This window comes from Sinohyriopsis cumingii, chromosome 8 (genome assembly GCF_028554795.1).
Source record: "Sinohyriopsis cumingii isolate HCF-2022 chromosome 8, ASM2855479v2, whole genome shotgun sequence".
NCBI lineage: Eukaryota > Metazoa > Mollusca > Bivalvia > Unionida > Unionidae > Sinohyriopsis > Sinohyriopsis cumingii.
The window spans coordinates 18,296,975-18,357,922 of record NC_142968.1 but is presented as its reverse complement, the minus strand read 5'-3'; the positions used below and the strand labels follow the sequence as shown (position 1 = coordinate 18,357,922).

Sequence of the window (60,948 nt, the reverse complement as noted above, 5' to 3'; positions counted from 1 at the left end):
CTAAATCTTTAAAGATGACAATGCATGTGTCAATAATTATCCAAACAATTTGGCAAATTTCTAACCTGCAAAAGATATCAGTGGCACTTTCATAAGCAGCATGTTTTTCTGTGGATGTTGAAATAAGTTTTGAGTAGATGGGCATGTTAATATTTGGCGCATGGATGTTGAAACAATTTGAGGGGCATGTAAATGTTGCAGTATGGATGTTGATAAAATCTGTGAGCAGACTGGCTTGTGAATGGTGCTACACAGATGTTGAAATAATTTGGGAGGAGACTGGCTTGTAAATGTTGCTGTATGGATGCAGATATAATCTGTGAGTAGAGGGGCTTGTGAATGTTGATGTATGGATGCTGAAATAATTTGGGAGTAGACTGGCTTGTAAATGTTGCTGTATGGATGCAGACATAATCTGTGAGTAGAGGGGCTTGTGAATGTTGATGAACAGATGCTGAACTAATTTGTGAGTAGACAGGCTTGTGAATGTTGCTGTAAAGAAATACTGTGAATATGATATTTTGTCAACAATTTTATTAAAACATTCCTCCTCACTGTTGGTTGTAATTAGAGATTAAACTAGTAACCAAAGAGGTTGTAATTAGCGATTAAACTAGTAACCAAAGAGGTTGTAATTAGCGATTAAACTAGTAACCAAAGAGGTTCAAAGTGAGTAATTTACAAGAACCTTCCCCATTAAGAACTTGATATAAATAAGACCATGTCGAACTACAAATAGTATACACCAGGTTTGGTCAAAAGACATGCTGTTTGGTTTCAGTCAACATCCAAAAAGAATTATTTCTATTCACATTATATGGCTTGCCCATGGATTCATGCTATATCACTTGCCTGTGGATTCACACTATATCACTTGCCTGTGGATTCACACTTTATCACTCATCTGTGGATTCACGCTATATCACTTGCCTGTGAATTCACACTATACGACTTGCCTGTGCATTCAGACTATATTACTTGCCTCTACATTTTCAAACTATATCACTTGCCTGTGGATTCACACTATATCACTTCCTTGTGGATTCACACTATATTGCTTGCTCATAGATTCAAACTATATCACACTGCCTGTGGATTCACACTATATCACATTGCCTGTGGATTCAATCTATATCACATTGCCTGTGAACTATGACAGCTATGTGATAAGTAGAACTTATCAAACTCATTCCAGAGCCCGAGATAATATTGCCAATATACTAAGTTTGAACCAAGTAAAATGCGATTTCAGTGTTTGCAATGCAGCAGCAAGGATCAGGTCTGCAAGTCCTTACAGTTCAAAAATCTTACATCTCCATACCTCAAAGATGCTACATGTAATCTGGAAATAGTGCAATGTTTGATAATGATTCATTCATGGAAACTAAACATACAGCAAATTCCAAAAACAATGAACCACTGACTTCACCCAAAAATTAACCAACTGGTCCATGTGACCTTAACCTTTGACCCTTCCTTATAAATGAACACCTCTAGCTTTCATAAACTAGGAGGCCTTTGAAGTGAACCCCATCTGACATAAAATTGCATGTTGCCCCCCTTCAAGCCCCACCCATTCTGTCATATGGGTACTTCTGTTGTTTTTTTTAAATAAAAAAATAATTTTGAGAATATTTGTGATAAAGATATTGTTGAAATTGTCTGATGAGAATTTCATTGGAAAGAGATGTATGGTAATTTGTTGTGCTACCAAACTGAAGACAATTTATATTCACATTATCACAAAAGGAGCAAATGTATATTACAGGTAATTTATTTACATATATTACTGGTTATTTATTTATATATATATACAGGGTCAACATCTAGGACAAGTGTATATATATGTATATATATATATATATATATATATATATATATATATATATATATATATATATATATATATATATATATATACTGGGTGCCCAGTTAGGAGACTAGGAGAAGTATATAAAAGAAACCAATGGATTTGCTTTCTAAATCTTTCAATTAACATAAGCTGAACTATAGACACCAAATCTACAATGAGAATTTACATCTGTATGTATATGTATATATGGAGATTAACAGATGGATATAGACTGATTTTAAATGTTTTTCTCTAGTCAACAGGCATAAAAGGATTCCTTGAACCCAATTCTCACCTGGAAATCAGACAATGTTTTATGACTTTCAAAATGATTAAGCAACAAAAGTGTCATGAATGGAACATATATGCATGATCCATGTTTAATAGTCCTCAGTTTAGGAGTTACTAATGCAAAGATATCTGCAGGCTTCTTTCAAACCCTAACGGCAAGCCATCCCCAAACTTTGGCCAAGAAACGTGTTCTAGAACAAAGTTGTTGTGCCAATCATGTCACAATCACCAAGTTCCTTGACCTTTTGATCCCAAAATAAACAGGTCTATCTATTGTCTTAAGTGCAAGTCCTTCACAAACTTTGATCATGGCATGTGATTCTGAACTAAAGTTATTATACACATTTTTCCTTTTTAGTTGCAGTCAACTTGACCTTTGCCCTTTTGACCCCAAATTCAATCAGTCTCTTTCTTACCCAATGTGGGAAATATCCACAAACTTTGCTGAGGGTACATGGATAAGGAGTCACAATTTGTGCAGAAACCATTTTTCATTTTTCATACAGTGACCATGACTTTTGACTCACTGACCCCCCCCCCACAAGCAATAGGCTTCCAACCTGTTCCAAATGCAAGCCATCCACAAAGTTTAGCCCATGTCTGTTATGTTGAATTAAATTTACTGTACATACATTATCTTTCTTCATGTCAGTGATTTTGACCTTTTAATGCCCAAATCAATAGGCTTCTTTATTACCCACAAGAGCAAGCCATCAAAAATGTTTGGTACAGTAGATGGTGTAAAACTTAAAGTTATTGTGCAGAACAAAAAAGGTAGATGGATGAATGGACAGATATCATAAGGTCTGCAGGGTAAACTATTCCTATTGTGCCAGAACATTTTCTTTTTTCATTGAACTTCAAAATCAACAGACTTTTCTTTGGTGTAAGCATTGTAAAAAGACAGTAATGGTAGATGGTGCAAAACTCAGTTATTGTTTGGAACAGTAAAGAATATGGATGGCCAGACAATGTCATAACAAAATATACGCAAAAAAATATATAACCCATGTTAACAATGACAGCAACCAAACCAATGTTACCATGAAAGTAATACACATGTCTTGATTACAGTGGAATCACATAGCTATTTTAGGACACCATAACTTGTCTATTTGAACAATGGTGACAATTTTAACTCCTTCCTCCAAAATTGGAAGCACTGAAGATACCCAAACTCTCCTGATTCTCGATTCCAAGACGCAAACAAAAACATACAGATCCATAGATACAATAATATTTTCTGTTGACATTGCTGTCACAGCTTTTGCTACCAATGATGAAGAAATAATTATCTAAGCTGTACTTCACTGACAAGTAAAAAATACCAAAATAAAATTAAAAGAATTTCTTTTCATTTAACTTTCTAAAGTTGCAATATGAAAACTAATAACTGTTAAATACAAAATAAATTCCATCTAGAAAACTAATTTTTAAATCCCAGTATAAATTCACCAAATTCTATTCAGTTTTGAAATCTTGTTTTACTAAAAGAAAAGCATGGTTCATTCATTGTTTTATTCAAAATTTGACATAAAGCATCCCATATCTGCATTGTTAGTCTGTGACTGAACTGCATTAGAAAAACTAACAACGACAAATCAGTGTAAAATTAAAAAAGCTTGTTTGTTTTACATCCAGCAAACAGAAGGCCCGAGCATCAGATATACAAATATGCAGTACCCCATGCATACTGTAAACAGAAGGCCTGAGCATCAGATATACAAATACAGTATCCCATGCATACAGTAAACAGAAGGCCTGAGCATCAGATATACTACAGTATCCCATGCATACTGTAAACAAAAGGCCTGAGCATTAGATATACAAAATACTGTATCCCATGCATACTGTAAACAGAAGGCCTGAGCATTAGATATACAAATACAGTATCCCATGCATACAGTACACAGAAGGCATGAGAATCAGATATACAGTATCCCATGCATATTGTAAACAGAAGGCCTGAACATTAGATATACAAAATACTGTATCCCATGCATACTGTAAACAGAAGGCCTGAGCATTAGATATACAAATATGCAGTACCCAATGCATACTGTAAACAGAAGGCCTGAACATCAGATATACAAATACAGTATCCCATGCATACTGTAAACAGAAGGCCTGAGCATCAGATATACAAATATGCAGGACCCCATGCATACAGTAAACAGAAGGCCTGTACATCAAAATACAGTATCCCATGCATGCAGTAAACAGAAGGCCTGAACATCAGATATACATAAACAGTATCCCATTCATACTGTAACTGCAAACAATGTGAACACTGAATACATATGCTCCATCTCAGCATCAAGAAAATAGGGATTTTTTTTCTATATTAGGAAAATATGGGACAAAATATATGGTAACATATAAGCATTTTACAGAACTATAATTACACAATCACCAGCTTCACCATCATAAATTATCTAAAAACTCTCTTTCTCTCTCTCCACCTTTCTTACACACACACCTGCACATACAACATTCCTCTAAATTTACCTCTATCATCACAAGTAATCAATAAGTAACACACTACTTAATGTTATTTTTAAAAACACTAACAGTATCCTAAGGAGTTAGTCATACAACCAAGACAACTAGTCCATCCTACAATTAACACTTCATACCCTGAATCATTTTGCTTTCTCATTTAATCTGATGATTTTGTATGTATTAACAAGTTCTACTGCCAGAATCTTAAAAAGTTTTAACAAAAAGTATTTTATAAATCTCCCAGTTGCTGAAACATTTATCCCCTGGATTCAGGATATTAATGATGAGAATAAAGCAATGTGCAAGAAGCAAAAGCATAAGTGAGAGAGAGTGCAGTAAGCAAGGCAATTTACATACCCCTATCATGATTTCCTATACAAAAGCATAAGTGAGAGAGAGAGAGTGCAGTAAGCAAGGCAATTTACATACCCCTATCATGATTTCTTATGCAAAGGCATACATTTTTCTCTTATTGGATGCTATCAACTTCTTACTGAGTGCTGTTAAGTACATGAGGTCATCTTCAGAAGAAACTCAACCTAGTCTAGTGCTACTAAAAAAAAAATCTGTCTTATTTGCTTGTCGAATCTAATGATGTCTGACATAACATACTTAGGTTTGTAAACTAAAAAATATTGGTTTTGTTTTTTGTTTTACAGGACAGCCCATACAAGTAGGTTATTTAGTGCCATGGCAACTGAAGTAAAGTGCCTTTGAACTTTAAATACAAAAGAAACCTCTAAAAGTTTGATCTGTATGATTGTTTACCTTATTGTACATTCCTTTCCTTTAACAACATTCTCATATTTGGGTGGCTATAACAAATTTTGAACAACAGACAAGCGCAGCAATAGTGCAGTGCAGGCTAAGTAGGAAAAGATCGCAATTAACTCAATAATTTCATTTGGAATAATACATAATCAACCAAAACATCAAATCAGTGTACTGAGATTTTCATAGAAAACTGAAGTTTATTAACCTCCTCTATATACATGTACTCACAATTTTCAATATGTCCAGAAAGAAAACAAGTCAAATGCTGTGCTGATTTACTCCAAAAATGACATCATACAACTGAAAAAACTCCATTCATTAGGCAAGGTCAAATAAGACTGTTTAGGTTAATTTCTTTAATGATGGAAAGCATGTTTGTTTATTAATTGTACACTAGACCATGTAATGAAGGAACCAATGATCAACCTAATGGAATCTGCTTGAAAAAAAAAAAAAGTCTCCAGATCACTATGTTCTAATGTCTAACATGGAGTCAAACTTATAAGTATATTTCTACTAGAGTTGAAGAACACTAATCAAGATGTGAGAGACCATATTCTACAGAATAATGACTGAAAAACTAAAATAACGTGAAGCTAACAAGAAAAACTGTCAAATCACAAAGCCCTGCTTTTTGTAATATGAATCGGTAGCTTTTTGTAATATGAATCGGTAGCTTTAAAGTAATATTCAATCAATAACAAACAACATAGACCCTGATCTGCGGGCACATTAGAAAGTAGGTCACAGCAACCAGTTTTGCTGCTTGACTTATCTTCATGAGGAGGTTAAAAAAAACCAGCTTCTGTAATACACCCAAAAGTTTCAAGATCCAAATACAATTCAGATCTCATCTAAGACTAAGATAAGCTTGATTAGAAGATATAAATTTAACAATGCATTAGCAGTCACGTGTTTCTGAGAGTGACCGTGAAGATGAATTATCTACAATATTAACATGATACAAATTTGTACTGATGTGCTTTAGTTTAAGGTTGCCTTCTAAAAGAACCTCTTGTACAAGTGTTTAGTAACATCAACCAAAGCCAAATCCAACACAGGGCATCAAGATCTGCTTTTTTAATTAACCACAACAATTACAACACCTTTGCTAACAATTTTAATCATGGGTAAACAAACACAAATTTAAGTGCATAAAATCACCTTCAGTGCCAATTGTCAAGCTAAATTAGTGAGGGCTGTTCAAGTAAAGCATACTTGGGACCCAGGGATGGCACTTTCAAAGTGGAGTAGTCAAAAACAGTCTAGATTTTGGTATCTTTTTCATATGACTTGTTTGAGTAATAAAAGTATCCGGTCATTGATTTTAAAATATATGACTTTCCTGTGTGCTGTGCATGTTTAAATGGAACAGCCCTGAATACAAGTTAACTTAATTATAATATATACTTGCTTATATTAAGTCCAGTCCAACTGAGAACTGCACAGACCCAGTTCTGCCATCGCATAATGGGCCAGCAGATCTGGGTCTGTACAGTTTGTCAGGAGTAATCAGTAGAACAAACAACATCAACCCTGATCCGCTGGCACATTATGCTAAGGCAGATCAGGATCTTTGTTGTTTGCAGTTTGCCTTGACTTATGAATAAGTATATAAGTTATATCTATCAAGATAATACAAATGGACATGCTTAAAAGTTTTGCATCATAAAATGGTGGGCTTATCAAATAACAATGGTATCATATGAAATTTTTTCCCAAATTCTGATAAAATTGTGTTTTAGGCTAATAATCAAGCAATGACTTTTTATGTAAATACAGTAAAGTAAATCTATAACAAAGATTTAACCATACATGCAGATGCACACAAAGTACAGTTTTTTTCATCTTGGTTAAATGAAATTACAGCACTAACACAGCCATATATTTTCTTCTATAAAAAAAGTTTTCAACATTTACACGCTGCTCTCATGCATATTCCATGATAGTATACTTGATTTTGAATCATCATAATTGACATCAGGGAAGAACTTTGTAAGAATTCATTCAGGATTATCACTGGCATCGTAGGTGTATCCTGAAATATGATGCATATTCTCCAACACTCATCTGTCATTTTCAGACAGATTACAAATGAATTAGTTCTTATTTATGATAATGTCCATTCAAGAAGTCCTTCTTCGATGAACCTTTAGAGAAAACTCTGAAAGGTTTTTGTTTTAAGAGATAAAGTTTGATAAATCTTATCTTCCAACCCAGTCATCACCAATGAACACTTCCTGTTTATAAAGTTATAGATGAGCAAAGGCAATCTTAAAACACAGTTTTGAATGGACCAATAGAAAGAGATGTTTCCATGAACAAGAGTCTGATTAGTTGACAAAATGACCAATCAGAGAATAGCACATTTCCAAAAGGACTTCTTTGGTTGCTGCTTCTCATTCTTTAGCTGATGTGGACTTCCACCTTTTGGTTGGCCACCTTGGGTTTCCTACATTAGAAAAAAAAACAACAGAAAATTAAAATATTTATTACAAGAATTTAGTTTATCACATGGCTACAAAGTTATTTACATTAATATACCCAAAGATAATGTGCTAATTAAAATTAATAAACTCAAATCACATGGCTACCATGTTATTAACATTAATATGCCCGCATCACATGGCTACTGTACTATTTACATTAATAAATCCAAATCATATGGCTACTGTACTATTTACATTAATATATCCATATTGCAATGCTACTTTGAATTTACATTAATTTACCCATATCACATGGCTACTGTATTATTTACATTAATATACCCATATCACATGGCTACTGTATTATTTACATTAATATACCCATATCACATGGCTACTGTATTATTTATATTAATATACCCATATCACATGGCTACTGTATTATTTACATTAATATACCCATATCACATGGCTACTGTATTATTTACATTAATATACCCATATCACATTCCCTTTTTGAATTTACATTAATATACCCAGTGTTGCATTTATCTCGGATCCCATGGGCTGAGGACAGTGTCCCCCCACCCTCCCAATTTCGAGGACAACATATTTGACAGAAAAAGGAAAACAGTAGTTTATAATGCAACAATATTGCCAAAATTTGAGATAATTTTACTTGATTCACAACTTCTCCATGTTAATTCCTGTTGTCTGCACTTACCACTGTACTGTCTTATTTCCTTTGGACACATACTACTGCAGTAAAACTTGTTTCATGTGCTCAAATAACTTATCAAAACATTAACATATTTGATTATCGGGAAAACCTGAAATAAGTTGCAGCATGGTATTTTCCATTCCAGACCATGCTTTCATTCAGCTTTACCTACCAGAATTTATTATAATAAATACCGTGTTTTCTAAATTACTTTTCTTTTCAAATTAATAAATTATGAAATAAATGCAGAATTGTGCATTTGCATAAATTTTAGTCTTTTTGTCATTATTTCAATCTCAAAATAAATTAAATCTGTATCACCAAAGGGATGGTGTTAACCTTGAAAATATGTTACACTAATGATCCTTAAATACTTTACATTGCAACTTGGCTGACTAATATAAACCCTACAGGTTTTCATTTCCATATACATTGCAACTTGGCTGACTAACATAAACCCTACAGGTTTTCATTTCCATATACATTGCAACTTGGCTGACTAACATAAACCCTACAGGTTTTCATTTCCATATACATTGCAACTTGGCTGACTAACATAAACCCTACAGGTTTTCATTTCCATATACATTGCAACTTGGCTGACTAACATAAACCCTACAGGTTTTCATTTCCATATACATTGCAACTTGGCTGACTAACATAAACCCTACAGGTTTTCATTTCCATATACATTGCAACTTGGCTGACTAACATAAACCCTACAGGTTTTCATTTCCATATACATTGCAACTTGGCTGACTAACATAAACCCTAAAGGTTTTCATTTCCATATACATTGCAACTTGGCTGACTAACATAAACCCTACAGGTTTTCATTTCCATATACATTGCAACTTGGCTGACTAACATAAACCCTACAGGTTTTCATTTCCATATACATTGCAACTTGGCTGACTAACATAAACCCTAAAGGTTTTCATTTCCATATACATTGCAACTTGGCTGACTAACATAAACCCTACAGGTTTTCATTTCCATATACATTGCAACTTGGCTGACTAACATAAACCCTACAGGTTTTCATTTCCATATACATTGCAACTTGGCTGACTAACATAAACCCTACAGGTTTTCATTTCCATATACATTGTAACTTGGCTGACTAACATAAACCCTAAAGGTTTTCATTTCCATATACATTGCAACTTGGCTGACTAACATAAACCCTAAAGGTTTTCATTTCCATATACATTGTAACTTGGCTGACTAACATAAACCCTAAGGGTTTTCATTTCCATATACATTGTAACTTGGCTGACTAACATAAACCCTAAAGGTTTTCATTTCCATATACATTGCAACTTGGCTGACTAACATAAACCCTACAGGTTTTCATTTCCATATACATTGTAACTTGGCTGACTAACATAAACTCTGAAGGTTTTCATTTCCACATACATTATTTTAAAGCAAATAGTAATTGCAAGCCTGAAGTTTTTATCACCTGGCACGACTCTGGTCATTGCTAGAACCAACAATGACATGGATGGACATCCACTAATGAGAAGATCCAGGCATATTTTTCTAACTTTATTTCTGACAAAATATAGGGTAAAGATTTGGGGTGCATAGGACAATATTGGCAGGAAACCTGTGATCCTGTGCAACACTCTATCCATATCACATGTCTAACATATTATTTACATTAATAAAGCCATATCACATGGAAAATATGTTATTTATATTAATATACCCATATCGCATGGCTACCATGTTATTTATATTAATATATTCATATCACATGGCTACCATATTATTTACATTAATATACCCATAACACATGGATACCATGTTATTTACATTAATAAAGCCATATCACATGGTTACCATGTTATTTACATTAATATCCCCATATCACATGGTTACCATGTTATTTACATTAATATATCCATATCTCATGGCTAGCGCATTAATTACATTAATATACCCATATCACATGGTTACCATGTTATTTACATAAATATATCCATATCACAAAATTACCATGTTTTTTGCATTAATATATCCATACTGCATGGCTACCATGTTATTTACATTAATATCCCCATATCACATGGTTACCATGTTATTTACATTAATATCCCCATGTCACATGGTTACCATGTTATTTACATTAATATCCCCATATCACATGGTTACCATGTTATTTACATTAATATCCCCATATCACATGGTTACCATGTTATTTACATTAATATCCCCATATCACATGGTTACCATGTTATTTACATTAATATCCCCATATCACATGGCTACCGTGTTGTTTACATAAATATATCCATATCACATGGTTACCGTGTTATTTACATTAACATATCCATATCACATGGTTACCATGTTATTTACATTAATATATCCATATCACATGGCTACCATATTATTTACATTAATACATCCATATCACATGGCTATTGTGCTATTTACAATAATATACCCATATCACATGGCACATTCATATACCCATATCACATGGCTACCACATTATTTACATTCATATACCCATATCACATGGCACATTCATATTCCCATATCTCATGATCACCATGTAATTTATATTAATACATTCATATCACATAGCTACCATTTAATTTGCATTAATATACCCATATCACATGGCTATGCAAGTAATTACATTTATGTTATACATAAGTTCTGTAATTTTACAAATTTACATTAATAAACCAATATCAAGGCTACCATGTTATTTACATTAAACCCATATCACATGGCTACTGTGTTATTTACATTAATATACCCATATCATATGGCTACTGTGTTATTTACATTAATATACCCATATCACATGGCTACTGTATTATTTATATTAATAAACCCATATCACATGGATACTGTGTTGATTACATTAAAAAACCTGTATCATAATCTTCATATATGTAGCAAGTGTATTCACACCTGACATAAAACAAATGACAGCATGCAAAGGAAAGGGGTAAAAACCAAGACATCCAAATGTATTTAAAAGTCATTTCGTGACATGGCTGTGGTTTGTTCAAATAAAATCAGTATTTTTCATCAACAGATAAACAGAATCTTAAATTTGTGCTCGTTTCAACAAAATTTATTGAACAAGTCACAATATGTCAATTTTCAGTTCACGGACAAGCATATGATTGAATTATTCTACTCATTTTCTAAATTTCAATTGTAATGAGCAATCATGCATGATATTCTATTTATCAAAACAAGCATCTTTATTAGCGTCATGATGCCATGTCATATATAATGCTATGACACAATATGGTATAACACTTTCTGCTGCCAATCAGCATCATGTGACGCAACAACCTTCCTGTTATTTTGAAAAGCTGAATCCCAAAACATTTTTTTGAAACTCTGAATGATACAATATGCAACAATATACAAGTAACATGTGGCATAAAAGATTTAAAATCTTTCATGATCATAAATTTGCATTAAATGTATTGAACGAAGACTTGTGAAAGTTCCTCTATTTATAAGATATAAAACAACATTGTTCAAATAAATTTGGTAATGTACACAAGTTCTTACATTTGTGTTGTTTGCAAGTCTGACAATTTACTCACGTTCTTAAATTTGTGTTTTATGCAAGACTGACAATTTACTCAAGTTCTTACATTTGTGTTGTTTGCAAGTCTGACAATTTACTCAAGTTCTTACATTTGTGTTGTTTGCAAGACTGACAATTTACTCAAGTTCTTAAATTTGTGCTTTACATAGGTTCTTACGTTTGTGTTGTAAGCTAGCTCTGCAATCTACACAAGTATTCACATTTGTGTTGCATGCAAGTTCTGTAATTTACACAATTTCATACTATTATATAGCAAAGTGTTTCCTTCAAAATGAATTCTCAAACATCAAGAATTCCCATGTCTTAAGTATCCCCTACCTGAATTATATCCCCTACCTGAATTATATCCCCTACCTGAATTATGTCCCCTACCTGAATTATGTAAGTGGCATATATGAAAGAAGACCAAATCCTTATTAATAATAATGGCAGAACAGAGGTAGGGTAAAAGGAAGATCAATAAATATGCCACACTGAACTATAGACTTTAATATATATATATATATATATATATATATATATATATATATACACACACACATAAACACACAGAGCTGGTATAACAGGAACATGAATACCTCTGCCAAACTGAACCAGAGACTTATATATATATATATATATATATAACACACACACACACATGCACACACATATGAAATCAATAAAAACCCTTTACAGTCCCTAATCAAAACATACAGAAGAAGGATGCAGGACAAGTTCCAAATCACTTGCCCTGCAAGGGAGGTAAACAAACGAACTGTTCATTACTATACACACCATTTTCCTGTCCATTTTCCCCTTTATATCTCTAGCTAGTGTGAAGAAGGCCTCGTCCACGTTTATACTAGCTTTAGCACTGGTCTCCATAAACTTGATACCATGTTCTATTGCCAACTAAAAACATAAAAAAAAAATTACCATATTATGCAGTGATAAAAACTATTTCACACACCAATTACTGTAAAACACATCTGTACGCAGCATTGTTATCAGAAATCCCAAATATACACCCGACTAATTTTTCAGGACATCTTTCTTAAACTTAGATGACCAAATACTAATCCTGCTGTACCAAGTGTTCTAACGTGCAACTTATCTCTGCCATTAAAGAAAGTTAATTGTGCCTTTTAACTGGTTTACAATGATATCCCGAGTGTCATTTCCTGCCAATAAGGAACTTCATTTAGTATCTTGTTGAATTATTAGATTTACAAAGTATATTATCTCCATTATATTCAATCTGTGTTAATCAGTAAGGTTTTATTCTACATAGACCTTACTCAATGGAAAAATGTGGCAACTGGTAATTGCTCAAGAATAAAAATTTATTAGCAGTGTTATTTTAATGATACCTATTAATTTAGTTTTGATCTCCATTTTTTAAGATAGCAATGATATATATTTCTTATAAGTCCTAACATATATTCAAACAGACTGAAAATTAAAAATTTAATAAATTTATTCTTTTCAATCAGTGCAAGCATTGGACTTCCAGACTTCCATATTTGCAATCAAGGAAGTCCAGGACTTTCAAAACTGAAAAGACTGGAACCCCTCAAAAAGGCATTTCTCAGGATCCAAGATATTTTATTATAATATATTCAGAAGTGTATAATCCAAGGAATCCCTGAATATCAAAGTATTATGTAAATTTAAAATATATTGTGCATTTGACCTTTGTCCATAACTGAGGGTAGGGATTTCACCTACCTGACTATTGTCATGTTTTTAAAGATATTTACTCAAATTTGAGTTCAAGCCCTAACCTTGTTTATGAGCTTAGAATATTCTGGAAGAGAAGTTGTTCATAATTTGATGGAATTTTCCATTAGAAATGACTCAAATAATAGGAATTCCAGGACATTCTGTTGCAGCATCTTTCACGAAATATTCCCCCAGGTCTTGTACATGTTTTGTTGATTTTTTAAAATTTCTTTGATACAACTGTAATTATCAAAATTTTACAAACATTTTTCTTTTTTTTAAATTATTGATGAAGAAACAAATGCTGCAACAATGTCATTTTATGAAACGTCTCTACCAGAGATCAAAGTGATATGACACACCTTGATAATTGTACAAACATTTTTCTTTTCATATTGTTGATTAAGAAACAAATGCTGCAACAAAGTGGCATGACACACCTTGATAAGAAGTGAAGCCATATCAATGACATGATAATGTAATGATCAGGTCTTTCTGAGCTGTGCAGTAAACACCATTTATAGAAAAGTAAACTATAATAAACTAAAGTTTCAATTTAATACTGAACCTTATGCAGAAGATTAAATGACTGTCAAAATTATTAACATCAAATCTTGGTACACGTCATACCTACATAATGGATCCTGGTACACGTCATACCTACATAATGGATCCTGGGCATGTCATACCTACATGTCGGATCCAAGTGCATGTTATACCCACATATCAGATGCATAAACACATTCAATTAATCCAACTGAAATCAACATAACCTTCAAGACCTCTGACCCCTAACTGACCTGTTCCCCTCTCTCTTTGGAGACCTGCCGCCTGTCATTCATGTCACACTTGTTACCTAGGATCATCTTCTCTACATCACGAGATGCATGCTGAAAACAAAAAACAATTATGATTTTATCATAATTAGGGGAGAAATGTCATACACTTTAACAGAAATAATATTTATCTAAGTACCAATACTAAAATTCCATCAATGAGCATATTAATAAAGCAGCAAGACCATCCACTTAAAACATGTAATGTTTCCAATATAAAACCAATCTTGCAAGGTACCAGTAAATGTAATAACTTTGAAACAGGGCCTTAGCATTTCTGAAGGTTTGTTTGGGTCACTATATTTTCTTTTCTTATAAAAAAACTTCTTATTTTGTAGACAAATCACACAAAATGTATTTGGTAATTAATCATGGAAGAATAATGACAGTATCATGGAGAAATGATCATTTTGGTAAAATCCTGGAAGAACAATAATCTTTTGGTACTTTAATTGAAGAATGACAATTATTCAGTAATTTTACTCGGAAGAATGATAGTTTGGTTATTTACCACGGAAGAATGATCATCATTTTGGCAATTTTATCATTGAAGAATGCTGCTCATTTGGCAACTTATCATGGAAAAATGACAATCGTTTGCTAATGTATCATGGAAGAATGATGCTTATTTGGTAATTAATCACAATGAATGATCATTTGTTAATTAATCATGATGAATGATGATCATTTGGTAATTTACCAAAGAAGGATGATGATCTGAATGATAGTTCAGCAGTTTATCATGGAAAAATGATGATCATGTATGGTTTGCCAAATTCGTTTTATGCAGGAACTATCATGCCCTGATCTTCAGTACAAAATCTTTCCTCACATTTTGGCAAATGCTGGAACTGTGTAAACCCCACGTGATACCCATATCAATAGTACCTGAACTGTGTAAACCCCACGTGATACCCATATCAATAGTACCTGAACTGTGTAAACCCCACGTGATACCCATATCAATAGTACATGAACTGTGTAAACCCCACGTGATACCCATATCAATAGTACATGAACTGTGTAAACCCCACGTGATACCCATATCAATAGTACATGAACTGTGTAAACCCCACGTGATACCCATATCAACAGTACCTGAACTGTGTAAACCCCACGTGATACCCATATCAATAGTACATGAACTGTGTAAACCCCACGTGATACCCATATCAATAGTACATGAACTGTGTAAACCCCACGTGATACCCATATCAATAGTACATGAACTGTGTAAACCCCACGTGATACCCATATCAATAGTACCTGAACTGTGTAAACCCCACGTGATACCCATATCAATAGTACCTGAACTGTGTAAACCCCACGTGATACCCATATCAATAGTACCTGAACTGTGTAAACCCCACGTGATACCCATATCAATAGTACCTGAACTATGTAAACCCCACGTGATACCCATATCAATAGTACCTGAACTGTGTAAACCCCACGTGATACCCATATCAATAGTACCTGAACTGTGCAAACCCAGCACGATCTTTGTATCAATGGTACCTAAATTTTGCACACCCTGAATGATCACTGTATCAGTGGTACTTGCAGTGTGCTGCAAAATCAGCAATATCTATATCATATGAAAGTCCATATGATAAAAGGTAACAGCATTTTTCTTTCACAAATTAAATCAAGATCAGTGGAAAACAAGACATTTATCTTACCTCTTCAATATTTCTGATCCAGTTCCTGATATTTTCAAAGGACTTTTCATTTGTGATGTCATACACTAACATTATGCCCTGCAAGAGTAGGAAATGGCATGTTAACCTTCATACAAAAATTGTGCATTCTACTATTCCAAACATTTTGTAATAAATATTCCCAGCAAAATAATTCATATGCATTTACATTATCAAAGCAATGAGATTTAGATCACAATGGACTGTCAATAAACACTTTCAAAACATAACCTGTTATCATAACATTTAGCATTAAAAACCTATCATATTCAAAATACATTAAAAACAACCATGCTCAGTGATTGTCTTCAGTGACCATCTTCAGTTGTAAAAGCAGGAAGAAGTAAACATACTTCAGGATGACTTGATAACTTATCACCATTTTATGAATTCTGTAAATTACTATTATTATAATCCAGTCCCATTGAAAGGCAGGCTTGGTCATAGATTCCATTTGAAAAAGTTCTTGTGAAAATGTGTAATAAGGTACTTAATTATAAGGTTGTTCTTCTTGTGGATTTAATGCCATTTCTCAGCACAATATAGGCTATACATGGCAGCCAGTATAACTGGTGAAAGAAGAACCTAGGAATAACCACCAACCCCCAATAAGCTTTTGCAAGCTTTCTCATATACTCACACTGGCCAAACCAGAGACTCTAACCCACGTGGACAGAGATGAGATGGCAATGATCAGTTAAGGTGAATGCTTTAAATAACTCAGCCAATTGGGGACTCCATGTGATTATAAGGCACTCTCACTTTAAAGTGATTATACTTACGGCTCCAATGGTATCATCATAATGAAAGAGTCAACTATTATTATTATTATTGTTATTTGTTGTAATTGCAATAAATGCTGTTGTTGCAATTTAAAAACTTTCTTTACTCTTTTTAAGATAAAAAATAAAACACAGATATTGAGGTTTATGTGAATTTTGTGTTTAAAAAAAATATATTATGAGACTTTATTCTAACTTCTTCCACTCATGTAACTGAAAACATGGCCTTGATCCATATTTAGTTGTACAGGAAGTGCCATTTGGCTTGACCTTGGATTTTGCACTTGTGCCATTTAATCAATGTTATCTTATAGCAGGAGTAGCAGTCAGTGTCTGTCAACTTGATTCATGACAAATGGACTGTATGCATTTATGTGTACTGTGGCTGAAAATGTTCTCATATAAAATGGATCTGAATCATGATCAAATCACAAGTAGTGATAATTAGCTATCTGAATAAAAATTCTATGTTCACACAAGTTACAAGTATACCTCATACACTCTGGGTAGAAATATGAGAGAAACTGACTCTTTGTTTTAATTTAATTAGATAATTAGCTATGGTCAGCTAGCCATTGCTTTATTATCCATCAATAGTCAATAAATTAACACAATCTAAATGTAAGCCAAACCCTGTGCCTTCTTTAATTTAATGTCAATCATCAATAATCTGTCAATGTTCTCTGACAAGATTCCATAAATGTAAGGGTGACATATAAGCTGCTTTATCAATGAACTCTGACACACCAATTGACCTTTATGCCCAAGTCGCCAACTAGCACAGTGCCTTGCTTGCTATAAATAGTTTTCATAAGATGCCATTGGTAAACAGAACTGCATCCCTAAAATACGCACTGCTGTCAATTTTACTACCACCATCAGTTTTTGGATGATCCTCCCATAATAAATATAGACAAAATTAGAAAAATAGTATAATCATTCAGGGGATGTCAACGATATCAGTGTTCTAAGGGAGATTTTGAAGTTCGGCAGTTTACTCCATTCTGTTCCTTGATTTTGGAACTAACTGCACTTTTTAAATTTTGATTTGGTAGTTTGTAACGGTTTGGTGAGAAAGATCAAATAAGGGAGCACTTGGTTAATATGATTACGACTAGCAAATAATCCCAAAGAAATTGGACTAAATGCTTATAGTTAGATGTTTTTGCATACTTTAAATTGGGGTGATGAAGAACCAAGGCTTCTGGAAAAACAGGTCTGCAGAGAACAAGAGATTTACAGATCTTTAGACAGACCAGGTGCGGCATACCGTTCATGATGGCTTCTCAACCATTTGACAGAGCGTTGGGGCTGAGAAGAACTTTCGGGCTTTCCACAAGATATGTCCCAATGTTTCAAATCGTGTTTCACTATTTGAGTGAAAACTCATCATATTTCATTAATTTCAGTGAACTATCATTTACTGCTATTTGTGTGGAAATCATCAATGTTTACATGAATAATTTTTTCCCATGTTTGTTTGGAATCACTTTGAATCATTAATCATTGTATCTTTTTATTATTAAAGTTTTGTCTTGCATAGTAGTACACATTTCATTTAAATCGCAATACATCAGGTTCATGTGTATTTTGTTAAATATCCAATATTTGGATTTTGTTGGTGCATGAATCAAACAGTATTTTTCACTGAATCATTCATAAATAAACATTGTATTTTCATCACCATCAAAAGTGTTCATTATAATCCAACCCCAGCCCAGTTATCTTGTTACAACTTGAATATGAAACACATTTAGGACCAATTCCCTAATCCAATTAACATTAATGATTTGTGAAACGTGTCTACATGGAACATTATTACATGTATATATATTTTTTTCATGAATTTACAATTGTTAAAAGTGTGCATTATTTTCCCATACTCATTGTGGGAAGCCATGGCAGGTAAGTTGGTAGAGCATTGGATTAATAATCCATGGGTTGTGGGTTTAGTACCCAGCCTAGGTAAGCTGCCTGTGTGTCCTTGGCAAAAGGCCTTTACCTAGCTCCCATTTCCTCAGAATGATAGAACCAAGAATGTGTTCAAAGTGCATTAAAATAAACACCACTGCACTTGTCACTCTGCACAACAAGTGCAAAACACACTATCAAGTTTATGGTGCTATACACATGTGGATACTCAGTTGTTTTTGTCATTTTGTTACTACATGCTAAAGGTTGTACATCTCTCCACAATTAACAGACATTAAACTATCTTGAGGAATGTGTTTTCTTTTCATTACTTTATTAAAAACAAATACAAAAGAGGCATCTATCTCAAACAATGTAATTTCACTAAGAACCAACAAAAACTTAACTACATGAAATGAAGAAGCCCCCAATCCATCATCTTACTGAAACATTTCTACAGATCAATCAAACTATTTGATAGATCCACTTCATTACTGTAATCTGGTATTAAATTGTTAGGTCTTGCATGTGTTTGTTTCATTTGAACCCTTTTGAAAAAGAATTATAAAGCATTTTTAAATTTTTTCAATGCTCATACAGTGCATATGGATATCGTATCCACCAGCTGTTTCCACCCACTGCCTTAAATGTATATATTGACATACAGAAGGATACAGTCAATAAGAAAAAGAACAAGATATTCAAACACTGAAAATGAAATACTGAATAATAATCTAGTATATCAAATTTAAATAAAATACGTATTCAAATTAATTATTCATTTATGTGAACTGAAGTCGACCAATTTAAATCTGTATGAATGCATGTCTCATTTTATCCATGCATGTTTAACCCAAAAGGAACAATAAGACCATAAAATACTAGACCTATTGTTTGAAGCAAAATTACTAAAGAAACACTACGTATATACACTAATTACAGCAAAGTGCTGACGCTCACACTTTCTGATTTTCATACAAAACATCTGAATCAACACGGTGATAATTAAGTACAAACACGAATGTTTTTGTTAGGTAAATAATCCTGAAATTGTTGAATTAAATAAGTCCAGCTTTCACAAAGCCTCATATAAAAGCCACAATAATCCATTAGCACAGATCGGCTTGACTGATGAGGTTTCAAGGTCCACTGATAGAGACAATAATCTTCACCAGTGACAGCTTCCTTTTCCCAGATGGTTTCTTAAACCTGTTTAGTATACCAGCTGTGGAAGTGTGCTTTTAATTCTTCTTCATAGCCTTTATTTATTAAGTCTACTGGTATAAATTGGTTCATACACAAATCAGGCTCAAGCAATATAAGGAATAATTCCATCATCTTTCAGTTAAGTTAGTATCTTTGTCCTTTGATGGACTTGTATCAAATACTGACATTGCTGCCAAAGGCACTTAGCAAGGAGCGGCTGGTTGTGTGTCTGGTTCACATGTGAAATGATAACATAATTCAATCTAATGGGATTCTAAGTTGAATTTCACTGCTATTCATCTACTGTTTTAATGCCATGGTTATCAGAAGTGATTAGTGGTGCAAGTTTATGGACAGTGTTTTAAGTGAGATCATACATATGTACTTCAATAACCATATGGTTTAGTTATTGTTGGCTGTATCGACTCCCTTGGAGTGTATGTGATTGATCTTCACGGGTGTTTGATTTATGCTCAACCAGGTGTACGAAAACGTACAATGACGCTCTTTTATTTATTTCTGCCTTTCTTATCATTACTCTTCAGACTCTTCTATCAGATGGATGGATGGGTGGATGGATGGATGGATGGATGGCCAGCCAAGTGGGCATTACCCACAGGATTAACTGTTTATTGTAAGTTTCTCTGTTTTCTCTGAAGAATATTGTATTGTGTCCCCAACAACTCACCATAGCTCCCCTGTAGTATGCTGTGGTTATGGTTCGGAATCTTTCCTGTCCAGCTGTGTCCCTGAAATATATAAAATTTGTCAGCATGAAAACATAGTCAAAGGGTCTTTCTCCATATAGCACTGGGGGCCATATCTGATGGTAAATCAGCATGATTTGGACAAATCTGAATGTCCTTTACCTCCAGATGTATTCTCTAAATTTCTTTTTTTTGTGGCATGACATGACACTGGTTCAAGGAATTAACCATTTAAGTAATGATGGCAAATTAGCATCATCTGTGTGGACATCAAAGCCCTTTATGTCTGCAGACTTTCTACAAATCTTAGTGAAATTCTGTAGTCTCTTTTTGAGAACAAATTATTTAAATGTTTACTATTTTTATTAGCAGCAGCCTTATTTGATGACAGCTCAATATAATCTATGCAAACTGAAAGTCCTCTTTCCTGGATATCTTGTCAAATTTTGCCAAATTCTGTTAACTAACTTTTGAGAAGATGTCAAATAAGAGTTTTTCTATTTGTAGCAAAGAGTGGACATATTCTGATGGCACATCAGCATCATTTGCCAAGATTCAAAACCATTCTGTCATTTGTATAATCTGAAAAGCATTGTATGCCATGATACATTTTGTCAAAAATCATCAACTTCTAGTCAGTGGTTTTTGACAAAATGATGGTTTAGGTTTTTCAGCTTTTAGTAACAGTGGTCATATCTTAAAGTGGATTGGCATCATCTGTACGAATTTTAAAATCCTTCTTGATGGATGCTTTCTGCCAAATTTGGTTTAATTCTGTTGTCCAGACTTTGAGAAGACAATGACTTAAAGGCTTTTATTTTAGTAACAGCCATTTTTAAAAGTGGCATTGGCAGACATACTAAAAGTGGATCAGCAATTGATGCGTATCATAAAACTCATCAATTGACACATATAAAACACTCTCATCAATTGACGCATATCATACTTACAGAGTACAATTATTGTTTTTTAATTCATGTGCAAACTTTCAGAAGAATTTTAATGGATAATAATAATATTCACTTTCACCACGTCATGAAATAACAATAAATGGCAGAACATGAATGCAGCAACTGACGCACTCTTCTAAACACGACTTACCATATTTGTAGTTTTATTTTCTTTCCATCCAGATCTATCGTTCTAATCTTGAAATCAATACCTGCAAAAAGAAAGAAGTCATGCAAAATTATATGTGTACTGATGCATTTATTAATCTTTCAAAGAAATGTATGTATACCATGAGAGGGGCAACAGTAAACTAAGGGGATTTATAATGAAGGACCATTGTATTTTATACCATATGAGGGGCAACAGTAAACTAAGGGAATTTATAATGAAGGACCATTGTATTTTATACCATATGAGGGGCAACAGTAAACTAAGGGGATTTATAATGAAGGACCATTGTATTTTATACCATTAGGGGCAACAGTAAACTAAGGGGATTTATAATGAAGGACCATTGTATTTTATACCATATGAGGGGCAACAGTAAACTAAGGGGATTTATAATGAAGGACCATTGTATTTTATACCAATAGGGGCAACAGTAAACTAAGGGGATTTATAATGAAGGACCATTGTATTTTATACCATTAGGGGCAACAGTAAACTAAGGGAATTTAAAATGAAGGACCATTGTATTTTATACCATTAGGGGCAACAGTAAACTAAGGGGATTTATAATGAAGGACCACTGTATTTTATACTGTATGAGGGGCAACAGTAAACTAAGGGGATTTATAATGAAGAACCATTGTATTTTATACCATATGAGGGGCAACAGTAAACTAAGGGGATTTATAATGAAGGACCATTGTATTTTATACTGTATAGGAGCAACAGGAGAATGAGGGGATTTATAATGATTGTTGTTGTTGTTGTTGTTGTAGAGTTTAATGCCATTTTTCAGCACAAGATAGTCTTTACATGACAGCCAGTATAACTGGTGGTGGAAGAACCCTGGAAAATCCCAGGAAGAACCACCGACCCATGAGAAGCTACTGGCAAGCTTTCTCATGTACCCACGTTAACCAAGCCTGAGACTCAAACCAGTGCAGAGAGTGATCCAGTGAGCACTTTAGACCACTCGGCCACTTGGGGTCCCAATTTATAATGAAGGACCTTTGTGCATGTTTTACTGTATGAGGAGCAACAATAGAGTAAGGAGATTTATAATGAAGGATCATTATATGTGCTTTGTGCAAGGACACTGAGATAATGAGTTAAAACTACTAGCCTGCATGAGAAGATACAGAAAGATGTTATTTCTTTTATATATGTATGGAATTTACTTTTTTCTGGTATATATGAAAAACACAATTTTGTTTTAAATTATTTTCAAAGTTATTGATAGTACTTATTGTGTATGGCAAGCCACAACTATGCAAATTTTTACTTAGTCAGGAATTTTATTTATAACATAAATATTCAAAAAATATTAGCTGCCAATTGTCAGGGATTAAGAGAACACAATAAGTGCAAGAAAATGTTCGATTACCGTACTATATATTGCTTACAGGACGCATACTTACCTTTGATAAAATATATATCAGAGCTCAGTGGGGTTTAAAATGTTTTTAGTTGTTAAATGTTCAAGTCAAGAGTTTGTATTGTATTTAATAATAATTTTGAATATGATACAAAAGATTGCCAAAGGAATCCTGATGGTTAATTTGATTGTACTAGTCAGAACAATAGGTGGTAATTTGATTGTACTAGTCATAATGATAGATGGTAATTTGATTGTATTAGTGATAACAGATGGTAATTTGATTGTACTAGTGATAACAATAGATGGCAATTTGATTGTACTAGTGATTACAATAGATGGTAATTTGATTGTACTAGTCATAACAATATATGGTAATTTGATAGTACTAGTCATAACAATAGATGGTAATCTGACTGTACTAGTCATAACAAAGCACTTCTCTCAAATTAAAATATATGGGTGAAATAATGACTTGCCAGACTTCTACAACTGTATTAATGATAATATGAGTAAATAAGAAAATTATTTAATTATCATTTGTGGCAAATTCAATTTGATTCAAGATTCTGAACTGGAGCACATAATTACATAATATAAATAATCCCAATTCTAGAAATATATTACGAAAGATACCAGAATAGCACTTTCTATTCAGTTTGCTGTATACTGGTAACCCTCTATAATTACTTCTATATACATGTAACTAGATATAATTATATATAATTACTTCTATATACATGTAACTAGATTTCTCTATTGGTAATCTGGAATGACTGTACAGATGAGAATCAATTACTACATCGACATGTGGGTGTGTCTGTGATGCACAGATACCTATACCACATACACTGTAACATCACTTTTTTGGTGATGTGTACATGGTCAAGATGGCATATGAGTCAGTGCTTGCAGGCTTAGAGGTGATGGGTGCCCTTTACCAGTGAACCTATGTGTGTGTGTGTATGTGTGTGTGTTAAATGCAGACTTGAATGCCACAACTTTTGTGTGTGTGTTTGGATTTTTAACGTAGCTTTAACAATTTTTCAGTCATATCGCTACGATGTCTGCAGTGTGGCAGTCTATAGTGATGTCTAGCACTGGGGCATCATGCTGCAGACATATAGCATGATGTCCCACCCAGTCACATTATCCTCAGCAAAGCTATGGTGAACAAATATAGAGAACACACCCACACACACATACTCTTAGATAAAGTAAATACCTGAATCAATTTTCCTTTAAGCCGAACAACTACATTTATTCAACCTTTTATATTTCATGTCATATCATTCCTACTTCATGGAAAAATCTAACAAAGATGTCAACTGTTAATTAAAGGTTGACATTTTATGTCTCAGCTTAACTTATTAACTCACTGGCTGAATTAAATAATGGGGTTGCCTACTGGTTAAGTGGTGTGTTTTGAATTTTTAACAAACAAATAAAGATCTGAGATGAAGAAAAGAAGACCTCTATTAATTTAGCTAGATCCATCAAGACACTATTTAAATAAGAATTCTCTGTATCTATGTTTATCAATAACTTTTACACCAAACTGCTTCAGGTAGATTTATGTTATCTGTAATGTACTGCTTGCACTTAAATTCTTAATACAAAAAAGGCTCTGAATTTATACAAGGTAGTTCAGAAAATCCTTTTAACCTTTTGCAATGACTGTCCCTTGATGATATTTGTGGATTCAAAATGCTATAACACTATTTTTCATTAGAACTATATCATGAACTCCTATTTATGTCTTTCTTGTGCTGTGAATACCAGTATATGTAATCATCATATATCAGAATTCCTTTGAGCCATTTTATCTCACTAAGAAAATAAAACTTTAGTTTTGGAGGCTTTTGATGATAAATGTAAGTGAACAAAATCATGAAGCACGAGCATTAAGTTGCATGTTCATTCCTCTCCAAACCAGGCCCAGCATGTGTGTCTCTGTATCTGCACCAACTGCCTTGGCATGATATGATCTATTGCCTTGGCATGATACAATCTTTAATATGTTGATGCACCATCCAAAACCAACAAATCGGTCACTCTTGTTGTAACAGCTACTAAAATAATAACAATAATGACAACTGCAACAATATTGGCTTCATTTACTACAACTATTTTATTCACTGCACCATTCACATTAATAGAATTGCAGGAGGGGTTATAAAAATGATTTTACATATGCCAGTTTTGATAATGTAAATATTTCTAAGTGTCACACCTTCATCAGTGACAAAATCTGTCCTTCTTAAATCTATACTTATTTAAAATAATAAACTGTAGTTAAAAGAAAATATTTATATATTAATACAATTTCACACTGAGTCTTTGTGGCCACCCCTTCTTCCACTCCAACACCATTTTGAACCCGTACACAGCATCAGGTCAACAGTGAGGTAATATAGCATTGGAGGATTAAAAACAATGGGACCAGATAGAACATATCAATATCTTTTTCTGTTGCAGACTGATGTGTCGAGTCAGCAACTTAAAACTGTATGTATCATAATATTTTCTTCAAAATCTCTGCACAATAAGTGTTTGGAACACTGAAAATTAAAAAGCTTGAAAATTTCTCTTTATTTCACCATCCTCAGGTCTTCATGAAACTAATCGCATGCATTTAGCCAGCATATGACGGTAGATACATAATTAGGATTATTGCTGTTGATCTCTTATACCTCTCCTTTAGGTGTGATCCAAGAAGTAGTAAAAACAATACTGACATATTCCTAATTTATAGGTATCTATTATATGCAAAGTAATTCCTAGTTACAAATGTAACTTAGAACCTTTCACCGTTTTTTACTTACCATACATACTTACCATAGTCAAGGCAAACTGCAAACAACAAATATCCTGATCTGCCTTAGCATAATGTGCCTGCGGATTAAGGCTTATGTTCTTTGATCCACTTTTGATTAATTAATCCTAGCAAATGCATTATGCAACTGCAGATTTGGGCTTTTGCAGTTTGCAGTAGGGATCATCATATAAGCGAGTATATACGGCATCCCATTTCATTAAAGATCAGCAAATTTTTGTTCAAAATCTAGCAAAAGCATGTACGTAAAGCATGCCTATAATAAATTGGTTGTACTACAACTGAATGACGCTGTACCCACAATTATCAGAAAAGATCTGACTTTAACCTCTTGTTAACATGTTTACTAGCTTTAAGAATCTGCAGTCAAGAGCAAACTCAAACCCAAATATACAATGCTTTCACTGCTGTTTTTTTCTTCTATTCTTCCTATGCCAGTGATTTTGTATATATTAAACAGACTAGATATTCCACCCCTTTTGCTAATCTGACTTTGCAATGTGACTGACAGATTTCAGTTGCCCCAAGAAATATTTAGAAACTTAAAAAGAACTGGTACGATAAAAATATTATGGTCATGATCTGTCAAGTATTTCCTGATTAAAGCAAATCTAGCCACCCAACTGAAGTTGATGCTACCATCCAAGGTGTTGAGAGGTGCATTTCTGATGTGAAATCATGGATGACATGCAACAAGCTGCAGATGAATGATGATAAAACTGAGGCCATTCTGATAACAACACAAAGACTTTCTCATTCACATCCTTAACCTCAAACAATAAATATCAGCAATGCCAACATTAAATTCACACAATCAGTATGAAACCATGATGTTACTCTGGACAGTACTCTCTCATTGCACCAACATGTCATGAACATATGCAAGGCTGCATATCTTGAGCTGAGACGCATCAGCTCCATTTGCAAATATCTTTCAGTTGATGCCACTAAAACACTTGTGTGTTCATTAGTACTTTCAAGACTGGACTATTGTAACTCAATTCTGTCTGGTTCATCTCAATATCTACTCCAAAAATTTAAAAAAAAGTTCAAAACACAGCTGCTCGGATCATACTTAAAGTACCATGATCAGAGCACACCTCCCCGTTGCTCTGTACCCTACACTGGCTATCCATTCAATCCAGAATCAAACACAAAATTTGTTCTCTGTGCTACGTTTCACTGACGGACTGTAGTCCTACATACCTATCCAACCTCACCCATGTGTACACACCAGCAATATACTTATGCTCCTCTTCTGACAATCGTATACTCATTATTTCCACTATGAAAACAAAGTCATATGGACAGCATTCTTTTGCATACCAGGGCCCAGCAATGTGGAATGAATTGCCCACTGAACTTAGACACAAAGACAGTGATCACAATCAAGAGCGCTCTCAAAACTCACTTATTTCGACTGCAAGAACAAACGTAAAGACCTAATGTTTCCTACCTTAAACATTCTCAGCATGTCTTTTTGTTTTCTAATTTCATGGTGTCTGTGTTTGTAATCATATCATTATATATTTTTTTATCTTAAAGGTGTTGTCTAATGTTGTAAAGCGCTTAGAGCTTCTAAGATTAGGCGCTATACAAAGTCCTCATTATTATTATTATTATTATTATTAGAAAGGAGGAACCTTTCATACTTTGGATAACTGTGACCTAAATGGAGCAGATACACAAGTTACATCACTTTCCCAAGTAATTAAACTGTCAATCAAATTTCTGCAACTGAAAATTTGTATTGTCACAATTGTTGTGGTTTGTATAAGTACCGGTATTAGTATGTACATTACCTGTTATTGTGACTGTATTACTACACGGATAAGTATCATTATGAATATTATCTGTTACTATGATTCTATTAGTAATCTACAAGTATTAGTATATTATCTGTTATTGTGACTACCTTAATTTAAGTGTTACTGTAGCATGAATATTACCTATTACTGTGATTATATAACTACATGTATAAGTATTACTATGAATAATACCTATTACTGTGATTATATAACTACATGTATAAGTATTACTATGAACAATACCTATTACTGTGATTATATAACTACATGTATAAGTATTACTATGAACAATACCTATTACTGTGATTATATAACTACATGAATAAGTATTACTATGAACAATACCTATTACTGTGATTATATAACTACATGTATAAGTATTATTATGAACAAGAAAGGTAGTCCTCCATAACAGGTCACAGTCCTATATAATCAATAAATTTGTGCATTGAGAATGTGGTCTCTTAAGATAGGTGGTCTCACATAACAGTGGTCTTTCAAGACAGGTTTTACTGTATAAGTTTTATTATGAAAATTACCCGGTATTGTGTTTGTACTAGTGTAAATTTTATTATGAATATTACCTGGTATTGTGATTGTATTTGTGTAAGTACCTGTGATATTGATCATATTTTAATGATTCAAACTGTATGAAGATGACCACCTGGACAAAAATTGAGAAGATAAAAAAAGTTGAGGATAGAATGGAAATGAACGAAGCATAAAATATCCTTGTCCACAACATTAAAAATGACAAAATGACAGTAAGATAACATTACCTAATTTGACATGTACTAACTGCATATTTACTGTGCGAGAGTCCATGACCTTGGATGAATTGAAAAGGCATATTCATTTCAGTATAATACACTAGCTCTTGTGCATGAATCATACAAAAGTTTGAATATAAGAACAGCCAGGTAATAATACTAAAATATTTTAATTTCTAATGAGCAATGTATAACTTTTGTATAAAAATGCAGAGTGTGCTTAACTACAAAGCAAAGTGACTCATACAGCCAACAGGTATTCATTAAACACACATAAAAGGCAGGTAAATTACCTTGATAAATGTGTGTGTGTGATTTCAGTGTTTCCCTTAACCCTCATCTGCGCTTCAGAGACCCCCAAATTTTTAATCTGACCCCCAGCTTTGATACCAAAGTTTGTTTTTAACTCAGTCTGACCCCCAGTTTTGACACCAAGGTGATTTTTGACTCAGTCTTGCACCCCCTTGGGGATACACTGGATTTGGATTTTTAACATAGTTTTATCAATTTTTCAGCCATATTGCTAAGATGTTTGCAGTGTGACAGTTTATAGTTATGTCTTGCACTGGGGCATCATGCCACAGACATGCAGAATGATGTCCCATCCAGTTGCGTTATCCTGACACCAGGCCAACCAGTCCTAACACTAACATCTTAATGCTGAGCGCCAAGTGAGGCAGCTGTTAGTACCATTTTTGTAAGTCTTTGGTATGACTTGGCCAGAGATCGATCCCATGACCTTTCGCTTCCGAGGCAGATGCTCTAACCACTAGGCCACCGAAGCGGTCCCTTGATATGTGTAATATTTGTAATACATATTGTAAACAGCAAACACTGTTAAGCCATACATTTAATTCACTCACACCTGAGGCCATAGCACCACAAGGTACCAAGTCAGACAAGCACTTAGATGTACCATGAAATGATAACGTATAAATGTCTCCACTGAGAAACAAACTCAGATCATTTTGGGTAGGAAGGTCAAACTCTCACCAGTGGGGAAAATCTGACCATTGACATTCTGTGTACTTGCGATCATCAGCTATTGCATAAAATAAAATCCCCACTGTGTACATATGTAAAATTAACTATAAGTCAGTTCCAACAATTAGGATATTCACAGTGCAAATTACGTCTCTCCATCATCACTTTCTTCTCTCCTGTCAACAGGAAGACTCCATTCAGACAATAACATATGGCTAGCTGGACTGGGAAGTCGATCAGTCAGGTTTTATGCAAAGTTAAATCCCTGCATAATATGTTGTGGATGCCTAATAACGCCTTCTTTACAACAAAAAATATGTAAAAAGAATTTTTTTGGAGAAAAAAAACACAAAAAGTATCAAGATTTACCCTCTGAAATATTAACTACTTGGGTAGTTCCAATGAACCAGGAACATTAATAAGCACACTAAAACAATAAAATATGGGCAATTAGTTTTAGATGTAACAAAGAAACTTCAAAAACAAAATGTTTTTTTACGAATCAATATGAGCTGTAAATTTTCAACCTTTTCTTTATTCTTCTTCAGACCTTCTCTCAATCCTCAGTTATACAGCAGAACCTGTCTTGAAAGATCACCTTTTTTGGCAAAAAAATAATGGTCTCTCAAGACAGGTAGTCTCCCATAACAGGTCACAGTCCTATATAATCAATAAATTTGTGCACTGAGAATGTGGTCTCTCAAGACAGGTGGTCTCACACTGCAGTGGTCTTTCAAGACAGGTTTTACTGTAATGCATATTAAAAAATAGTATGGTTTAGCTAGTTAAACAGACCAAATCGGGCATTATATTCTACAGCAGCAAAAGCCAAATGTAGCAAAGGATGGTGCCAACCATGATGCTGAGTAATTTCCAGCTTCCAAAATTAGTGGTACAGTAGAACCTGTCTTGAAATACCACCTCTTCTGCCAAAAAATATTGGTCTGTCAAGACAGGTGGTCTCTCATAACAGGTAATAATACTATATAATCAATAAATATGTGCATGGAGATCCTGGTCTCTCAAAACAGGTGGTCTCTCAAGACAGGTTTTACTGTAGCTAGTGTTGTAGCCACAGGTGAAGTGTGTTGAATGTGCCTTTAGACGATGTTCAGATCTACTGCACAAACAAGACAAACTTGAGAACATACACAGGTGCATATTTTCATAGGTGACTGACCATTAACTCTTTCTATTGCAAGATATCACTGCCTAATTTCTGCAAGTTATCATTTCATAATGAAAACCTACCAATTTGTTTAGAAACTAAAACAGCTGTATGTAAATGATGATGTGTTTTAAGAACAGAATCCGCAAGAGCACTTTCTAAATATATCGTTTTGGAAGATTTTAACTGCAGTGCTTGCTTTATTTTCTTAATTTAAAAGACCCACCCATGATGCTGTGAGAATAATTTCCAGCATTTGGAAGAAATTAGTGGCATATGACATGTTTTTTAATTGTGTTTCTACTCAATCATTAGTAGTTGTGATGTTGTGATTTGGATTTTTAACGTAGCTTTAACAAGGCTACAGTCATCGCTACGATATCTGCAGTGTGGCAGTTTATAGTGATGTTTAGCACTGGGGCATCATACTGCTGAAATGTAGTATGATATCCCACCAAGTCCCATTATCCTGACACCAAACTGACCAGTCCTAACACTAACCTCTTAATGCTGAATGCCAAGCAAGGCAGTTCAGCTGTTAGTACCATTTTTATAAGTCTTTGGTATGACTCTGCCAGGGATCGAACCCACAACCTCCCGCATCCGAAGCGAACACTCTAACCACTATGCCACCAGTGGTCAATCATTAGCAACATCAGCTTATGGTCATCTTGCATCTCACTGTCATCAAGTACTATCATCTCCATTATAAAACACATGTCACTGTCCAAAGAGCATTATTTTAACTGGTTAAACACCTTTAGTCATTGTATTTGCACAAAATATGTCAATATGATGCTTATCAAGCAGATGTACAACCAGTTGTTATGGAAACCACACCATAACTCCTAGGGAAACCATTTTGATGCAGCATGTTATTCGTACCAAGTTTGATCAAAACAAGCTCAGCCATCTTGGAGAAGTTGAAAATCGGTTTAGCCGAGTTAGAGAACAAGTTAATAGGCTCTCCAACACTACATATATTTTGATAGAGCTTGTGCAAAGAAACAAACAAGGTCGATATTGACTTGTCTAAAGAAACAGAAAATAGGCTTCCAGCTTGATTGCCTAGGATGCCATCCTTTTCCTAGTTGAGTCACACAAAACACAGTTTGGTGAAGCATGTCATGAGAAACATTCCAACTAGGTTTAATTACAGTAGTTTTTTTAAAGTTTAAAATAGCTTTGTATAAAATCAATGCTATGAATAGATGAAAATTGCAAGCAGAATGGTTCTCTAATATTTATGGTAAATGAACTAAAATTGCTTTAAGCCTTAATTACTCATAAATTAACTAGTAATGTAAAAGAAATTTAAAATGTGTAAGTGGCTGATTAATATATGTTCTACTGATTGATATAGTCTTTAAAAGAATGGAGCTCTCCACTCTATGAAAAGAATTCAGATAAAATTGAAGTTTCCCATCATTAATAGTTCCCATACACTATTATGTTCAGTCTAATTACCCTACAACAACAACCTTTGACCTGTTTACAAAATAACCATTGACAAATGTGCATAACAGTACCTATCAGATGTGTACATATATACATGTAATGCAAGAGGAATCCCACAGTGCTCAAAGAGTGGTCCATCTACTCTATTTTGCAGGTGGGCACAAATGTTACAAGATTTAAAGGTCCATGCACGCCAGGATGCATGGAAAGAAACTGACCATATATTCAGTGCTTCCTTTTACCCTCTGTTGTGCATCAGAGACATCCAAATTTTTCATCTGACTCCCAGTTCTGACACCAAGGTTTGTTTCTTACTCAACCTGACCCCTCCCCCTTTTGACACCAAGGGGACTTTTTACTCTCAATCTTGCATCCCTTGGGGATACAGTGATAAATACAATGGTCTTGACCAATACAATAAATCTACTGAAACAATTGAGTCATACAGACCATAACATTGCATCGTAGACAGTAATTATGCCTGGTAATGGTAATTATGCATGGTACATGTAATTACGGTCAGATTGTTCAAAAACTAAAAATGTACTTAATTAATAAAATTACTTTAAACTGCAAGTAAGCACATGCCTCAACCATAATGCAGTGTTCAACTAATCAAAACATAGCTAATGATAATTATAACCAATCAAAACATAATTTATGATAATTACAACCAATCAAAACATAGCTTATGATAATTACAAACAATCAAAAGATAGCTAATGATGATTACAACCACACAAAATATAGTTAATGAAAGCCAACTGTACAGCAGATATGTTAGAGCAACTGAGAGACACATTTCCCAGTGGAGTATTGTACAATTAAAGCACACTGTCACAGATGTTGCAATATCAGATCTTGTCAGAATTGCATTGCAACATGGTTAAAGTAATATCAGATCTTGTCAAAGTTTCACCGTAACATGGTTCAAGTAACATGAAATCTTGTCAGAGATGCACTGAATCATTGTTAATGTAACATCAGATCTTGTCACAGAGTTTCATTGTGACATAGTTAAAGTAACATCAGATTTTGTTGTAGAGTTGCACTGTAACATGGTTAAAGCAAAATCAAATCTTGTCACAAAGTTGCACTGTTACATTGCTGAAGCAACATCAGATCTTGTCAGAGTTGCAGTCTAGCATGGTTAAAGTGTGTATGAGTTGGATTTTTAACATAGCTTTAACAATTCCTCAGTCATATCTCTACGACGTCTGTCGTGTGGCTGTTACTGTGATGTCTAGCACTGTGGCATCATGCTGCAGACATGCAGTATCATATCCTATGTCACTGGTACAACTCTGCCGAGGTTTGAATCTGGAACCTCCTGCATCTGAGGTGGATCTTCTAACCACTAGGCCACCAAAGCAGTCTAACATGGTTAAAGCAACATCAGATCTTGTCACAGCGTTGCATTGTAACATGGTTAAACCAAACCTTCTCTTGCCCGAATGCAGTGGCAAGCTTTCTCACATACCCACATGGTCAAGTCCAAGACTCAAACACATGCAGACAGAGGTCAGATGGCAGTGATCGGTAAAGACAAGTGTTTTAGACCACACTGACACCCTGGGCTCCTATTTTGCTGATATTCAAATGACACCTACCTACACAGCCAAGATATTCCCAAATTCCTCAAACTCCACCTACTCCAAAACACTGAGCAACAAAACTATCCAAGTTCAATCTGTCAGGGTAAAGTAGCACACAGCAATGTGCCCTTTACTGTGATGAACCTAACAAGTGGGTACACATCAAGTGTGATGGCATGACCAAAGTGTATTACCGATTTTGAAGTAAGGGTATTTGAGAATGCATTCAAATGGAGCTGAGTTAAGAAACAACAATTGTTTTATAGTTTGAATAACCCAATATGTCAATGGCAAAAAGATCCACTCAAACAATGCTTAATGCACTTCACCATAATTATAATTAGTAAATATAACATTAGGGTTTTAATATGCTAATGTAATCACAGCATCAGGGCCTTAGTGAAACTAGAATGAAGTGTGACAACCCACCCGCTAGGTAAACTATTAGTAAAACCACATACAACTGATGATATTTCAGCATTATATTCCACTCCAGCCTTATATTCCACTCCATGCCTTATATTCCACTCTAGCCTTATATTCCACTCCAGCCTTATATTCCACTCCATGCCTTTTGGAGTGCGATTGACAATGGGCAGGACATGGGATAAAATTATCTGCTCTTCAACTCTAGCATTGTAGAGAAAATTAACATTCATTTCCATGTCTTTCACCTACATTGACAGACATTTACTTTTGATTGCTGTCATGAAAACTGTCTGTCTGAAGAAGATGTCTGCTTCTATGTGAGAGGATAATGTACTTGAAATAGCATAAAGTATGCACATACATGAAATACAGAAATGAATTTTCCAACCAGATGCATTACTGTGTTCTGAAAAGTCCATTTATGAAATTTTAATATATCAAAAACCTAAATAAAAGTTAGTCTCTTTTATTTAAAAAAATAATATACCTCTTAAGTTAAGGAAGTGAAAATAGCATGCAGAGATAATTAATGACCTACGAACAGATATCATATTAGAATTAAGGCCAACCTGTACACTCTCAAAACCAGATCAACCCATCATTCAGATATCAAAACCAAGAAAATTATAATTGTTTAAACCTAAACCATAGTATTCTCACACCATTCCATTTGTTTGTACCCTCTACCAATTTTAAAAACAGAAGGCATCAAGGATACAAAACTTAGTCATTTCATTCATTGATTTATAACTTCGAAAACTTTAAAAAAAAACACATGTATTCCTGAACTGTTGCTTTTTTCTCTTTTATAACTAAAGTTTGATTTTTAGTGGGCATGAAAATGGCACTTATGACACAAAACAATGATATACAAATGTTAAAAAAATCTCATAAAATAGCATGTCATATTTAGACAAGCTCAACCATTTAGGCATCCCAAAAAGAAGGAATTAACGCATGAGAGAAATATGCACCAAGGCAAACCATAGTGTAGGGCTTTCACCTTCCCCACAAAACGTGAAAGAATTAGCTTTCAAGGGTTTAGATGGAAATAATTCAGAATATGCTGGTATTACAGGACGAACTTGACAAACCACAGAAGCAAGCTGCCAGATTTGGAACATCGAGCATGAGATTCAGGGGTTTGACACCAGTGCTGGCCAGCCCAAATCAGCTGCCTCAATCTGTCCTTAGGAAAGGCACTTAACTCCCATTTCGTCTGAATTATATAGCTAATAATGTGTTAAGAGTGCTGTTAAGAAAAACAACTAACAGTTACATCCAACTGTGACCAGACAGCAGGAAGTATGACCTCAAGACTGGTTTAGCTGTCTTAAAAGCCCTCCAACTGATGCAGATTGGCAAAGAAATTAATAATGTTTGACGTGTTTTAAAAACACAATGCAAAAATCCCATACATCAATTTGATTAAATAAAAAATAATTAGTACAAATACACGCAAGATACACATGGCTCAGAACAAAGTTACAAATTTAACTTTCTTCACAAGAGCTATTGCAAACTTATCATAAAAATTAAAGAATTTAGTTTAAAAGTTTGTAGGATCATGTTTTTATCTTGAACACTTTTTTAAAAATTCTCCATGTCATTGTGATGTGTATGTGTGTGTGTGTATGGGGGGGGGGGTAATTTGGAATTTTCATGTAGCTTTAACAAATTTTCAGTCATAATATGACTTAACATCTCATGCTAATATTTTATAACTGTGTTTACAATGGCCACTGCTTTGATTCTACAGAATATCTGCTAAGTCAAGTCTTTATTAGGGAATGGCATAAACAAACGCCGACTTTCAATAACCAAAACTTTACTAGCCCATCAGACTATTAACATTATGAAAGTTACTAGTCCGACAGGAAATCTGCTAGCCTCGGGCTAGCACACTACCGCTAATTTTGAGCCCTACATATCCCTAAGACGTCTGCAACATATCAGTTTATAGTGATGTCTAGCACAGGGGCATCATGCTGCAGACCCGTGGCATCATGTCCCACCCAGTCATATTATCCAGACACCAGGCCGACCAGTCATAACACTAACATCTTAATGATGAGTGCAAAGTGAGGCAGCTGCAAGTACCATTTTTTGTATGTCTTTGGTATGACTTAGCCAGGGTTTGATCCCGTGACCCATGTATGTAATTTTGGACAATTGGGCTATTTGGAAATCAGCCTCTTCAGACTAACAAGTGACAACCATTTCATTTTTATGGGGATAAAAACAGCTTCAAACAACTGGCCTACAAAAATACTAGCAACACAAATCAGGATTAACATTTTAAAAAATTCTCACTTAGATGAAAATAATGTTTGAGAAATATTTCCATACTGGTTTAGCAAAAAGGCAGTATCTTGCTTCCCCTTGAAAATATAATGGTTCTGTCCTAGTCCAATGCGTATCATCAGTTGGCACATGCTTAAAACTCATGGTAAAGGGAACTCTATACACTTGTATTGGCTGAATTTTAGCTTATTTTAATGAATCATACCAACGATCTGCTGCACATCACTGGAAAACTTACCACTCAGAAAGATGCAAAAATCTAAGAAACTCAATTCACATTTTGAACAAATAACTTTCAGTTTCCAAGTTTGCAAGTGTTAAATTTGAGCCTAAATGTAAAAGATCTTAGTTCGGAAAACAAAAATAACATTAAAGGCTGGGGTTTCTATGCTGTAACATTAGTTAATGTCATACAGAATATCAAAGGACAGGGAGACCTATTGTGACCCCATAAAGAGTATGCGGCAGTAGTTTGAGATCCATTTAGGCAGAAGCATATCAACCAGAAAGGAATGTTACAACAAAATCAGACATAATTAACGACATTAAATTATAGCTATTAACAAGGTACTATTACTAAGACTACAGAGTCCCTTGGCTAGCCCACATGACTTGCAACAAGGAACTGTAACTAAAACTACAGAGTCCCTTGGATAGTTGTTGTTGTAGGGTTTAACATCATTTTTCGGCACACGATAGGCTATACATGGTGACCAGTATTAATGGTGTTGGAAGAACCCCAGAAAACCCCGGAAAGAACCACCAACTCACGAGAAACTAGTGGCAAGCTTTCTCACATACCCACATTAGCCGAATCTGGGACTCGAACTCACGCAGACAGAGATGAGATGGCAGTGATCCGTAATGGAGAGCGCTTTAGACCAATCGAGCACTCAGCGCCCCTCCCTTGGATAGCACAAATGACTTGCAACAAGGAACTCTAACTAAGACTACAGAGTCCCTTGGATAGCCCACATGACTTGCAACAAGGAACTGTAACTAAGACTACCAAGTCCCTTGGATAGCCCAGATGACTTGCAAAAAGGAACTATTACCAAGACCACAGAGTCCCTTGAATAGCACAAATGACTTGCAACAAGGTACTGTTAATAAGACTACAGAGTCCCTTGGATAGCCCACATGACTTGCAACAAGGAACTGTAAATAAGACTACAGAGTCCCTTGGATAGCCCAGATGCCTTATAAACAAGGAACTATTACCATGACTACAGAGTCCTTTGGATAGCCCAAATGACTTGCAACAAGGAACTATTGCTAAAACAAGAGAGTCCCTCAAATAGCCCAGATGACTTGCAACAAGGAACTGTAAGACTACCGAGTCCCTTGGACAGCCCACATGACTTGCAACAAGGAACTGTAACTAAGACTACCGAGTCCCTTGGATAGCCCAAATGACTGGCAACAAGGAACTATAACTATGACTACCAAGTCCCTCAGATAGCCCAAATGTCTTGCAACAAGGAACTATAACTAAAACTACAGAGTCCCTTGGATAGTCCAGATGACTTGCAACAAGGAACTATTACCAAGACTACAGAGTCCCTTGGATAACCCACGTGACTTGCAACAAGAAACTGTAACTAAGACTAACAAGTCCCTCAGATAACCCAGATAACTTGCAACATGGAACTATTACTAAGACTACAGAGTCACTTGGATAGCACATATGACTTGCAACAAGGAACTGTATCTAAGACTACCAAGTCCCTCAGATAGCCCAGATAACTTGCAACAAGGAACTATTTCCAAGACTACAGTCCCTTGGATAGCCCACATGACTTGCAACAAGGAACTATTGCTAAAACTACAAGTTTGAAGTTCATATTCATTTTCTCATATTGATTCTGATGATCACATCTAGGTCAATAATGTACGGCATGAGGTCAATAAGGTACAGTCTTTGGTATTATTGGTTTCATGAGGTCAATAAGGTACAATCTTTGGTCATATATGTTTCATGAGGTCAATAAAGTACAGTCCTTGGTATCACAAGGTCAATAAGGTAGAGTGTTTGGCTTCATGAGGTCAATAAGTCTTTGGTTTCACAAGGTCAATAAGGTACAGTCCTTGGTTTCATGAGGTCAATAAGGTACAGTCCTTGGTATCACAAGGTCAATAAGGTACAGTCCTTGGTTTCATGAGGTCAATAAGGTACAGTCCTTGGTATCACAAGGTCAATAAGGTACAGTCTTTGGCTTCATGAGGTCAATAAGTCTTTGGTTTCACAAGGTCAATAAGGTACAGTCCTTGGTTTCATAAGGTCAGTATGGTACAGTCTTTGGTCATCTGTTTCTTGGTCAGCATCTCTTGATTATAAACCTTGATGTCTTGCAATAATGCAGCTGGTCCTAGTGATCTTCTCCAAACTGGTATCACCATTTTTATTTCACAGCATCCCCGTTAAGCATCAGCTGATTGCATGGACCCTCAGAATGAGGTCCATCAGTTACAAAATGCAAGGAAGTTGATGGCTATACTTCAGGCTGATTGTCACCCACTTAAAATTACGAACTCCATTGGTAAAAAAATATCACAGAATTTCTGCCTTTCAGTAGCAACTTCAAACTCTGCAAATACTTCCATGTTCACAATTGTCACTGCATAATGCACTAAAGTTTTTTCATCGATGTCATAAATATCAAAACAGTTTGACACAATTCTGATTATTAGCTGAGCCATTGAAAATTTTTTAAAATTGGACAATATTAGCCTGTGACCCTGTATATTTTGTTATCATCAGCAATGAAAGCAGTGCTTAGGAGAAGTGCTCCAGGCTAGTGCCATGTGTGCATAGACTGTCTTGACAATAATTATACTGACTTACTTGATGAGTGGTTAATACCCATCCATTTGTGTCATTATCATTTATTCTACCTACTCCAGGGCAGGATGTTGGTAGGTACTCATTTAACTATGATAGCGGCCAGCAGTAATTTTCACTATGTGTGAGAAAGCTTGCCAGTAGTTCTTCTGGATCGGTGGATCATCCTGGGTTCTTCCTACATCAAATATACTATAGGCCATATGCTGAAAAATGGTGTTAAACCAAACAAAATAACTTTCACTGCTCCTTCGGACAAGTAATGGCCATCAGCAAAACCACAATCTGCAGGACAGAAGCTTAGTATCGATTCCAAGCCTTGCTGCTAACTGCAAGTGCTGGTACAACTTACAGGGAAGTGAATGTTTTTTGGAAATAGCTACGATATCATAGCCTCAACTTGATTTGTTGTGGCTGAGGCTACGAACTGATCCCATATAAGGTAATGGAGCAAAAAAATCATCACTATAGTCAGAAAAACAAATAGTTTAGAAATCTAATACATAAGTATAATTATGTTGTGAAAGAAGTTTGGCTTATTTTGAATTTTTTTAAGCCCTTACACGATAAAATAAATTGGCATCGTTACACTAACCTCACTGTGCCTGCCATTACAGATGAAGTGAGACTCTAACCATGACCCCTTTTCTAAATAAGGCTTGCCAGACCATATTTGGATATTCTACGCTATGTTATTAATTGATGAATGACATAACGTGCAAAGACAGAGAATGTATACTTGCATTAATTGCAGAACCCAGCTTTTGTTGAGAAAAGGAAAAGTCAATGACTTTCCAAATCCAGTGGGTAGCAGGACAAATACATCCTTTTTATCAATCAGGTGGTGAATAATGGCTTCTTGGTGGAATTTCAAAGTCACCTATAAACCGTATTTACTTTTAATGCACAGAATTTCAGACTCATACCGTGCCACATAAACAAATGAGGCTGACAACGGAAGTAGTCATTATTTGAACTAATATGGCAGACGATCTAAATGAAAATACTGGATAAGAAAGGTAAATGAGATTTAACAGCTATTTCCACAATGATTATCAATACTGCCAGTATTAACCCTTTACCTCATGCAAGCTCCTTTGGACACCTCTACTCCATTTGCATGGAAGCGCCTTTTGATGTCTCTATTCCATTCGCATGGAAGCGCCTTTTGATGTCTGCTGTAAACATCAGCCATTTTAAGCTGGTTTTCATAGGGCCACCTTTGGGGAAAACCCCCTACTAAATACTACATTCATTTCTGCGAATGACAATTACGTCAGATCACGTGGTCACTGTTTATGCTCTGGTCGATATCTGCTATTAAAAGTAATTGTTTCGTAATCTCCACTCTCCAAAATGGAGGTCACGGATTTCATTCAGTACTTACGAAGTTTTCACGATTAGAATCACAACTATGAAAGCTTCAATAACTTAGGTAAAGGCTCTGATATTGATGTAGGCAGCCACTAGTTTTTATAAATTATCAAATTCAGGTGACTTAGTGATGTAGATGCAGACAAAAAACTTGTAAATTTCGAGTCTGAGAAATGGCAGCTATGGTTGGCCATGCGGTCTCACTGACTTGATGGTGAACGAGTTCTCTTGAGATTTTAAAGCATATAAAAATTCTTCCGTGAAAAATAATTACACAGCTATAACAATCGGAATTTACTCTTAAATTTTTCCACACATAATAGATGTGTACCAAAAATGTAAAACGGTTAAAATTGCTTTTAAACATAACATACACTACATTGCTTAACAGTTAACAGGCAGGCCTATGCGTATGGAGTCGAACAGATAACAGGTGTTCTATTTATAACGCACTGCATTTTGTAACTATACTCTATGACATAATGGGATAAATAAGAGGACTACTCAATTTATTTCACTATATGCAAGGAATATGTTCAAAATTGTTGATATTAGTCTAAAAAAGCACCGGGTGTGAATCAAACCAGGCTCGCTCCATTGACACACATAGGCTCATGCTGGTACCCAGTCCACGAGGTATGAGTAGGGGTACCAATATAACATGTAGTACTAATTTGGAAACAGTTTGTTGGGTATCTACATAATTTCATAAACTGCTCTTAATTAATCTGACACATTTTTTACACATTCTAATACACATATTTATAGATATCCTATGGCGAAAATGAACAATACAAATCGGAATATCAAAATCAGCTTAACACTACCTTATTTGACTAGTGAAGTCAACATAATAAAAGTGATCCCCCCCCCCAACATTGAAAAGGAGATGCATACCTATAGTCGATATAAAGGTGGCATTAAACGCATCCTCTGAAAATCTGAACAACACACAGGTTTTCCCAACTCCGGAATCGCCTATCAACAATAATTTGAACAAGTAGTCATAAGTCTTTGCCATTTCTGTGCTGTTATTTAGATGGAAGCCAAAGGAAACACCCTCATTTACAAATTTGGTAATGACGTCACCAGTGGGAATCACTTCCGTAAAAGGTCAGGAGCATACCACAACTGAAAACCAGAGAGCTTGTTCCGGAACATTGCCTTAGTACAATTTTTTTTTTGTATATTTTATTTTAAATTGTAGTTAGCGTAAGGTATATTTTACTCTCTCTCTCTCTCTCTCTCTCTCTCTCTCTCTCTCACAACTTGATTAATCTTTAATTTAACTATCAAATGTATAAGACCTTATTTCAATGCCGTCGTACAGTTTGTTTTTCATAACCAATCTTCTTAAGATAATATTGACGGGTCTCTGTAAATAATTCAGCTAATTTTTATAAATTATTGAAGCACAATGATTTGAATTTCATTTCAAAACTGTATGACGCCTAGAGGTTAAAAGACAACAAAATAAGCTTTTATTATTTTTTTTCTTAAGCAATTTCATAACCTATTATGTTATGAACGGGAAAACATTTGTCCCTACTAACTTGACCAAAGTGATGCACTGATTGGAATACGCTGTATTCATTGATGATACTCTGCCTAACTAGTCTGAAAACAGCGAGGACTAGTAAATTGCGCAGACGGTCTGAAGATTGCATGTCTGACAGATAATTATTACAACACTGATTTTGGTAAAGAGACAAATTTAATTATGCTTAAACATTCAAGATTCCTTAACAATGCGCTGATCAAGATGTTTCCATTTGCCGAGTTTGCATTAATGACGAGACTTTGTTTCTCAGCGTCCGGGTGTTGCCAAGATCGACCATTCTCTGATGTTATATATATGTGATTTAATTTATATTTGATTTAATTTAATTGTTTGCTTGTTAGTTTTAAAATTGACCATTATGTTTGCGTCAACAAGGTTTCCAGAGGCAATTCCTTTGCGGAATATTAATCTAAAACCATAGTAAAAGCTTTGATAAAGTTTTTTTTTATGCTCAATTTGTCCTTCCCAAATCTGTCCAATCTGGTCAAGGCTAAAATATCATGTCTGGAATTTTCCAGCAAGCTATGTACAAATTAGGCATCCAACAATTCAGATACTTTGCCCGTCACCCTGAGAGCCAAGGGGCATTAGGAAGATTTCACCAGACTTTTGAAAAATGTGATTCGATCATATTGTTTTGATACGGGTAAAGATTGGGATGAAGGCATTCATATACTTGTTTGCTGTTAGGGAATCAGTTCAAGAATCTTTAGACCTCAGTCTCCTTGAACTGCTTTTTGGATTTACTGTGCGTGGACCATTGAAGTTGTTGAAAGAGAAACTTCTTTCTAATGAATATACTGAAATTAATCTTCCCGAATATGTTTGCTGTTAGGGAATCAGTTCAAGAATCTTTAGGCCTCAGTCTCCTTGAACTGCTTTTTGGATTTACTGTGCGTGGACCATTGAAGTTGTTGAAAGAGAAACTTCTTTCTAATGAATATACTGAAATTAATCTTCCCGAATATGTTTTTAATTTTGAGCATAAATTGTCAAAGGCTTGTGAGGTTGCAAGAGTGAATCTGCATTCTACTCAGTCAAAAATGTAATTAAGATATGATAAAAACTCAAAGGAAAGGAGTTTTCAGCCTGGTCTTAGAGTTCTGGTTCTGTTATTAATTCCACAAAATCCTCTTCAGGCCATGTAGTATGGTCCCTACACGGTTGACAGGAAACTAAATGATTTAAATTACATCGTAAATACTCCTGGTAGGCGAAAATAAAAACAACTCTGCCACATAAACATCTTAAAGGAGTATATTGAAAGAGACAGCCAGGTTAAACATGCAATTGATTTAGTTGCACCTGTCCCACTCGTTGAAAACTTAAGTGAAGGAATATCATCAGATTATATTGATACTGGCTTGACAAATCTTCGGAATTCAGAAATTATGAATGATCTGTACCAGAAACTTTCACATTTGCAACAGCAAGAAAGATATGAACTTAAATAGTTAGTATTTGAATATGAGCACTTATTTCTAGATAAGAAAATTTCTATGACGTTGAAATTGTAAATTCCAAACCTGTGAAACAACACCCGTACAGGTTGAACCCTCTCAAACAGGAATACTTGAAAAAAGAAATTCAGCATTTGCTGGAAAATGATTTCACAAAGTGATTGGAGTTCACCATGCATACTTGTTCCGAAACCAGATTAAATTTCAGTATCTGCATTGATTATAGGAAGGCGAACAGTGTGATAAAAACATATTCATTTCCATTACCAAGAATCGATGACTGTGTTGATAAGATCAGAAATGCAAAGTATGTCACCAAATTTGACCTTCTGGATTGATTTTGGTAAATTCCACTAACGGAAAGAGCAAAGGAAATTTCGACATTCGTAACTCCAGATGGACTTTACCAAAATAAAGTGAAGCCGTTTGGGATGAAAGGGTCGCCAAGTACTTTTCAACGTCTAATGAACGTGATCACTTCTGGTCTAGATAATTGTGATGCTTAATCATCTACAACGACACATGGAAATAACATTTAGAGACTATTCGGAAATTCTTTGACAGACTCACAGATGCAAGTTTGACAATTAATTTATCCTAAAATGAGTTCTCCCGTGCTAATGTAACTTTTCAAGGACATATCGTGGGACGTGGACAAGTTAAACATATAGATGCTAAGGTCAAGGCTTTCTCTGAATTCCCTGTGCCTGTTAGTAAAAAGGAACTAATGCGATTTTAGGTATGGCTGGATACTATCGGAAATTTTGTTCTCATTTTTCTATAGTTGCTGAACCCCTGACAAATGAACTGAGCAAGAAAAACAAATTTCTCTGGACTAAAAAATGTGATGTGGCTTTTGATAAGTTAAAAGCCATACCTGAAAGCGCGCCAGTTCTTACAGTTCCAAATTTCAGACAATCATTTAAGCTGTATGTTGATGCAAGTGATATTGGGGTTGGAGCAGTATTGATTCAAGAAGACGAAAATGGTAATTATCATCCTGTGTACTATTTTTTAAAGAAATTAAATAAGCATCAACGAAATTATTCAACAATCGAGAAGGAATCTTTGGCTTTGACATTTGCATGACAAAATTTTGAAGTTTACATTAGTTCAGCTCATTCTTCGATTATTGTGTTTAGTGACCACAACCCACATACTATCACAGGCAGGATGAAAAATAAAAATCAAAGACTATTAAGGTGAAGGTTGTTGTTACAGGCATATAATATTGACATCAGGCACATCAAGGGAAAAGATAATGTAATAGCAGATGCACCTTCCCCTGTACCAGATGCACCTTCCCCTGTACAGACATGTATTATTTCATATGTACTTTGTATAATTCATAAGAGTTATTTCTTATGTTTCTTTTAGCCTCATGTATAATTAATCTATGATAAAAAGAAAGCTTTATCATATAAATCTTTCTTTTTATTTATGGGGGAAGTGGTATGTATATTTGATTTAATTTATATTTGATTTAATTTAATTGTTTGTTTGTATGTTTTTAAAAAAATTCTTCCATTACATGCAATTGTAATGTAATTTTATTTACACGAATTTTTTCATAAACACCTAATATTAGAATTTTGTATTTTAATGCTGACCTAGTTCCTGGCCTTGATACAGAATTATTAAGAGTTGAAGTAAACAACTTCTTTTTTTTATTATTCATTCTTAATGTGGGATTTATAGGGTGAAATGGTAGTTGTATTGGGTGTACGTGACTTTAGACATGTAAATAGCCTCTATATCGAAATTCTAGTTTTACCGGAATTGCGCATTAGTCAGATTTAATAGTGATGTTTTGAGAAATAATCTTAGTCGGGCTTTTAAGTATTTAGACGTCAAGATGCTCGTTTTTGTTGTGACCAGTTGGAGTTAAATTTAAATTTGTCTTCAAATTATTTGAATCGTAAGAGATTCATTCTTTTCCCTGGGAAAATTTAAGTGCTCACACATAATTCTTGGACAAAGACATTTATTGAACTTTTATTCGGAATTCAAAACTGGAATATCATTTGCTGTGTTTCAACAAAGAACTGTAGACATATCAGAACTATAATGGCTACAGCATACGTCATAGCCTTCCATTCTGGATTTTCGTCGAGACTCGAACTCAAATTCATTAGAACATTTTCTTACTAGGACTTCTAATTTTTAATTCTTGGATTTGATTCTTAAAACCGTAATTTCTTTTCCCCATTTTTATCTTGTTTTTTTTATGGAAATAAATTATTTGTTAAATTTTACATAGCTGTTGACTTCACTTTTTTTCTTGTTACTGTTTATGAGAGCCTAAATACGTAACACTGCCAAATGTACAACACTGCCTTGTTCATTTGAAATGTGTTTTATTTTTCCTCTCTTCGTTTCTTCTTTATGTGCACACACGTCTGTGCGTTTTATTGAGAAGCTGCTGTAATATAGAATAAAATTGTCAGTCTGTGCAATCTTGCGACATTTCTTTTCGTCTTCAAGTACATAACCATTTTCTTTTTCTAAACACTTATTGGTACCGCACCGTAGGCGCATCCTGCAAAGATGGCTCGCTGTGATCTCCTTTTCCACTTGTATTCAGTTGTCTTTAAAATACTGAGTCATGCCACTGAATGTTTCGTGAGGCATTATGGTCAACAACCTTTGTTAGTAGTTAAGTGGGCCACATTAGGGACAATGGGACTTAGCATTAAAAACACCCCTGGGCCACTTCAGGGACAATGGAAATTTAACATGGAGAAAAACGCTGGGCCACTTTAGGGACAATGGGAATTTAACATAGAGTTTGGGTCTGTCTAGGGACAAGGGAAATTAACATGGGAATAGAGTTTGGGTTTGTCTAGGGACAAGGGGAATTGAATATGGGATTTTTTATAATTTTTTTTTTAAAACGTTTTTTTAAATTTAAATTTAAATTTAAATTTAGAAAAGGGGTAGGCAATGGAAAGGCTATCTCTTTTCGAGAAATATGGCTGGCCCTGAAAAGGGCCTTTGGGTTTTTTCTTCTTCTTCTTTTAACTTCTTAACTTTTTCCACCATCCTCTTATTTTGTCCATCATTCCTTTCTTCTTTTTCTTTTCTGTTTCTGGTATCCAGTCCGGGTGACCCATGGCTCGGAACTTGGCCTGTATTTTCATCCAGTTGTTATTCAGTTGGTCGAATTCTAATTTCTTCTTCTTATTCTGTTCTTCCTTTCTTTCTTTAGCCCACCTTTCCTTTATGTTTTCTACTTCTTGGGTCATCACTTGTTTCATTATTTCTTCTCCTTTTTTCAACCTGTTCAGTCCCCTCTTCATATATGACAACTCCGTCCAATACACTATATGTTCTAGGAAGCACCGGACTTGGATGACATAATCCAGTGCTTCCTTCAAACTCCCCACTCTTACATAAGGTGGGTCAATAAATCCTCTTGATTTGTTGACTTCATCTTCTATCATTCCTTCTATTATATGTCTGGCGGCCTTTATACGTTCGACTTGACTGGTTACCAAGTGTTCTTTATCTTCATACTCCCATTCCTTTTGTATCCTTTCTATAGCATATTCTGCATCTATTATCCAGAAATAGATATGCCTCAATTGATTAAATAAATCAGTCACTTGCGTCATCTTGTCTAGATTATTCTTTTTAGAATGGTTTGAACGACGAATGCTGTGGGTTCTTATACGAAAAGCGCGGACGTGAAGGAAAACATCCCCCTACTTTTTCATTTCATATAATAAAACCCAAACTATACTCTCCACATACGCTAAGAAACAATAAACAAATCCATAATCTACTATCCACACAATCGTACGTGAGCGGGCACAAACACAAACACACAAACACAAACACACAAACACATACGCTAAGAAACAATAAACAAATCCATAATCTACTATCCACACAATCGTACGTGAGCGGGTACAAACACAAACACACAAACACAAACACACAAACACATACGCTAAGAAACAATAAACAAATCCATAATCTACTATCCACACAATCGTACGTGAGCGGGTACAAACACAAACACACAAACACAAACACACAAACACATACGCTAACAAACAATAAACAAATCCATAATCTACTATCCACACAATCGTACGTGAGCGGGTACAAACACAAACACACAAACACAAACACACAAACACATACGCTAAGAAACAATAAACAAATCCATAATCTACTATCCACACAATCGTACGTGAGCGGGTACAAACACAAACACACAAACACAAACACACAAACACATACCCTCACACTATCTTAAAAAAGAGTTAGTGTTTATATTCACACTACTCTACCTACACATTGGCAAATTGATGGTTATTTCTTTTCTAGAGTATTGGGTAGCCCTGAAAAGGGCTGTTTTCTTGGAACTTCATGGACACCTGGTTAATGGTGGCACCTTCCAGGCCTGGCGCCACATACACATCTTATCCCCCAGTTACTTTTTACTTTTTTGGGGGAGAGAGCAGAGGCAGGATATGTCGCTTCAGAATCCCAATTTTCGCTCTCTGGGATTCTGAAATTTATTCTTCTTCTCTTCTTTTCCTTCTCCTCCTCCTCTTCTTTGTTTCTTCTCTCTTCCTCTTTGTATCTTCTTTCCTCTTCTTCTTCTTCTTTATATCTTCTCTCCTCCTCTTCTTTTTTTCTTCTTTCCTCCTCCTCTCTTATCCTTCCCTACTCCACAATGGCTTCCGCGGCCAGTTCATTCAACAGGCGCCTGGCATATTCCAGATGCACATGAAGTTCCAACAGTTTAGACAGTCTCGTGTTCATTTTTGGTGTTGATCAATCAACAAGGGTAGCTAGACTGCCCAGCGAGTTTCAATTTATAGTGAAAGCGCGGACGTGAAGGAAAACATCCCCCTAAAAAAACATAAAATTGATGTTACCTACATCATGACCAAAAACAACAACGCGCGGACCTAAAAGAAACACTCACTCACTTTTTTATGCTACCCATCACTATTTTAAAATTTTTATAAATCACTTCATTAGACTATCCACATACGCAAAGCAATCCAATCTAACTCCAAATATACACCTCAAACACCAAAAACACATGATTTTAATCTACTATTCATACCAACTAACTTAAGCACTTACTAACACACAAACACATACCCTCACATTTTTTAAAAAAGAGTTAGTGTTTATTTTCACACTACTTTACCTACACACATTGGCAAATCGATCGTTATTGCTTTTCTAGAGTATTGGGGTAGCCCTGAAAAGGGCTGTTTTTTTTATTTGCTATGGCATTCTTTTTTTAGTTTCTAAGAATGCGATGTCCTCTGAGGATAGACTTTCTGGCGATAGGTCTGCTTCTTCGGAAAGAAAAGAAGAACTCTTTGGTGTCGATACGGCAATCGACAAAGCCTCTGTCAGGTTCAGGTTGCTGCTGCTGCTGCTGTTGTTGTTGTTGTTGTTGTTGCTGCTGTTGCTGCTGTCTCTGAAGTCTGTACTTCTCTGTCCATTCTTCTTTCTCCCTGTTCATTTCTTCTCTGAAGAGCTCTTCTATCAGGTCTTCAGTGACTTTTAACATTCTCACATTCTCTATTTCTTCTGGCTTCGGTATCAGACTGTGTCTGACCCTATGCAAATTCACGTAGGCTTCGTTGAGTTTAGCTAGTTTGGAGCACATCTTCTTAGGAGGATGAGTCGACAATGGATGGTTAGACTGGAAACAACCCGGTTCTTAAAGTCAAAGCGCGGACGTGAAGGAAAACATCCCCCACACGGTTTTTGAGTCTCAACGTTTAGTGAGTGTCATGAGAGGGATAGTAAGAAATGAAAGAGCATCAATCCAACATTCTTATAGCTAAACAAAAGACAAAGGCATTTTTTTCAAAACACAACATTTTTTATTCAAAAATCACTTAACACTAAACAACAACTCTAACATTTTTAACAATAATCCAACATCATAACATCAAACAATTTTTTTCAAAATACAACATTTTTCCACAGACTCATCACATTCCATCTTTAAAGTTTCTCCACTAGGTAAAGAGGGATAACAGTCTTCCATGGTTTCTAGTAATCTAGGATGACTTCTCTCAAACTGTTGATTTCTATGGTATTATCGAATTCTGCATACAGGATGATGTTCAGCGTTTCATCAGGGTCTCGGTCTTTAAACTGAATTTCCACACGAATCTGGCCGGATTTTATAGGGTGGAAATGTCCCTCGTCGCTGCCTTGGTCTGGAGTGAAATCGAAAGCCCACAAAGTGTAGCCTCCTGCATAATCCTCGTACGTAATACCGTGACTGGTATTGGTTCCTAACTGTCCGGTGGCTTCGTACAGGGACAAGTACAATCTCAAGTAATTCTTCTTGGTAAAGTCAGGTTCGAAAGGTCGGGTACACAAGGTCTTGCCATCGCGACTGACTTCGATTTTGGACACGCCAAAGTGTTGAAAGTAGAAAGGATTTTTTTCGGCAGCTCCGTTGAAGGCTGTATTCTCGACGATACCAACGATCAAACATTTGGGTAACTGTCCTTGGAACAGATGATCTTCGATCATGGATCGCTGTCCCTTGGGAATGGTGAAGGTTTTCACTTCCACGCGTCGTATGGGATACTTGGCGGTCGTTCTGCTCAACGTCTGACTGATGTCGTTTCCCACTTTAGGTAACACTTCCACACGGCGTACGTAGAGTCTGGCTTCTAGGATTTTGGTTTTGTAACCGTCACTATCAGCCATCAAATGGAAAGCGGCACTGCTACGATTCAGTCTCAGGCGGACATCCACCCCGTTCAGCAAATACTTTTCTTGCAACCACATGTCCAAATGCAAACGATCCATCAGTTCTAAACTTGTGTCGGCTCCCGTGATTCTCTTTCTTCGTTCCACAAATCCATCATTGTTGTCTTTCTTTTCATCAGTTTCCAATATTTCAAACTTGGTAGGTTCGTCAGCTTCCCATACCACACAGGCATTGAGATGAGTGTTCTTGGCATCTATTCCGTACGTCAAGAGATTTTCCAGGTAGGCACGATAAGGGTAAGTATCCATGCTGCTACTGACCAGTTTGTCCACTCCACTGAACAAGGAATGCATGAAATTGTTGACGGGAGCTACTGCTTCATCGTCTATAGCACCTCCAGTCTTATCTAGAATTTTGACTTTCAGGTACAAGTAACTGCTATTCAGATCGATGTAATCTTCGGGCTGTCCTTTGATTTCAAACTCGATGGGAGCGGAATCGGTCAGTGAGGAGACGGGGTGAAATTCCACCCACTGGGATTCTTGCATGTTCATCATGGTAGGGGGCATGGCAAACAGATCCAGTTCCGTCTTGGAACAAGCGCAAGATTCTCGGTGCATCATTTTTTTTGGTCTCTTTTCTCAATAATCGAAAACGTCTAAGTCTCGAACGGTTCTTCTTTTCTTGGCCTTTCTAGCTTGAAGTCTGGTGAAAGGGTATTTTCTTCGTCGTCTCTTTCTGCCTTGGCCTTGCTGAATGCCTGACTCGGTAGCGTGCAGGGCATTTATAGGTGTTTCTCGTTGGCCTAAAATGTCTTTGCCCGTTTGCAGCAAGACATTTTTGCCGCCATCATGAAGGCTTCTTTAGGGTTTTGTTTGTCGATGATGACATTTTGGAGAAATTCTTTGCCTTGCGTCAGTGACGCATCTTTCAAGGCGTGCAATCCGCGTGTCACCATCGGTTTCAACACCGGGGCCACCGAACGAAAGGCCGATTTTAACATGTCTCCTAAGCCGTGTCCTCGCTGTCGAGCAACCCCTCGGTACACTGGATACATGACTTAAGAGTCGTGAGAGAACCGTTTTCGAAAATGGAGTTTCACCGTGACTTTTCCTTTGGTGAATGGAATATTTTGTCCCAAATCTCCTTTTATAGCAATGTTGACCGTGTCCAAATACGACTTGCTGACCGGCAAATAGTGAGGATGGACAAATTCGCGGTGGACGTGGTAAGTGTTTCCACCTTCCTCGTCATTGTTCGTGGCAGAATCAACTTTGAAAGGAATGACACGCAGTAACGGTACGGAGGTGTGTCCCACCACGTTGTACTCCCCCACATCGGAATACACGAACATCAAATTCAGTCCTTGGTTCAGTTCTACCGGGACACGAAATAACTTGCTAAAAGACTCGTTGTCGTAAACGATGGGTAATTCGTTTTTCTTGATCATGGTCTTTCTCATGTCCATGTCTCCGCCCAACATGTCATACAATTCAGGACAAAATAAAATGGACAGGATTTTACTCCGTTCAGATTTCATCAAGAAGCGACGAGCTGCTTTGTGGTACTCCATGGTGACATTTTTGTTGACATGCTCCAAAGCTTTCAGAAACACGACATTAAACCTGGAGGTTATGGTGCTGACCAAATGTTGACCACTAAAATAATAGCCTGGGGGAATGAACAAGTGATAGGTGGTGTACTTTTGTGTACGGGTTTTCTTGTCATATTTGACATTGCTATCCATCCACTGTTGCATTTGCTCGTCATGAACTTCCACATCAAAAAAATTTTGATTGGGAAGGACATTGAGGACTTGGGTCGGGTGAATCATTTCTACTAAAGCCACTTCCCAATGGGCTTCGTGATCTAACTGGATGGCCTGAGGTAATTTGGCCGTGTAACAGCACAACGTGTTCTTGGGAAACACCTCCATGGAACTGTCACTGGGTAAAGTTAAGTAAAATTGGTTTTGGTGACTCATAATTCCAGAGTTCTGTGGCTGTCCCACGTCAGAGGCGTGTCTCCGTCTAAAATGGGGTTCTGGTTGTGATTGAAGTGGTGACTGGCACTGGCACTGGACACAAGGTTCCCGTGGTTCCCGTTCGAGGTGAATTTCAGGGAGGGATTAGGAAGCAGGTAACCGATGCAACTGCTCAATAAAATGGTCCACAATTGTTTGTCTCCTTGTTGCAAACTCAAATTGGCGATGGCTGCCCCGATGACACAATACACCACGAAGATTTGGCAGAAAAAGACGATTTGCGGTTTAGGCACACGTTCTCCACACCACACCCACAAGGGTTGTTTTTGTAAATCTTGCACAGAAGAACTAGGTGAAGGATGAGTGGTCGACGTAGCTGCGTCTGCTGTGTGAAAGGGCATGATGGTCACTTCTTTTTATAGTCGATGACTTGCGAAGCGTCGATCCAAGAATCGAAACTGGGTGGATATCCTTTCCAACGTACTTTGACTTCTTTGACACGTCGTTTGCCCACTTTACGGGTTCTGCGTTCGAGAATGCTTTCGATGTCGTACACGTCATCTTCTTTTTTGGTGACACGTTGTAACTCGGGCAAATAAAACGTTCCTTTGAGCACTTCTCCGTTCATGTCTTCCAATTTATAGACGGTAGGATGACGGCCATGCACTCGTCCAGTGACGCGAAACAATTCGGTCGTCCAGTTAGGTAAGTAACCTTTGTCGAAAGTGCGTTTGGTTTTGCCAATGCGCACCCAATCTCCTACGACCAACATTCCACTTTTCTCGGGGACAGCCCTCGTCGGGGACGTACCAAACAGACGCTCAAACACCAACACTTCGTTGTCGGGAGTCACGTCTTGCGGGGCACGTCCGATGCTTCGATGGTAAGATTGGTTGTACGCTTGCACCAGGTGCGGTAAGATGTCGATGTACTTCAGAGTGTGGTGATGCGTAAAATATTTCCACATGCGTTCTTTCAAAGTGCGTTGAAAACGTTCCACGATGCTGGCTTTGGTTTAGGGATTCTCGGTGGTAAAAAAATGAATGTCACGTTTCTTTAATTCTTTTTGGAAAGCTTGGTTCAGAAATTCGGTGCCTTTGTCCGTTTGCCATCGAAGAGGGTGACGACCGCTTTGTTTCAACACCCGTTGCAGGGCTCGCACTAACTCGCTGCTCGATTTGGAAGTCAAGGGCACGACCCAGGCAAATTTGGAAAAGACGTCGATGACACAAAACAAATATTTGTAGCCACGATTGTAGCTGGCCAAATGAGAGACATCGGCTAAATCGGCTTGCCATTGATGATCGATGCCTTCCACTCGGGTGCGACTTCTGGCAAACTTGCGTCGAATGGGTTTGTGTAAAGTGTAGGTAGCTTGTTCTTGTAACCATCGTTGCACTTGAGGTAAATGGAGACTTTTCAGTCGCGTTTTGGCAGCACGATACAATTTTTGAACTCCTGCGTAACCTGCAGGATGGGAGGGATCGTAGTAAATGCTGGCTAAGACTTTTTCCATTTTTTTGTGTTGGTTGGTGTGTTAATAAGACACCCACTCTTGGAGGATGCTGCTCTTTTTCTCTTGGGGTATTTTCTTGGATTGCAATGCTTTGCGTGTGCGGCCAGCAATAGGTGTCGAAGAGGAGAAGGATGTCTGAGCGGGGGATATCGGTTCTTGTTTCACTTCTGTCTTCACTTCTGTCTTCACTTTCTTTTTCTCTTGTGATGAAGAAGTGGTGGCCATCATCTTTTTAATCCATCCAATTCTGGAGGTAGGTGGTGTTGTTAACTTGCGTACTTTTTCTGGTGGAGTTTGAAACCCTTCCTCTTCTTCTCCTTTTTCTGTCTTGGTCACGGGTACTGGTGGTACTGGTACTGGTACTGGTACTGGTGATGGTGCTGGACTTTTCATCAAGGTCTTAAAATCTTTCAGAGTGGGTAGAGCTGTTTCGTCTAAAGCTTTCTGGTGAAAGAGTTGCAGTCGTTGCAAGAGTTGACCGTACTTTTGCGATTTTTCTGTTTCGGACAAATCTTGGCGATCCATCAAGGACTGCAATTCGTGTTGTAACTGGGACATCTCGCTCAAATGGGGATTGGGAGGTAAATGCGGGGTGTGTTGTTCTTGCCACCGATGGTATTCCATCCATCGTTTGTAAGGCACTAAAGCTAGTTTTCGTCCTTCCATGGGGTTGTCAGGGGTCGATTCTGAGATCTTGGAACTTCCGAGGCCTTTTTATCTTGCTCCCACCAGTCCTCCCAACATGGTTCCCAAGATTCCTTTCAGTATGGGGCCTAACATGAGAGGTAAAATACCTCCACGTTGCACTGACATCTTCTTTTTTTGACGAATGGGAATTTTCTTTTGAACCATTTGGCGAAGAACGTGACGATGTTTGCCTAAGCATTGTTTCTGGTGTTTGGACAAAGGGATCGTGCCTTTCAAAACGTTCAAACAACATTCGCACACGGTATCGATGACCTCTTTGGAGGCCGTTTGAATGAGTTTTTTTCGTAGGGGTGGAGAAGCTTTGGACAGGACAGATAACATGTCCCCATGTTTGGCTAAACGTGGTGGCAGTCCTTTCCTTTTCTTTCCTTGGGGTTTTCTGGAGGGTGACATCTTTGAGTCTTCAGGAGCACCAAAAAAACACTGATACCCGACTTGGTCACAGGCCTTTTTTATACTGGAACGCGTCGCCACTGACTGTCTTTACGTCGTATCAGTTTGAGGACAGACATGACACGTCGTGCAGGGGTACGTAACGGACTAAATCGAGCCAGTTCTTGCTTGGACAAATCCAGTAAACTTTGTAACATGCCCGATCTTTCTTGAACTTTGATTTTGGGAGAAGGTACTTTGTGAGCAGCAGCCACTGCCACTAAATTGGAGGGTCCTGCCACTGGGGAAGTTCTTTTGGGGGTCATCAACGGTGAAGTTCTTGGTGTGATCAACGTCTCCAAGTACTCTTCAGTTCTGGGTGTCATTAACGGAGAAGTGGACAAACGTGAAGCTGCCGGAGACGCAGTCACCGCCGTGGCAGGTCGTGGTTTGCGAGTGTAAGGTTGCGTCCTGGCCGAAGTGCCTCTCTTGCGACTAGTTTTCTGTGGACTTTTCTTTTTCTGGGGGCTTCTTTTCTTTTTCCGGGGTGGTGGTGGTGTCTGGTCAGAGGAGGGTCCTGCCACTGGAGAAGTTCTCCTTGGGGACCTGGTCTTTTTCTTCTTGGGGCTTCGTTGGACTTTTGTCTTGGGGATAACTTTGGGGGCATTAGGATCCCATCTTAAGAGTGAGCGAATGATGACCCTTCCTAGAGTACCGCTCCCTCCAGGTTTCAAAATGATTTGTTTTTTGGTTTGAGTGTCGATGCGGGGATCGGCCAGTTGGACCAAAGCGACTTTGTTTCGATCGAAAAAGCGTTTGGTTTGATGAGGAATCTGAATGATTCCTTGGAGTAATTGACGTGCCGTCACCGTGAACCATCGTAAGACTTCTTTGAGACTAGCTTCTAAGACACGAGCTCGTGTTTGTGGATCTTTTTCTCGACTGATGCCATACAAGGCACGAATCAATTTGACGGGAAGATGCGACTGAAGGGACGTCATGTTCGCACTGAGAGTGAGACAGACGAAAAAGGGTCTGAGGTTTTTATAGATTTTTTTATGGGGAGTACAGGACAGGCCCTCCGTCTTGGCACCAGTGGTGAAACAAGTGGGTACGAAATCGCAAATCCTCAGGAGTCGTAGGTTTCAAATCGACGAGTAAATAGGCGTGTGGCGTTTGAGTGGCATCGTCGTACGCCTGAGTGAGCCAAGGCGTTCCTAACTGTTTGGCTAAGACTTGCACTTGCGATTTATCTCGAGGGCTTTTAAACAAGACCACGTAATGTGCATTGAGACTGATGGTGCGATGGGCTTTACTTTGTTGAAAGAAATTTTGGGTGATGTAAACGACACTGGCATTACGGTGATGCCCTTTGCGCGTGAACCACAGTTTAATTTCTTCTTCGTCTTCTCCTAACATGTCGTCAAAAATGACCAAATGGGTTAGACGGGAGTCAGAGACGATGCCATCGTCTTCTTTAGGAATGCCTTCCACAAACACGATGAAATCGCCTTGACTTTCTCGCAAGAGGCTGTACGCCGATTGCCACTCTTTGTAACACCACACGATTCGTTGAGGTCGATCGATCAAATGATGTTTATGTTCGATCAAACGTTTGACGAATTCGGTTTTGCCTGAACCGCTAGGTCCAGCAATGAGCATGTTAAAGGGATGGCGAAGATACAAAGCCGCCCAACTGGCACGATCTAAGTGTTCGTCGATGACTTTGACAGTAGAGGAAGAGGGAGCAAAGACAGCAGAGGTAGACATGGTGTGAGAAATGTCACTTGTGACACGAAAAACAAACAAGACAAGAGTTTATATACTTTTTCAGAACACGTTTATTGAATGTTTCAAACATGAATACGAAAGACAAAAATGCATAAAAGCCAAAGGCTTAAGTACAAGAATAAAAGGCACATGATAACCATGAACGTGGAATAAACACAAGTGTCTGTACAACATGTTTTGGGTAAAGTTCTAACCAGTTCTATAGTAGGGGTAAGGTCACACAAGTGTCCTCCCGAAAGGGTCTTTCAGGCCTGTCCACGACAGTCCTGTCCTGGGTGACGGGTTCTTCTGGCACCGTCACTAACACAGGTTGAAAAGTAACTTTTTTCCTTGAATAACTCTCGTGCATACTGGGCCACCTCTTGTGTCCAAGCCTCAAAACCCTGGTCTCGGTGATGTCCAACATTTGACTCCTAACCAATCTGGTTTCTTCTTCGTCAACGACATGGTAAGTTACTTCAATGAACAATGAACTATCGATCTTGCCTAGGGTTCCTTTTCAGGTACAGACCAATACCGTCGTGACCGTACGGTAAGGTGAAGTGATTGGGAAGTCGCACTCGCTTCTGGTATACAATTTGATAGACTTTTTCCAAGGGTCGACTGACGATGTGGTGAGTGGGTAAACGTACAATCTTGTTCGGTTGATAGGTGGTCACTTTAAAGTTTCCATCCTCTCCCGATTGCAAGGCTTCTTTCAATACCCCAAAGTTGACCACTCGACTGGTACGATGATTCAGAGTCAGTCCTTTCACTTTGCACGTCGTGTGTACTTCTCCTTGTTTGTCCCGGTATTCGTAGCCGTAATTTTTGGGACCACCACTGACGAAACTTAGAATCTTGTCGTCGGGATGCTCGTCTGTCCAGGCTCCTAAACGGTCTCCTTCGATGTCAGGGTGATGTTGAATCGGGTGATGGATGTAAATGCAACTGTCCGTGTCAAAGTACAGGACGCGTTCTTCTAACAGTTCTAAAGCTTCGTACAATTTTAAGCGAGCATGAGCTGTCACGTAAGCCGCAATGATGACGTTTCCAAAAGGGTCGTCTTGTACAAAGTCCAGATCTTCTTCGTAATTGACCAAGATCAAATCCTCTCGAACGACGTCCACGTGTTTCATGTATTTGGTTTTGTCGTGAATCATCTGGAAGTAGCGGGAAGGTTCTGTCAAATATTCCGTCTTGGGTAAACACGGTCGTTGTGCCATTTTACCCCACAAGCAATTTAACATCACTTTGGCAAACGATCGCCTGCCTTCGTTTTTTTCGATGTGGTCTAAAGAGATGTCTTCTTGTGCGTAGTATTTCTCTTTGAATTGTATTTGGTCTTCGGGAGTGTGACACCAGGAAGGATAGCCGCTGGCTTCTTGTTTCAGTTTCAAAAAGGCATCCACGTAGTCGGCGAAAATGCCTTTCTGAGTAGGGTCACACTTGTGGTACTGTTGTGTCTTGGGAAAGTGGCAAATTTCGTACACTTCTAACAGTTGGTATCCCATGTCCAGAGCTTTGAACAATTCCACGCTGACCCAGGTTCCCGTCAAGGCACGTTCTTCCTGGCTGTGATGGCAAGGTTGGTCCTGGTTGCACGTTTCGGCACAAGTACGGCACAAAGGAAACATCAGTTTGCCTTGACAATTGTGAGGTAAGACGGGATGGTATAGGTTCGTGGGAGGCAAAACTTTACACATGATCAAGCCTTCGTATTGTCGAATGTTTTTCAGGTCGATGTGTTCCGTGAACAATTGCGGGTGCCCTACAGGAAAGCGACAATATTTGCACACGTAGGGATACAGCGAACACACGTCCAAGTATTTGATTTCTTCTCCTTTCTCTTCGTTGGCTTGGTACAGCAAACAGGTGGCATTGGTCCTTCCTCCGTACAAACTATCCCTCGGGTTCAGCGGGTCCATGAACTGGTAACTTTTCACGAGGCGTTTAAACTCGGGATCGGTTTTCAAACGGTGATCGTACATTTCCCACATTTCCACCACTTGGTATCCTTGCTGTTCTAACTTTAGGCGTCGCTGACAAGTGTTCTGGTACAAGTCTTCCATGGTTCGTTGCAAAAACTGATTTTTAGTGCAACGGTCAGCGTAACAGACGGGACATCCGTGTAATAAGCAACCGTTAAACTCGTACACGATCTTGGGGTTTTCTAAGTCCCAGCCATCTACCGAATACGTTCCGATGGTCTTTTCGCCTCCTCCGTTGCGGGCATGCTGAATCCATTTGTCTTCCTTGTCGCACAAGTAATGTAACCAACGTAGGGCTTTGACCGAGTATTGACGCTTGACATAGTGGGTCGTTTGAGGACTGATGACAGCCACGGTGTTTTCAGGCATGAATCGTTGGCGGTACACTAAGGAACACGCTTTGGCAATGGTGCAAGCTTCTTTCAAAGGATCGACCCCTCCGTGTTCCATGAACAGTTCTCGAAATTTTCCACAGCAACGCCGTAAAATGTCCACGTCGGAACGACAATACTTTAACATTTCTTCCTGAAAGTCGAAAGGGTCCGAGGCGTGAGCTTGGTACCAAGCGTAGAAAGCTTCTCGTTGTTCGGTACGCATGTTGTCGGGGTCGTAATAGTGAGCCTCAGGCAAATGGGGTAGAACAGCATATTGATTGGCTTCCGTATTGAAAAAGTGTGGAAAGTACCCTTTAGCCATTTCTGTCATTCCAAACGTTTTAGGCATTCGGCTCAAAGGCATGGCCAAGTAACTCATCGAATCTTTAAACTGTACTTGCCCCACTTGCATGAAAATGATTTTGGCTCCGTTCAAAATCACTTTAGGACGTTCGGTGCCATGTTCCGTATAGTACCTCAAAAGAAACTGTCCATCGTATCCGGAGAAATTGTGAGCCATCACCGTGGCATGACGATGACAATCTCCGTAACGTTCGATGTCCTCTTGGCTCCACGTCTTGTCGATGGGGTCTAAGACCCATTGGGCAAAATCGGCTAACGTGTTTGGTCCCCGAAAGATTTTTTCACGTCCTCCAGGAATCTTGCTGCAGTGAGGGCAATGACTGAAGATAGGTTCTTGAATGCACTTCTCGCACGCTCGATGAGCCACGCAGAAATTAGGGATGTGAATGCCAGTCTCTTGCATGCATTCGAAATCGAAAAAGATGAAATTGCCTTTCTTCTTGTGACCGTCCTCTTTCTCTGGTGGGGGTTGGTATTTTTGCACGTAACATTCGTGTTCCAAGTCCACGATGTGGTGACAAATGTGACATTTTTTCTTTCCTCGACATACGTGTGCCTTGGCATTGTTGGTACGTATGCCTTGTCTACACGTAGGGCACAATCTCAGGAGTTGACAAGCACATTTCTTCTGTGAACCTTGTGTTTTCAAATGTTGCTGGTAACAGGTAGGGCTGACAAACGTGCGCAGACAAGTTGAACAAGGCACTGGTTCTTCGCTCAGACAGGGTGGAGAGGCCAAACATCCTGGGCATTTCCATCCACAATGCTTGTGTTGCTCTCGATTATTATAACCATAGTCACATTTCTCACAGTAATATCTGTATCCCAGGAATCCGGTGATACTGGTAATGGTATCGAAATGGTCATCGTGATGATAAACATGAATGTATTTTCCGTCCTTAAAGTCTTGGCCTCGAAACAACAGAGACCCGCGCATTTCTTGAGGGTGCACTTTCAAGGTGTAGCGTGGAGCTAGGGCATCTTGCAATTTTTGCATCTCAGGAATGCCACAGGGTGTGTCTTTGGACAGGCCAGCTTGTTGCAACATGAGTTCTGCTTCGTTTCGTT

At 36.9% G+C, this 60,948-nt stretch overlaps 1 protein-coding gene across 1 annotated transcript; it reads right to left on the bottom strand.

Annotated features, from left to right (window-relative positions):
- Nucleotides 1–3,646: 3,646 nt before the first annotated feature.
- On the bottom strand, nucleotides 3,647–42,169 carry LOC149793064 (ras-related protein Rab-8A-like). The gene is made up of 7 exons (XM_089966963.1): nucleotides 41,967–42,169; nucleotides 22,109–22,169; nucleotides 20,989–21,049; nucleotides 16,384–16,461; nucleotides 14,666–14,755; nucleotides 12,939–13,055; nucleotides 3,647–7,871 (listed from the first exon to the last, which is right to left on the bottom strand). The coding sequence occupies exons 1-7, from the start codon at nucleotides 42,088–42,090 to the stop codon at nucleotides 7,773–7,775; spliced, it is 630 nt and encodes a 209-aa protein (XP_089823089.1). The 5' UTR covers nucleotides 42,091–42,169; the 3' UTR covers nucleotides 3,647–7,772.
- Between the last annotated feature and the right edge of the window lie 18,779 nt (nucleotides 42,170–60,948).

Bases quoted from the DNA above. Each gene is read 5' to 3' on its own strand.
- LOC149793064 (XM_089966963.1), bottom strand. From the start codon at position 42,090: ATGGCAAAGACTTATGACTACTTGTTCAAATTATTGTTGATAGGCGAT. The intron at 22,170-41,966 runs GTATGCATCTCC...TTCTTTTTGCAG, and splicing joins CACCTTTATATCGACTATAG to GTATTGATTTCAAGATTAGA. The intron at 16,462-20,988 runs GTGAGTTGTTGG...CTACTCTTGCAG, and splicing joins CATACTACAGGGGAGCTATG to GGCATAATGTTAGTGTATGA.